This window comes from Leptodactylus fuscus, chromosome 3, assembly GCF_031893055.1.
Source record: "Leptodactylus fuscus isolate aLepFus1 chromosome 3, aLepFus1.hap2, whole genome shotgun sequence".
Lineage (NCBI taxonomy): Eukaryota > Metazoa > Chordata > Amphibia > Anura > Leptodactylidae > Leptodactylus > Leptodactylus fuscus.
Window position 1 is genome coordinate 54226415 of NC_134267.1, and position 72089 is coordinate 54298503.

General features: G+C 39.2%; 1 protein-coding gene across 1 annotated transcript; it reads right to left on the minus strand.

Moving 5' to 3' along the window:
- Positions 1-1702: 1702 nt before the first annotated feature.
- PAX1 (paired box 1) lies at positions 1703-41630 on the minus strand. Its single transcript, XM_075269512.1, has 6 exons — positions 41324-41630; positions 40879-40917; positions 13272-13904; positions 11168-11310; positions 10509-10728; positions 1703-1794 (listed from the first exon to the last, which is right to left on the minus strand). Exons 1-6 carry the CDS (start codon positions 41628-41630, stop codon positions 1703-1705), a joined length of 1434 nt encoding a protein of 477 aa, XP_075125613.1.
- Positions 41631-72089: the final 30459 nt, after the last annotated feature.

A 72089-nucleotide genomic window follows, 5' to 3' on the forward strand; every position in this document is an offset into this window, starting at 1 on the left:
AATAAGTTCTGCATTGAATAAAAAGCTCTAATAAAAGTAATAAGTTGACTTCGTGTTATTGCAAACCATAGTATAAGCACATTGGGGAATGTTTAATAACACTGTATTAAATCTAAACAGCTTAGAATGAGGCTAACTAACTTCTGTCAAACTTTTACACCACCTTTTGGCTTATTTTTGAAGTTTTTATGCTTCATACAAAAATATAAGCCATAAACTAATTCGTTTTATGCCTAACACATTATTCCTTTTACCTCAATTTTTTGCATATTTTAAGAAGAACAATTAGTGCATAAAAATCACATAAATCTGATAATAAAACAAACTATGTTTAGTATAGTATATAGTCTTTTGAATTCATTTACATATTTTGCAAACGTAGTTGTTATTTATTTAGGTATGTATATTAAGATAGATAGATAGATAGATAGATAGATAGATAGATAGATAGATAGATAGGTACACAGATAGATAGATGATAGATAGATAGATAGATAGATAGATAGATAGATAGATAGATAGATATGTCACTTCACCATTTATTTATTGTAATGATGTTTTTATATATTTTTTTAAAGCAAGTTTACATTATTAAACTAAAAAATATGATTGTAAGGGAAATAAAATGTACCGGTGGGAAAATGATATGTTTAATTATTAATTATTTTTGAATTTTTTTACTTAATAAAACCAAAAAATGTTGAAAATGATATGATAATGTTCTTCTATTAACAACGTTATTGTGAATGTGAGTACAGAATGAGTTGCTAAAGGAATTAAACTGATTTTAAGCATTTTTTTTTTCACATAAGCTATGCCGATCTTACTTTGGCCCTCACCATGTGTGATTTTTTTTCGCTATTACCTTTCTTTTTTTTTTCACAGGCACCTGACAATCTGTTTTCTAAAGCATTTATACTGAATATTTATCAGTCACTAATCCATTCACAGTATGAACAGTATTGTGTGTGTTTTTTTATTTTTCTTAACCCAAAGATTCATTTTGACCTATAGGGTATATTAAATGTATTAGAATATCACCAACACTGTATTAAATATGAAATAAATAAATTGACACTTTCTGAACCAAACATCATCAATTATACAGAAATTCTTGACTTAGTCCATTTATTTCTGATAATTAGAGTTATAAAAATATAAAATAAAATGCTGTTATTTAATTTGTACATTTACAATCTAGGATATACAATACACTCACAAAGATTGTTTCACATCATACAATTCATTCCAACAATTTGGAAAAATTTAAAATATCCCCCTAAATTGAATTAAATATCAGTGTCTACAACCAGCCAAAAAAAAAAAAAAAAACATCCTGTTGCCAATTGAGATTGTAAACTCTAGTAGGCATTAAATGGTGTTAACAAGAGGGGAATACAATGGGCCTTAAAGAGAAAGAGAGTGGACAGCAAATAATAGGGAGAAGGAAAGAGCTTTCAGCGATTGCCTCATTTTTCCAAAGTAAACAGCTCATCCAATGTCCAAATCGATCCTCACCTTGTCTTGCTTTTGTTAGTTCTCTCGGAAAAAGTTTTATTCAGTGACTGTGTGGCCATGTCCCATAGTCAACCATCGTGCCACCTTAGGAACCAAGTTTAGCTTCAGGCCGAGGGAATGTAACTAAATCAAAGTCTTTATGGGCAAGATAAAGTCAAACAACATCTTCCATGTCCAAAGTTTGTTAAGTTGAGGAAGCAGGTATAGAAATTCCATGTACACTGCTCAAGGCGTCCTGGTGTTTAATAATGGGACTGCTTGGCTTCCTATTCATAACTGAAAAGACAAGGAGAGGATTTGATTAATTCAATTTAATGCATTGAAAAATCACAACAGAGGCTAATAGCGAAAATGTCATACATACAAAAGTGTTTGGATAACTTATATAATTTTCTGGGGTTTTTTTTAGAATTTGCAATTGTTCATTTATGACAAAAAATTAAATAAATGAAATTATATTCAGTATACATATAACTGGCATCTGAAGTTTTCAAAATTGTAAGATCATAATCTCTTACAATAAAACCTAAAATAATTGATTTTACATTTCATTTAAAAAAAAAAATGTATTTTGTATTCATAGGAGCGGAAAAAAAACTTTCCATAAAATGGGCCTAGAACATTTTTGAGAGGAAAATGGAGATTACAAAGTTTTTAGACTTAAAGTTTAAAAAATGGATCAGTCTATATATTAATATTGATATTAATTTTTTTTTTTTCATCGGTTGCATATGATTTTGGTTTTTTGGGGTTTTTTTTTTTTGGGGGGGGGGCCAAAATGTAGTATACATTTTTTTTAATCAGGTAAAGAATAGATATTGACTAAAATCAAGCCAATGCTAACCCATCAAAATTAAAGGGATGTAGTATAGTGAAGCACAGACTATGCCCACCTTCACACAGCAATATGTAGGTCAATATTTTGCATCAATGTTTATAAAGTAAAACCACAAATGGTACAAAAAAAAAAAATGAACATGTGCAAATCTTTCCATTTCAGATTTTCCAATAATGGTGAATCCCCCAATAGGTGTTACACCCCAGAAATACATAATAGTGGGTAGAAAAAAAGAGAAAATGATAATATGAAAGAAAAAACTAAGGGCCGAACCCTCATGGAGCGGTTTTTATGTTCTTGGTAACAAATGTATGAAAATGTCTCTGGTTCATACATTTGTCACAACTCTTTAGGGGGGAGGGCGTCACAGCTCAATAAGGATTTTTGGTGCATTTTTAAAGCCAAAATAGAAATGGCATGCCCTAGAGCAAACATTTTGTGACTTTTTATAAAGTTGCAAATAATGAATTGAGCTTAAACCTATGCGCTTGCCCACATTGGAAGTGGAATAGACACAAAGCACTACAAAAATGGTGCACGGCCATAATAAATTTGGCACAATATGTGAAAAGGTGTAAAAATACATCCCCTATTTTTGGGGGGCAAGTGATCATATTTTTTACATTTTCTACAGCAGACATGGCAACCGGTTTTGTAGACTGATTTTTATGTCGCAGATATTATATTTTTTTCTGCATATGAAACGCTTTATGTATTGTTTTAGCCCAGTACTGCACCACATTGTCCATTGCCAAGCAGATGACAGTGATATATAATGTAATACACATTTAATATTAACGGTATTATTAATAATCCCAATAAATACATGAAATGCATTAGACTGCTATTACAGATACTTGCTTTTACCTGCGGTAACATACGTGTTTTTTTTAAACCATACAGCTGTGTAGCATTTTAGATCAGTGTTAGTCATTTTCATTGGTGTAAAAAAAAAACGCACCACAGGTGTTAACGTGTGTGAATACAGCACATGTAATAGTACTCTTAAATCCATGGCTCACCAATAGTTTTAGGACCAATGAACTGAGCAATGCATGAGATCTAGATACACTGATAGTATTCAAATATCCATAATGCTTTATGGCAACATATCAACATGGAACATTCCAGAGTATTAGGCCACGTTACATCACATGCATACTCTATAGGAAAATTAATGATTCTGCAAGGCAGTGAAAACACAAAAGTTTGCAAAGTATTCCAGCACAAACATGGAGGAGAAGAATGATTAGACTTTATTGCTGAATTCCCAGTTGTCCCCAGTAGTTCATGCCACTGGGGAGTTTTGGATGTAAATTTGTCACAAAACGTTCTAGCGTGTAAAAATATGAGATCCTTAGCAGGAAGTGAGTAGAAGTTTTAAACTTCCAGTGACAAAACAAGTTGAACAGGTCTTCTATTAAAATAAATGAGGGTGCAACTGTCATGAGACCACCTGCAACTTTGGTGAACATGAATGATGTGGCATTGTTACCCTTCTATCACACAACAGTAGCAGTAGTAGCTGTGCAAGCCTAGCCTAAATGGAAGGATGTTCAGTAAAAAAAACCCTGATGTCCAGGAGTGCATGTGTCTTCAGTAGAGAAAGTGGACTAATCAGCTGCTAGACGGCAATGACAGCAGCTATGAGGGTTCCTATGAGAGCAAAAGAATCAAGCATAGAAATCCCACCAATCAAAGAATATCTGCCAGTAGTAAGGCCTTATTCACATGACCATGCTGGTTTAACAGATCCAACAGCCCTGAGACACAGACATGTACAGTCCTATGAAAAAGTTTGGGCACCCCTATTAATCTTAATCATTTTTTGTTCTAAATATTTTGGTGTTTGCAGCAGCCATTTCAGTTTGATATATCTAATAACTGATGGACACAGTAATATTTCAGGATTGAAATGAGGTTTATTGTACTAACAGAAAATGTGCAATATGCATTAAACCAAAATTTGACCGGTGCAAAAGTATGGGCACCCTTATCATTTTATTGATTTGAATTCCCCTAACTACTTTTTACTGACTTACTGAAGCACAAAATTGGTTTTGTAACCTCAGTGAGCTTTGAACTTCATAGCCAGATCTATCCAATCATAAGAAAAGGTATTTAAGGTGGCCAATTGCAAGTTGATCTCCTATTTGAATCTCCTCTGAAGAGTGGCATCATGGGCTACTCAAAACAACTCTCAAATGATCTGAAAACAAAGATTGTTCAACATAGTTGTTCAGGGGAAGGATACAAAAAGTTGTCTCAGAGATTTAACCTGTCAGTTTCCACTGTGAGGAACATAGTAAGGAAATGGAAGACCACAGGGACAGTTCTTGTTAAGCCCAGAAGTGGCAGGCCAAGAAAAATATCAGAAAGGCAGAGAAGAAGAATGGTGAGAACAGTCAAGGACAATCCACAGACCACCTCCAAAGAGCTGCAGCATCATCTTGCTGCAGATGGTGTCACTGTGCATCGGTCAACTATACAGCGCACTTTGCACAAGGAGAAGCTGTATGGGAGAGTGATGAGAAAGAAGCCGTTTCTGCACGTACGCCACAAATAGAGTTGCCTGAGGTATGAAAAAGCACATTTGGACAAGGCAGCTTAATTTTGGAAACAAAAATTGAGTTGTTTGGTTATATAAAAAGGCGTTATGCATGGCGTCCAAAAAGAAACAGCATTCCAAGAAAAACACATGCTACCCACTGTAAAATTTGGTGGAGGTTCCATCATGCTTTGGGGCTGTGTGGCCAATGCCGGCATCGGGAATCTTGTTAAAGTTGAGGGTCGCATGGATTCCACTCAGTATCAGCAGATTCTTGAGAATAATGTTCAAGAATCAGTGACGAAGTTGAAGTTACGCCGGGGATGGATATTTCAGCAAGACAATGATCCAAAACACCGCTCCAAATCCTCAGGCATTCATGCAGAGGAACAATTACAATGTTCTGGAATGGCCATCCCAGTCCCCAGACCTGAATATCATTGAACATCTGTGGGATGATTTGAAGCGGGCTGTCCATGCTCGGCGACCATCTAACTTAACTGAACTTGAATTGTTTGTCCAAAATACCTTTATCCAGGAGCCAGGAACTGATTAAAAGCTACAGGAAGCGACTAGAGGCTGTTATCTTTGCAAAAGGAGGATCTACTAAATATTAATGTCACTTTTCTGTTGAGGTGCCCATACTTTTGCACCGGTCAAATTTTGGTTTAATGCATATTGCACATTTTCTGTTAGTACAATAAACCTCATTTCAATCCTGAAATATTACTGTGTCCATCAGTTATTAGATATATCAAACTGAAATGGCTGTTATAAACACCAAAATATTTAGAACTAAAAATGATTAAGATTAATAGGGGTGCCCAAACTTTTTCATAGGACTGTATGTTCATTTTTTTTTATGTAGATTGCAAGTCCTATATAGGGCTCATAATCTACATTTTCCCTATCAGTATGTCCTTGGCATACGGGAGAAAATACACACAAAGCACAGGGAGAACATACAAATACATTGCAGATGAAGTCCTTGGCAGGATTCGAACCCAGGACTCTACTGCTGCAAGGATACAGTGCTAACCACTGAGCCACCGTGTTCCCCATGTGTGTCATTTTTGACAGCTGTTTTGCATCCATTTTGTAGCCATTCCATTCAGTTTTTGCATTTTTGATGGCCATCAAAAAGTGTGTGTGTGTCATCTGTTTGGCATGCTTTTTTCATTGGTCTGTCTTTTTTTACTCGACCCATCAACCCATTTTTATAGGGTGTAAAATGTCCATCAGTCTATTTTACATCTGTTAAAAATGGATCCATTGATTTCTATTGGGTCTCTTTGGCCATCAAGCCAGCATCTCAGTTTTTTGTGACTATGATAAATGTAAAAAAAAACCAGACATGTGAATAGACACATTGAAATAAATGTGTTCTCAAAACAGTCAAGTCATATGACTCAAATCCGGCCTTAGTCAGCAGATTCATTATCTAACTAAGGGACCATTGGAAAATAAAAATCAATAATATTTTTGTGGTTATTGTATCAATTTTAGAAGTCCAACAAAACAACTCAGGTTGATTTATCAAAATAAAGAGGAAAACTGTTTTTGTGGTTCATAGTAACCAATAATAGTCCTATTTGTAGCCCATAGTAACCAATAATGGTCAGATTTGTGGACTATAGTAACCAATACTAGCAAGATTTGTGGTCCATAGTAACTAATAATAGTCAGATAGATTTTATTTTTTCCTGAGCAAGGTAAACAATGTAAGATGCCCTCTGATTGGTTGCTATGGATAACAATGCTAATTTACCTCTTAGGATAGCTTTACATGGAGAATAGTGTAGCAGGACCCGCAAAATCTTTAATGGAAATCTTCCTGCCAGGAATAAAGATTTCCTGCTCCCATTCACTTTAATGGAAGATTCTGGCAGAACCCACTTGAAGATCATACACGGCGCTTATTCTCTCCACTAGATATTAGAGTCCCATGAAAATGATTATGAGGCTTCCTCAGATCTGGGTATGCATTGTGAAATCATGTCATGATAATGGATTTCTACCTATAGTCTTCAAAAAAACTATTTTAGGCCGGGGCCCCCCTTTGCATAAAAGTGACAATATGGCATGGCAAAAAACGCAGCGTTTTACAGTACCTGCAAGGTTAATGGTATTCTGGCTAATCTCATTCACACGTGGCAGAAAAATATCTGCATATCCATTGCATTTTTGTAAATCGCAGCATGTCAATTATACCTATGGAAACGCTGGCGGCTTCCCTATAGATATCATATAAACAGAAAGTCTACCGAGGACAACGCTGCAGACTGTCTGTTAAAATTGCTGCGGAAGAAAAATGCAATGTGCTTCCGCTCTTCTTTTCTGCAGCATTTTTCTGGCTCGCTGCATGGGGCCTTAGATAGATATATATATATATATATATATATATATATATATATATATATATATATATATATATATATTACTCACTAACAATTACCAGCTGGAATCCTAGAGAACTGGACTTATTATTCTATTATAGTAAGTATAGCACATACACTCAGCACAATGTACTCACACATATACAGTGACAAATTGCTAATGCTGGCTCTATACATCATTTGCTTGATTATTGTTTGATTATCAATCCATATATATATATATATATATATATATATATATATATCATCAATTACTACATTAAGCATGCTAGCCACTGATTCTTCCTTTTTGAACAGGTATATGAAATTCAGCAAATTTATTGATTTGTCTATAAGACAATTAGTTATAACTAAACAATCCATGCAATATCATATTGTTTAAATACTACATTACATTATAATATATATATTACAAACTAGCTGTAGCTTATAATGTTCATAATAATAATAATAATAATGTTTTTAGACTATAGTTTTATGTGTGAAGTACTGTGGATTATGTTGGCACTATATAAATAAAATGTATCATTATTATTATTATTACTATTATTGTTATTATTATTATTAATGAGTTTCACCACTGAATTTTTTGTTTATATTTTAACTTTTGTTGTCCAGTCCATTCTCTATTGATATCAATGTGGAAACAAGCCTATTAAATATTACAGTTCTCCAAATATTTTACATCTCCTTATGATTTTATTTTAACACTTAGAGAGACCAAAAAACAATAGATTTTACAAGTGATGCAAAAATATATAATTTGTGCTATACCCATGTAAAAATAGTCCTAAAAAATATTGTGCCTGCCACTCTTCCAATGAGGAGCTGCTACGCTATACTTATGTTCATCACAAACACACAATTCAGTACATTACATAAGGAATACTAGTATATTTGACATATCAAACATTGTTACAACTATTAGTATTAATATTATATCTATGACAAGTGAACATCTTTTTACTCGTGACAAGACTTCTGCCTATATTACTGCATACCATATGCTATACAACCAGTTATTACTATATATCCACAGCACATAGAGTAGCAAAATCTATCACGTTGCCCCCCATGGGAACTATCCTAGATCTGCAAACTCCATGCCATACCCATACACCTGTTGCTGGGAACCTGCACTGCTCCCCTCTATTACATTACAGTAATGTATATTACCCTCTCACTATTAGGATACCTTCTACTATAGTTTGATATTTGCAGGCCTTGCTAGTTAATAGGAGATTTCCATTTGTTCCAGAAATGATAGCAGTGCCCAAACCCAAGACCTTCTGGCTTCCATCACAGCATCTGATTCTTATAAAGTGTCTCCAAGTCGTAAAGGCATCTCACAAACTGTAAGACAATCGGCTCTTTTACTGCAGTTTTATAGAGCAGATTGTTTACTATGGAAGCCCCTTGTAAATTAGCAGAATCGTCTAGAAAAAGTCTCTAATGAGCAGAAGAAAAGTCATCATGAAAGGAGAGGCTGACAAATATAGAGAGGACAATCGTACATAGATAGATAGATAGATAGATAGATAGATAGATAGATAGATAGATAGATAGATAGATAGATAGATAGATAGATATGTAAGACATGCATTGGCAGAAAGATGAATAGTTGGGACATGGATAGTTAGAAAGATAAATAGATAGCTAAATAGCTAAATAGCTAAATAGATAGCTAGCACATATATTCATTTCAAATGAATTATATCCCAGACTATAGGTAGTCATGCTGTTTGTCACTTCTGTAAATAACTATATATATATATATATATATATATATATATATATATATATATATATATATATATAGGCATTTACCATGGCCAGTTAAAGTGCCTTGGACTACAAGCACCAGCGCACAACAATCCTTATGTACTAGGTGGTATGCTCGGGTATATATGTTATATTGTGTGGATAAATGTATTTAATTGTATGGGAAACTATGTGAGTAATCGCTGAGGATTATATAAAGTTATATGTGATTTCTTTCGTTTGCGGAATGTATTATTTGTATGAGCACGAGGAGAATTATAATGGTGAAATATCTGGAGAAGGGAAAAGATTTCGTTTCGCTAATGTTGGGCACAATGACAAACATCAGCAGGGACGATCAGTAACATATTCATGTGTGTACGTGGATGTATTTGTGATAACACACACTCAAAACAAAAAAAACTTATAGATATTACATATCTATCTATCTATCTATCTATCTATCTATCTATCATCTGCATTTATCTGCACTCCTATGGCCGTGTCCCTGCGCTATATGCTGGCGTCCATAGTCACCTCCCTATAATATATCCATCTAATATTCTGTTACTACAAATAGACGATACACGAAGAAAAAGAAGAAAATATCACACAGCGATGTGTGAGCAGATCTTTTATACCAAATAGATAGATCGATTCTTCAATTCCTTCCTTCCTCTGCTTTATTTCTTTATTTCTTTCAGTCTCTCTCTTTTTCTCTCCTCTCTCTTTCTTTCACTGTTTCTTTTTTTCTCTCTCCTTTCTTTTTCTTTCTTTCTTTCTTTCTTTCTTTCTTTCTTTCTTTCTTTCTTTCTTTCTCTCTTTCTTTCTTTCTTTCTTTCTTCCTCTCTTTCTCTCTCTCTCTCTCTCTTTCTTCCTTCCCCTCTCTTTCTCTTTCTTTCTTTCTTTCTTTCTTTCCTTCTTCCCCTTTCTTTCTTTCTTTCTTTCTTTCCTTCTTTCTTTCTCTATTTCTTTCCTTCTTCCCCTTTCTTTCTTTCTTTCTTTCTTTCTCTATTTCTTTCCTTCTTCCCCTTTCTTTCTTTCTTTCTTTCTTTCTTTCTCTATTTCTTTCCTTCTTCCTCTTTCTTTCTTTCTTTCTTTTTCTTTCTTTCTTTCTCTCTTTCTTTCCTTCTTCCCCCTTCTTTCTTTCTTTCTTTTTTCTCCCCCTTCCCCTTTCTCTCCCTCTCTCTTCTTCTCTCCCACTCCTCTCCTTCCATGTCTCCTAGCAGGTGATGTCCGGGTTCCTGCAGCTCAGAGGACTATTCGCCATTACTGGAGATGATTTCTCTTGTCCTATAAATCTTGCCGGATGACCCGCAGGTAACAGCCATAATAACTCCATAGAGCACCCCCTGCAGTCAGGAGATCCATCCATCATCCATAGCCCCCCAGTGCCCTCAGTGTGTACAGTGCAGCATCTTACATACATACATATATACATACATACCTTCTCTGACCGGGTGCTTGAATGTCATAGGGGCTGAGATGTCTCCTCCATGCACAGTCACGCCTGGGCCATGATGGCTTAGTGGGCTTCCCTGTGCTTGCCAGTGGTGTCCTGGGGTAACATATCCGGCTCCTGGGCCTCCATACACCCCATACTGGTTGGTGGAGGGGTAGGTGCAGGCTTGGACAAAGCCACCCACAGTGGAGAGACTAGAGGCAGCCTGGACAGAGGAAAGAACAGAAACATGGCAAAATAATCCATTACATCTATACATCTTACTGAAATTCTCATCTGTCCACTGGGAATAATATAACTGACAGGAAGATGAACAGGAGGATCTATAAGGTATGAATGGGCTTTACTGTAGGGGCATCACATGTAGTCTAGAAAATTATAATGCAAATGGATATATAGTAAGCCAACCAAACTATATACTAAAACTAACAAAAATATATTTACATAGGTACATATATAATACACTATAATATATATCTATGTTTTATTGCAGTTACTTGTGGGTATATGATTCTACAGCAGATTTCCCAGTTTCATCGATATTCTGAGTAGCAAGGAAACATATCAAATATATATATATATATATATATATATATATATATATATATATATATATATTAGAGCAATTGAACTATTCCAGTTACCTGAGGGTATTTGATGTCAGATTCTACAGCAGATTTCTCTATTCCATTGATATTCTGGGTTACAGGAAAACCTGTCCTGTTCACACTTGTCCACTCCTCCATTTTTGGGGAATACACAGCACCGTCTGGACCAGCAATAGCTCCTACACCAACACATACATAGCTATATGAGGCTAGAAAGTCATAGAATATAGAAATATAATACTAGATTTGGAGAGCAACTTATATTGCGAGATTTGGTCCCCATATTTATTGATAACATCCAAACGATATATATATATATATATATATATATATATATATATATATATATATATATATACTCTAAAGATTATTCTATCTTTATTATATCTATTAACCACAAACAAAAAAAATCTTCTAAAGATTATTAATCTATAAAGCACAAATACCTAGACTCATAACTCATAAAAATGGCAAAATCTAATAAGTAACTTCGATCCTTTTAACTATTAAAGTCGCATTTTTCTATTTGTTTGTCTGCCCCGACCTGCACTGAAGGAATAAAATCTATAATTGTACGATTTGTGTGAATGGAAATAATTTATTCATTGGCAAAATATTGAGAAATATTGCATTAGTTTTAACACTATGTAGTAATAATAATAGCAGGAACAATTTCGTTAGGTTCTGCATCAGGTTCTAGAACTCCAGGATATTGTTTCTACACATAATCACTTGCACTTATAGATAAAACATTATAGTATTTGCTCTTAGCTGGGGCAAAAACAACTACATGTCACAGTGGCGAGATGCTGGCATCTTGTCTTTCACCAAGGGGTAAATATTTGAAAAGGAAATTGTATAGTTGTATCTATCCCATAATAACTAGATTAGGACGTAAACCATTGCTATGAGCTATTAGAGCTATAGTAACCTAAAAACCCAGCACCTACGTAGATCGATTGATATGAGATAGATCGATAAATAGAGGTAGGCAGAGACATCAATATGTAACTAACTACATGCCATAGCTCTATACAGTAGGGAGCGATATACTGGCCATGCAAAATAGTCATTTACAGACAAGAGTACTATAGAGAGAAATAAAGATAGATAGATAGATAGATAGATAGATAGATAGATAGATAGATAGATAGGCTATAAAACTGCACATATACAAACATAGATAAATAGATATTAAATCAATAAATAGACGATAGATATATAAAGCTACACCGAAAAATATTAAATAATAGAAGACGGATAAACAGCTAAAGATAGATAGATAGATAGATAGATAGATAGATAGATAGATAGATGATAGATAGATAGATAGATAGATATGAGATAAGAAATAAAATATAGATATGCAACTGACTACATGTAATAGCGGTATATAGATGATAGCTACATAGTAATTTATAGATAAAAGTGCTACAGACAGATATATATAAAATATTTTTTAAAATGTAAAAAGCTAGACAAGTACATATTAAATAATTCAATAAAGGATAATTAATTAGATAGACAGATAGATAGATAGATAGATAGATAGATAGATAGACAGACAGACAGACAGACAGACAGACAGATAGATAGATAGATAGATAGATAGATAGATAGATAGATAGATAGATAGATAGGAGGTCGGCAGAGAAATATGAATATGTAACTTACTACATGTGATATCTATTTTAGAAAGTAACTGCTTAAATCCAAAATAGCAACTTATAAACAAGATATATATATATATATATATATATATATATATATATATATATATATACAGTATGTCTACTTGTAAAATATATATCTCACATATATACCTCGCATATTTAACTCATATATATACCTCACATAGATAGCTCACATATTCACCTCACATATTTACCTGATATATATATTTCACATATATACCTCACATATATATCTCACATATTTACCTCACATATATACCTCATATATATACCTAACATATATAGCTCACATATATACCTCACATATATACCTCACATATATACCTCACATATTTACCTCACATATTTACCTCACACATATATACATCACATATTTCTGTGTATTCATGACCCCCAGGGCAGCTTATTATTATCCACATCTGTTCCAGCACTTTCCACCATCTTACCTGTCTGCTCCATGAAGGTGCGGATCCCTAAAATGTTGTTGACTGAGTGAGCTGAGGGCCAGGAGCGGGCAATGCTGACATGTCCGGGGGGCATGTGTACTCCAGGATGATGGCTGCCCACCTTAGTAGAGCCAGGAGATATTGGGTTTGGATATGGATATTGGTAGATATGATTATACGGTAATGTTGGTTGTGAACTTGGCTGCTTCGTGTTCTCATATTGACTTGGTTGAGACAGGTTTCCGATTTTATTCCTTAAAATCCTGCTAATAGAGCTGACAGAAGGCACATTGTACTTGTCACAGACATTGTCAGCCAGAAGACGGTCCCTGATCTCCCAAGCAAAGATGCCGGGGTCTCCTTGTTTGTACTCCCTGATGTGCTTCACCACATTTGGGGTGGTGACTCGGGGTTTGCTCCCTCCAATTGCCCCCGGTAGGATCGATCCTGTTTCGTTGTATCTGGCCAGAATTTTACTGACACATCCATGAGATACTCGTAGCTGTCTGCTGATATCACAAGGCCTGATCCCTAGCTGGGCCAACTCCACTATCCTCAGCCTGATGGCATTGGGCAGGGGTCTTCCATTGACAAACACACCCCCCAGCTGGTTAACTTCTCCATAAGCTTGTTCTGCATAATAAACAAATACAAATTAATATATAAATCTGACATCTGCAATAGTATACATGTACTGCAACCCAGATAATAATAGGCAAAGATTCCAGACACAAAGATTATTCTAAAAGTTACTAGAAACATAGATGCAATATAAATACACAATAGTGACATCTACACTGTAACATTAATACACAATAGTATAGTGTAGCATTAATACACATTAGTATAGTGTTGCATTAATACACAGTAGTATAGTGTTGCATTAATACACAGTAGTATAGTGTTGTATTAATACACAATAGTATAATGTAGCATTAATACACAATTGTATAGTGTTGCATTAACACACAGTAGTATAGTGTTGCATTAATACACAACAGTATAGTGTAGCATTAATATACAATAGTATAGTGTTGCATTAATACACAGCAGTATAGTGTTGCATTAATACACAACAGTATAGTGTAGCATTAATGCACAACAGTATAGTGTTGCATTAATGCACAGTAGTATAGTGTTGCATTAATACACAGCAGTATAGCGTTGTATTAATACACAGCAGTATAGTGTGGCATTAATACCCAGCAGTATAGTGTAGCATTAATACACAATAGTATAGTGTTGCATTAATATACAGTAGTATAGTGTTGCATTAATACACAGCAGTATAGCGTTGTATTAATACACAGCAGTATAGTGTGGCATTAATACCCAGAAGTATAATGTAGCATTAATACACAGTAGTATAATGTAGCATTAATACACAATAGTCACATACATCGTATCGTATGTATATGTTGCATTTGCAGAAAATCTTCACAAACGCTTACGACATTTCACTAAGGATGATCTATGCAGAATGAATGCAATGACTGCAGAAATAAAACGCAGCTTACCCATCCCGCTAGAACAGAATGAGAGGAACTTCTTCTAGACGGAAAATCAGGAAAGTCAAACAGATGTAACCCAGAGATACATGGAGGGAGAGAGCTGAGGCTTCTCCAATGAGCTGGCCGAGGAGGAGTCTTCTCTCTCAGCCACTTCCTCCCTGACTGTGCTCTCTGCTGTTTGCACAGAAACTTCTCTCAGACAGAAGAACAAAAGCTCAAGGTGATCTCCATCCCACCAGGAGAAGACCTGCAGCTATTATCTACAAGTGGACTTGCTTCACATCTCACTTTTGACGTGTCCTCCACGTCAGTCTTGGTGGTCAGACAGCAGGAGCTACAGAGGACATCTCATTGGTTCCCGTCATTCCGTCATAGACAGAGATTTTTCCTCCTAGTCCTTCTAGTCTAGTGTAACCCTAGCCCTGTCTTCTGATGGAATGTCTCAATCTACTCATCCTAAAACAACATTAGCTGCCATCTTTAAAGGCTTTCAGCCCTATCCATCATGTCTTCTGTTCTTCAAGCCCATTTTCTACTAAATGCCCAGACTTGAGGTTTTTTCTTTCTAGAACATTATAGTAACTGATCTTTTCTTTCTTTTTTTTTTTTCCCTTTCCTGACCTTCATCTTAAACATTAACATTTTCTATTCACACAGTTTACAAAGTACATTTTTGTTGCCTTCAATCTTGTTGTATCATCTGGAAATCATTACATTGTATATGTTCTTTGAATTGCAAATGAAGACTTGCAGAAGTAAAAAGAGTCTTCTCGAGAAAAGGATTGCATGCACTAAACAATTCAGCTGGATGGCACCTGTTAAAATACAGAAACATGAGTTACATTGGCACATGGTGGTTTTATGGTGGTCAGGCGAGGTTATTGGTGTCAGTACATATGTAGGATATGGGGATATGTTTTGATCTGAGTAGTAGATAGTCCGTGTTCCCACGTATTCAGCTAGGGGCTTCTCATGATCAGATAGCAAACACTACTACCCATAGGAGGATGTTTACACAGATCAGGTGGCGATGCGTTATCTCCTATTGTAAATATAAAAATATAGCTCCACTTCCCAAATGTGTTTACCAATTAACAAAGACTGATCTATCCCTTTAAGTAGCTTTATCCCTTTTATTAAGAGCAATAACTCTCAGTTTATGCAGAGACAATCAATAGTTAATAAAAGATCAAGTCTAATAATATAATGTGTATAGAAGAATACTTTACACCTGTATTTTCGGACGTATCACAGGTGCAGACGCGTATAATACGGAGCAAATCTCAAGTGTCCCGTTTATTTTATAATGTTTCCAGAGATGGAATAGTCACTGAATTCACTGATTTTAATTGATAACATATTGGAAATTAATTGTAGCAGGTTATCAATCGTTAAGTGTCATTATAACACACACAGATACGCACACACATATACACGCATACACATACATACATAGACACACAGACATATATACATATACGTACACAAACATACACATATGCATATATTACCATTATATAATACAAAATGTTGCTTTTGTTGGTTGTTTTTGTTCTTGTTTAGCGAAAGATAACATTAGATTGTAGCAGACGAAATGCAGATAATGCTTAGTCCTCTGTGCACACTGTACTTGTTTTACCATGTGTTGTCATATATAGGAAATGTTTTGTGCAATTCATTATTTAACACTGTAAACGACGGATTTACTGCTCTTATGTATTCCGTGGACGAAATGTCGCATTGGTTGGATGAATGGATAGAAAGATGTCAGCACATACAAAATAAATGAGATGATAGATAGATAGATAGATAGATAGATAGATAGATAGATAGATAGATAGGAGATAGATAAGATAGGTAGATAGATAGATAGATAGATAGATAGATAGATAGATAGATAGATAGATAGATAGATAGGCTAGAAAAATAGATAAATAACTAAATATTAGCTGTAAAAGACATATGAATAGATATATGTTATTAATCTATTTTTCCTGTGCACCTTGCTCATCTTTACATGATTGTAGATATTAGTTATAATAAAATAGATTAGTAATAATAAATGTTGGTGACTGGTCACCAAATATCAAAAAAAGTCATAGTAGAAGCAGCTCTAGTGACCCAAAAGTGCCTGCTAAAAGATCTAGATAGATAGATAGATAGATAGATAGATAGATAGATAGATAGATAGATAGATAGATAGATAGATAGATATTAGCAACCTAACTAGGTGGACATATAATTAAATATAGGTAAAGAGCAGCCGAAGAGTGCCTACTGGACGATCTAGACAGATAGATAGATAGATAGATAGATAGATAGATAGATAGATAGATAGATAGATAGATAATAAGCTATCATAATAGGTAGATAGATAATTAGAGATTAGATAAAGTATTTTAAATGAGAAATATAGACAGAAAGTTAAGTAGATATATAGAAATATAGATATATGATAGACAAATAGAGATAGATAATGCAGCAAATGAACAGCACTCCGAAAATAAATCATAAAAAGGTGAGGATTTGTTCCATAGCAACAGTCAGATAAATAGATGTTATTGGCTTGCTTATTTTGTGTACAATGCTCATCCATATAGATAGATAGATAGATAGATAGATAGATAGATAGATAGATAGATAGATATGTAGATGGAGACCTTTACAAACCCTTTACTGGAAATCTCCTTTCTAGTTTCCTCCCATAGGTGAGCAGATATATATGCCGACATACACATATACTTTTAGCACATACACATTATATACAGGTGTATATAATAAACATAAATAGCAGAGCATTGCAGGGATAATGTAATATTTTTTTCTTAATAAGGAATCTTTTTCTGTATAGTTTCCTGGTAATGATCTTTCTGTAGTTTTTAGTTTTTATTTCTTGATGTCATATTCAGTTCAGACCAGTGAGATTGAGGTGCAATGTAAATGAATAGAACGGCGCCCTCTATCGGTGTCTGTATGCCAAGGCATGTTTAAAGAAAGTAGACTCTCGTGTTCAAGTAATGTAGAAGGAGGCAGAGGAAGGATAAAGCACAGAGGTAAGAACACTGAAGACACTGCAAGGAAAACTGACAATACAACAGGCTCAGGAGTCAGGATTTATCATTCACATGAACAGTCACAGGGAATAGATAGATAGATAGATAGATAGATAGATAGATAGATAGATAGATCTCTCTGTACAGGAATAACCTCAGCACATACAGCTATACATTGCTAAATACATCTACTAATTGTCATATTAATGGATTGCTTTAAGAGATACAGGAATAGACAATAAAGGGGTTAAAACTGCACTCCATACACACACACACACACACACACACACACACACACACACACACACACACACACACACACACACACACACACACACACACACACACACACACACACACATATATATATATATATATAATTTGTATTACACCGACCGTGTTCTAGGATTATTATTCTATATAACCAGCAGATTATATAGCGATTATATAATGTGTAGTAGAGGAGATTATAGAAGATGATAATACTTATCGTACCAGAGTGTGTCTTAGTATACAAAATGTTATGGGTATTTATGTAATGTATTGTATGTTGTGAATTATAGACTGTGTTGCTGATGTGTATAACTGTATTTCTCCATATATTTGCTTCATAGAAAAATCTGTATGTTTATGATTTAGAAATATCTTTCTATCTATCTAGTGCAATCCAAGGTGCCTTCATCGTTCTTACTTTGTAATTACATTTCTACAATCATATATATATATATATATATATATATATATATATATATATATATATATATATATATATATATATATATCTGAATATATTATATGTGTATACATATATATATATATATTTATAAAACTATAATATATATATACATATATATATATATATATATATATATATATATATATATATATATTCATTGCAAAAATACACAGACACAAATGTACATTTTGTAGATAAATTCAAAGACTTGTGTCGCATACACGCATATAGTATACTTTCATGTCACACTCACATATACTGTATGCACGATCATGTCATACCTACATACTGTACAAACACACTCATACAGTTGTATACACACATACGTATATAGTATACACTCAAGTCTGATGCACGCACACACACACACACACACACACATATATATATACTGTCGGTACACTCATGTCACACACACTTACAATCAGATATAAACACACATATATACTTATATCTGATACACATATATTTAATGTCTGTACGTTCATGTCACACACACATACAGTCAGATATAAACACACTTATACAGTATACACTCATGTCTGATGCACACATATAGTATATATACACACTCACACAATGAGATATAAGTACACACAGCCTTAGCCACATTGAGTATGTTGTTTTGTATCTATATCCAGGCCATTGCTCTGTGTGATAGTGAGCTCAGGCCAGAGCTGTTCCACAATGTGACTCATTAACACTGAGTAAATACTAATTGTTGTGTACCTGATAGACTGGAGGTGAGACAGCACAGATCTCAGAGCCATCCACACACTGTCCATAGGGCTGCGGGGTCTCCAGCTCCCATTACCATCCACCTCATCCAGACATAGCTGCGCCTTATTATCCCCAATAACTGGCAATCTGAGCTGTATTCATGGCCACTTATTAAAGCCATAAATCAGAGCCCCAGCCCTGTATGTTCTCTATTATAGTCAGGAGCTGCCTGCACCGCCAAGACTAATACAGAGAAGGTGCAGATATGGCGCATACAGAGGCTGATCGGATGTACAGCTCTGTACACTGATAATTATATTTCTGCAGGAGAACTACAGGTCACAGAAAACTCTCTAGCTCATAGCATGCTGCATTTCCTTGATAGGGATTACCTACATATGATATATAGGAAACCCATTAAAATGAAGGCTATACACATAGCAGCTTCACATTCCATCACCTGTAATGGGAAACAAGTAATCAGATAATAACCTGGACTGTATGCATAGGGGGAAGGAGCAGGCTACACACCATGATCCCCACTGCAAATATACAGTATCTGCTCAGCAAAATAAACCCTATATCCTTTACTGAAGAGCTCTGGTAAATGCACAGGAGTCTTATAATCACTTATACATCATCAGCAGCACTGACGTCACCTCACCGCTGACGTCATCGGTTCTCAAATTTATGTTGCACTATGTGGTGGCATTATCAGGACTATCAAGAAAACACTATCAGTCAGCAGAGCTGTCAGTCAGCGCTAACACCCAAACCTGTCAGGATTATCAGTATTGTCACATCTTCTGATAACCATTATCACAAGTGTCAGGACTATCTGCACTATTATCACTGGTAACACTAGAAACACTCTATCTATCTATCTATCTATCTATCTATCTATCTATCTATCTATCTATATCAGAATAACCAAAAACAAATCTTCAAGGGCATATCCAGTTATCTATATATTGTCTATATACTTGTCTATCTCTATCTATCTATCTATCTATCTATCTATCTATCTATCTATCTATCTATCTATCTATTTATCTATCTATCTATCTAACTAACTATATTATCTGTCTTTCTTTTTCCACATATTATTCATCTTTCAATATATGCAGTATTTATCTACTATCGATTAATACATTAGGTATTTATTTATCTGTACATTATCTATTTACTTATCTTTTTATCTATCCATCTGGTATCTACCTATTATTGATCAATTAATCAACATATTAAGTTATCTATTAACCATATACTTATCTATCTATTTATCAATTGATGTATTGATTCTAGTTTCTAACTATTATCTATCTATAAGATATTGGATACATTAGTTACAGTATATGCTACAAGTTGACCTTGTATCTCTTGAGAAAAGTAGTGTGGACAATATGCCAAAGGGCACAAGTGAAGCATTTTTCTCCTCATCTGCTACCTACCTTTCCATCTATTCTGTAAGTCTATCTATCTCCTATCTATCTATCTATCTATCTATCTATCTATCTATCTATCTCCTATCTACCTATCTATCTATCTATCTATCTATCTATCTATCTATCTATCTCCTATCTATCTATCTATCTATCTATCTATCTATCTCCTATCTATCTATCTATCTATCTATCTATCTATCTATCTATCTATAGAAAGCTCTTAGGAGCACTGCATAATCATGTGTGGGTACTAGGTCACAGATCTCTGACCACAAATATCCACTAAGGACAAAAAAAAAAGGCAGCACTCCAAAAGAACCCTAATATAAATATATATATATATATATATATATATATATATATATATACAGTATGTGTGTGTGTGTGCTCCTTATTTTTGATTATCTATCCTATCTAATCTATCTATCTATCTATCTATCTATCTATCTATCTATCTATCCATCCATCCATCCATCCATCCATCCATCCATCCATCCATCCATCCATCCATCCATCTATCTATCTATCTATCTATCTATCTATCTATCTATCTATCTATCTATCTATCTATCGTCCTTTCTACATTTAGTATTTGTTATTAATATTACATAGAGATATGCCGCATAGTTTATGGTATGTGGATGTGGTCAGCAGAGTCTCTCTTATGAAATTACATAGGCCTGATTATCAGAAAATCGTTTTCATTTGCTGGATAGACAGGCCGTCAATCATTTCATTATCGGCCATATTATTCATTACCACAAGCCATCCAAATTAATTACAACTTGAGGTTAGTTACAGTTGAACCAAATTATTTGGCATTATACTTTCTCCATCGTCCAAATGTCTAGAGTGAATTGACCTCCAGAGATGGTTTTAATTTTCTTGTGTAGGGCCTTTTGGTTCTATTGTAGATCTATGGTACTCAGGTTTTGATTTAGTGTTTGCGAGTTTGTGATCTCATAGACCAGTATGGAAAAAATTAGACAAGGTTAAGACATTAGGAGATGTAGAGTGCACCAGTTTACTAAAAGGGAAATATTACTTTTAACCACATGTCATATCTCACCACGCTACACATAATGGTTTGATATTGCCAGAGAAAATTCACATATCTGTACCAAAACTTTACATAAGCAGAACTGTTCTTACTTAAATGTCATGTCTGTATAATTATCCTTTGTAATAACAATAATATATATATATATATATATATATATATATATATATATATACAGTCCTATGAAAAAGTTTGGGCACCCCTATTAATCTTAATCATTTTTTGTTCTAAATATATTGGTGTTTGCAACAGCCATTTCAGTTTGATATATCTAATAACTGATGGACACAGTAATATTTCAGGATTGAAATGAGGTTTATTGTACTAACAGAAAATGTGCAATATGCATTAAACCAAAATTTGACTGGTGCAAAAGTATGGGCACCCTTATCATTTTATTGATTTGAATTCCCCTAACTACTTTTTACTGACTTACTGAAGCACAAAATTGGTTTTGTAACCTCAGTGAGCTTTGAACTTCATAGCCAGATGTATCCAATCATAAGAAAAGGTATTTAAGGTGGCCAATTGCAAGTTTATCTCCTATTTGAATCTCCTCTGAAGAGTGGCATCATGGGCTACTCAAAACAACTCTCAAATGATCTGAAAACAAAGATTGTTCAACATAGTTGTTCAGGGGAAGGATACAAAAAGTTGTCTCAGAGATTTAACCTGTCAGTTTCCACTGTGAGGAACATAGTAAGGAAATGGAAGACCACAGGGACAGTTCTTGTTAAGCCCAGAAGTGGCAGGCTAAGAAAAATATCAGAAAGGCAGAGAAGAAGAATGGTTAGAACAGTCAAGGACAATCCACAGACCACCTCCAAAGAGCTGCAGCATCATCTTGCTGCAGATGGTGTCACTGTGCATCGGTCAACTATACAGCGCACTTTGCACAAATAGAAGCTGTATGGGAGAGTGATGAGAAAGAAGCCGTTTCTGCACGTACGCCACAAATAGAGTTGCCTGAGGTATGAAAAAGCACATTTGGACAAGGCAGCTTCATTTTGGAAACAAAGATTGAGTTGTTTGGTTATAAAAAAAAAGGCGTTATGCATGGCGTCCAAAAAGAAACAGCATTCCAAGAAAAACACTTGCTACCCACTGTAAAATTTGGTGGAGGTTCCATCATGCTTTGGGGCTGTGTGGCCAATGCCGGCATCGGGAATCTTGTTAAAGTTGAGAGTCGCATGGATTCCACTCAGTATCAGCAGATTCTTGAGAATAATGTTCAAGAATCAGTGACGAAGTTGAAGTTACGCCGGGGATGGATATTTCAGCAAGACAATGATCCAAAACACCGCTCCAAATCCTCAGGCATTCATGCAGAGGAACAATTACAATGTTCTGGAATGGCCATCCCAGTCCCCAGACCTGAATATCATTGAACATCTGTGGGATGATTTGAAGCGGGCTGTCCATGCTCGGCGACCATCTAACTTAACTGAACTTGAATTGTTTGTCCAAAATACCTTTATCCAGGAGCCAGGAACTGATTAAAAGCTACAGGAAGCGACTAGAGGCTGTTATCTTTGCAAAAGGAGGATCTACTAAATATTAATGTCACTTTTCTGTTGAGGTGCCCATATTTTTGCACCGGTCAAATTTTGGTTTAATGCATATTGCGCATTTTCTGTTAGTACAATAAAACTCATTTCAATCCTGAAATATTACTGTGTCCATCAGTTATTAGATATATCAAACTGAAATGGCTGTTGCAAACACCAAAATATTTAGAACTAAAAATGATTAAGATTAATAGGGGTGCCCAAACTTTTTCATAGGACTGTATATATATATATTTCAAGTTATAGTTATATAATGTAATTTCAGCTTTCATTTGAGTGTATCCACATTAAAACTGGATGAAGAGTTTGGGAGTTTCAGCTCCTTATCATGTGTCACCCTGTTTTTAAAGGGACCAAAAGTAATTGGACAATTGACTCTTGGGCTGTTTCATGGGCCGGTTTGGGCAATCCCTTCCTTATGTCATTCTCTATAAGGCCTGGAGTTGATCTGAGGTGTGGTGCTTTCATTTGGAAGATTTTGCTGTGATGAAAACATGCAGTCAAAGGAGCTCTCCATGCAGGTGCAACAAGCCATCCATAAGCTGTGAAAACAGAAAGAAACCCATCTGAGAAAATTGCTACAATATTAGGAGAGGCAAAATCTACAGTTTGGTACATCCTGATAAAGAAAGAAAGCTCTGGTGAACTCATCAATGCAAAAAGACCTGGACGCCCATGGAAAACAACAATGGTGGATGATGGTAGAATAATTTACATGGTGAAGAGAAACCCCTTCATAACAGCTATCCAAGTGAACAACACTCTCCAAGGCAGCAATAAGGAATTCTGTGAGAAAAGCGCACATATCACAGAAAATGAAACATATGATGCAATACAAATGTACAAGCAAATTAAAAGGGTTTTCCAGGGAGTCTTTTTTGTCTTATTTCCTCCATATTGTACCTAAAAACTCCAGGCTAGTCATGTGATCAGAGGTCGCTGTGCCTCTTCCTTCTTCACCTCTTTTTGCAAGTAGTTACGGGAGTAGAGATGGAGCAACCGAGGGGACCAGGTTCTGGTTTTGGTCTGGTTCTGATGCTAGTCACATAATGTGGTAACCCAAAAGCCTGTAACCTATCGGTACAACATGTAAAAACAACCAGAAGAAAGACCTAAAAAGATTCTCTGGAACCAAGCTGGTGAGCAAAACACTTTGATCATTTTGCCAACACCAGCTTCTGCAGAAATATTCAAGGAGATATCATTTTAACCCTTAAGTACTATTATGGTGTTATGGTGATATGTGAATGATAATGGTGTATGATAGACACTATGATAGTACTTAAGGGTTAATATATGCGCATGTTCAGAGTAAGGGTAAATTCACACAATTTTTTGGTCAGGATTTTGACGCCATATCCACCTCAAAATCCTGACCAAAAAGATGGCTCCCATTGAAATCAATAGTCAGTTCTTTTTTCTGGGAGCCAGTTTGTTCTGGCTCCCGGAAAAAGAAGCGAGATGCTCATTCTTGCAGGCGGATTCACTTTGCGACACATGCCTGAAGACACACCCTCCTGACTAGGCCCGCTCATTTAGGCCTAATCCGGAGTGTAATGCGCGACTGGATGTCGGTGCACTGCACTGGCATCCAGTCGCAGCGACCCGTATTTTGGTCCGGAACCTGAGGGGGCCAAAAAACGCCGTGTGAACTTACCCTTCGAAAAACTCTATGTAGTATTACCTAATAATTATGGCTAAGGCCCCACATAGCAGAAATACAGCAGAAAAAAAATGCTGCATATTACAGTACCAGCAAAGTGAATAAGATTCTGTCTAATCCCATCCACACATTGCAGAAAAAAAACAAAGAAAAAAACGCTGTGGAATAGCTGCTTTTTCAATGTCAATTTTACCTGCAGAAATGCTTGCTGTTCTCCTATAGATTTATTGAGTGAAATAAAACCACTGAGAATAAAGAAACAAAACATAATGAAGAAAACAATGTTGAAAAAATGCAATGTGTTTTTGCTGTGTTTTTCAGCTGTGTTCCACCACGTGGGACCTTAACCTACTTGAGATGTTATGGTGCCAACTCTGAAACTGAATATGTATTAGGCTGTAAAATAATATGTTTCACCGGTTTAAGAAGTAAAGGATGCTAGTGTTGTAACCTGTAAGTTATTAGAAACCCCTTGTACTAATATATGTAACTAGTGTTATCAACGTTTATGTAGCATTAGCATAAATACTATGTATTAAAGGGGTTGGCTAAGAACTTTTTTATGACATGTTCTGTCACTCCCACACTGAGCCACTGAGCAGTTAGTAGAATAATTCCTGGCCAACCATATTATTATGTATTTGTTCACACTCCATTATATATATATATATAGTATATTTTGTACATTTCAAGAGAAATGCATATGCAAAACACAATTTTAGGTCAGGGCCCCACGGGACATAAATGCCGCGATTTGCCCACAGCAGAAGGGCCCCAGGAAAAATTGCAGTGTTTTACAGTAAGGGCAAAGTGGAAAGGATTCTAGAGAATCCCATGCCCACTTTGCGGTAAAAACTGTTGTGTGGACACGCCATGATTTCCAAAACTGGCACGTTTTTGGAAATCGCAGCATGTCAATTATATCTCCAGAATCGCCAGTGGTTTTCCCATAGGTATAATTGTAACAGAAAGTCCGCAGAGTAAAACTTTTTGTCTAAAGCACTGCAGGAAGAACTGCAATGTGTTGCCACCGCGGTTTTTCCCACAGCGCTTTTTTGCTGTGGAACGTCCCGCGTGGCCTTAGCCTAAGAAAAGCTGTTTTTTTGTTGCAGATTTTGTTGCGTTTTTGAGCCAAAGCCAAGTATGGCTACAAAAGGATTTGGATATATAGAGGAAGCGCTAATACTTCTACCTTCTGCTCTGGCTTTGGCTTAAAAAACTGCAGCAAAATCTGCAATAACCTCCCCCCCCCCAGCTTTCCTGCAATGTGGGCCTTAACGTATAATGTACAATTCAGTTTAGTTCACATAGATTAGATTTCATCCACCTGTCTAAAGACTCCAATTCATTACCAAGAACAAGCTGTTACTGAGATTGTGCAGAATGAGCCCTTATTTTGTTTGCGGTAGTAAATATGCCGGCTGGAAATAAATTGTTTGTGTCCTGTCCCTGTAACAGGTTATCAGCGCTCACTTAAGTGCAACCAGCTGTAGTGAAGAAGATGCCTTGTTAGATAAAGGACAGTGGGGAAGGCCCATTCACACACAAGTGGATGAAAGTCGCATTTCACTAACACCTTAGTTATAGGACAAAAAAAAGGAAAAATGTCAAAAAAACCCTTTCCTTTAGATTCTTCAAAACTCCTTCAAATCCCTGGACTGGGCTTGGCTTTAATTGAATGCAAAGGCTTGAGCTTTCTTTCATTGCCCTGTATATTTCTGCACCTGGGGTCACAAGGTGACACATGATGGATGTTTTATTTCATAGTTTGTTCCAGTTCAATAGGGGTAGATAATAAATCTAGTTCTCAACACATATAGCACCTCTCACGGAGTATGGCCTCTTCTGTATGAAAGAATGTGATCATATCTGGAGGGGAATATGACTAGGATTTTTTAATATTATAGTTATATGTTACATTTTGCAATGTATAGAAATACAATGTCAGAATCACTGTTCAATTTATTTAGTTTTTTGATGTTTTTTTTTGGCTGGTTATTTATATCCTAAGAAAGTCTATTTATTATTCATCAATTATTACATTTTATTACAGCTATAAAAGTAGGTGGTGAATAAGATATATTTATTCATAAGATAATATATATATATATATTAGATACTGTATTATATATAGATCAATCCATTTCTGAAAGCATTCTAAGGGTCTATTCCATTCTGAGGGTCCATTTTGACACACCAAAAAACTCTGTGTGAATGGACCCTAAGGGAGCCTTCACACGGCGTTTACGCTCGCTCATTCTGAACGTAAAGCTCATTCAGAGTGAGCGGTGTAAAAAGCAGATCCCATTGACTTGAATGGGTGCCGGCATACACGCACTCCCCATTGAAATCAATGGGAGGCTTTTTTTACCTATTGCTTTCAATGTGATACGCGCATATCTTGCGTACTTTGCAGCATTTTTGTCTAAAACATTTGCACACTAGTGTAGGTCACTCTAGCAATGAACTTGTTGGAAATGTTTTATTCTTTTCCATGGACACCGATAGAGATAGCCATTTCTAAACTTTAGCAAAGTAGATTAGTTTAACCCTTTAAGGTCGCACAGTAGTTTCTACATTAAAAATTTTTCCTTCCCCGACCTTCTAAAATTCCTAACTTTTTTATTTTTCTGTGGAAATAGATATGTGAGGGCTTATTCTTTTGCATGACAAGTTGTTCTTTAATTTTTCATCTTTTTGGGGTGCACGTATTGTTTTGATTAACTTTTATTAACTTTTGGGGGTCCTTGTAAAAAAAAAAATAAAATTCTGTCATTAGTTTTTGCATTTTGTTTTTTCCTTCTTTCACGCTGCGTTGCACAACGGTTCACAACTTTGCACAACGGTTTATTACCATTATGGCAATAGCATATATCTATTGTTTTTATTATTTTTTACTGCTTTTAAAAATTTGAACAATTTTCCTGGGGGGTCATCGTATTCTGTCACCTAGAACTTTTTTACGGCTTTGTTGATAGAGTCAGAAAATACTCTGGTGGCTAGTCTTAGGCCTCGGTTATATAGTTGAATGCTGGAAATAATATTGTAGGCACAGCTCCTCTTTCTACTGCATTACAGCGCTGTACTATTAAAACACAGAGCGGGAAGGGGTTAAAAAAACGCTATTTCATTGGGTGGAATTTTACAGTGAACAGTCAGATTCTTGTAAAGGTTTATTTTTTGCAGGACAAAATGTACTTCATAATGGAACCATTTAATAAATTGTACAATTTCATTTTATTCACATTTTTATCCCCACATGCATTGTCAGTACTGTCAGTAAGAGTCAGTAGAATCAAGCCAATACCAAACTTATATGGTGTTTGCATGTTTGTGTTTATTCATGTTGCACTGTTTGGAAAAACCATCTACCTACTTCTATGGGTCTGTGTGTAGGCCATTGTAGACTCAGACAGCGCACAGACATAAAATATGTTAGAAAATATAACTATAACTACTTCCTATAACCATAACTAATACGTCCTCATGGCATCATTGGCCCCAAATAATCACATCACACCACAACCGTATACTTGACCATATAGCTGATTGTGAAATAGATCCAAACTGTACCGCCATGTGTATCCAATTTTATATAGAGGCTCAGGAGACCCCCTCCCTTTCCCTAAAACCATTGTTAGGCTAAGGCCCCACGGGCCGTAATCGCAGTGCTAAAGCTCTGCGGAAAGAACGGCTGCGTGAACGCATTGCAGTTCTTTCCGCAGCGCTTTGAAGAGAAAGTTCACAGACTTTTCCTCTGCGGACTTCTCTTAACATTATATCTACGGGAAAGCCACCGGCGTTTTCGTAGATATAATTGACATGCTGCGATTTGCAAAGCCGCAACGGCTTTGCAAATTGCAGCGTGCCCGCACTGCGTATTTTTCCGCAAAGTGGGCATGGGATTCTCATGAATCCCATCCCCTTTGCTTGCACTGTGAAACACCGCGATTTTTCCCACAGCATCAAAACAATACATGTACCCCTTAGGCCGGTGCCCCACGGACAGGAAACGCCACAATTTGCCCGCAGCAGAGACGCTGCGGGAAAAATTGCGGCGTTTTACAGTGCAAGCAAAGGGTATGGGATTCATGCAAATCCCATGCCCACTTTGCGAAAGAATTTGCCGCGCGGACACACTGCAATTTGCAAAGCCGTTGCGGCTTTGCAAATCGCAGCATGTCAATTATATTTATGGAAATGCTGGCGGCTTTCCCGTAGATATAATGTTAAGAGATAGTCCGTAGAGGAAAACTCTGTGAACCTTCTCTTAAAAGCGCTGCGGAAAGAACTGCAGTGCATTCATGCCGCGGTTCTTTCCGCAGCTCTTTAGCACTGCGATTACAGCCCGTGGGGCCTTAGCCTCAGACAAAAATATAACCCTTCAGTACTATCAGTTTCCTCCGCAACTCTGAAACTCCTCATGTGATTAACTGTTTGTTGTTGGTCTGTTCTATACATAGTGCTATGTCATATAGGGAGCTCCAACACATCTACAATATCCTCACAAAGACGTATTGGGTGAGGAGTTTCCTGTCTATTGAGCAGAGAGTGCAAACAACCTGCCTAAGTGTCCGTGACAGGTAACTCTCTGACACTAATTTATTTGCAGGCAACCAAGCGGTTGTATATCCTGCAGTGTACAAAGATTATATATGACAAGGTAAGACAGGCATAAAATATCAACTACTGTCAGTCTATATATATATATATATATATATATATATATATATATATATATATTCATACATTATTTATTGCAATATATATATATATATATATATATATATATATATATATATATATATGTGTGTGTGTGTGTGTAATGAGTAATGTTTTTATTGCTCATTGTTGTGTCTAGTAATCTTTTTTTTTCTCTATAGATTTCAGGGCTGCTACACCCTTAATTCCCAATTAGAAGAACAGAGTCTATTTTATTTTTCCAGGAACAGCGCCACTGTAGTATTGCCACTTGGATAAGTGTGGTACCAATTCTGGGTAAAAAAAAAAAAAAAAAAGTAGTACCTTTTTAGAATGTCGAACACTTCTTTTGACTAAGGGCTCATATTACAGAAACACAGCATTTTTGGCTGCTCTGGAAATGCAGGGGAAAAAATCATTGTGCTGTTTGTGCAAAATGGAAGAGAGATTTAATTTCATAGCAACTATAGATTGTGGGAAAAAAGAGTTGTGGAGAAGTGGTATTGCCAAAAACACCTGCATTTTTTCCCATCATGTTAATTTTAGCTGTGGAATTCCTATAGATGTAACAGGGGAAGAAGAAACCCAGTGGAAAATAAAGCAAAGACAAAGTGTTTTGTGTTGCATTTTTTTATTGCATCTATTTATGAATGTGGAGTCTTAGCCTTTATGAGAGACAGGAGTATGGAATAACCAAAAATGTGCCTGTGTCCTAAAGGTGCCCACACACTTTCAGCAGCCATGCTTTCCACCCTCACATACGTTAGAAGGGCCAGCTCTGTCCTCGGGAGCCCCCTGGACCAAGTACAGGTGGTGAACTCCATGCTGGAGAACAACTCCCATCCCATGTATGAGACCGTGACAGTACTGTCAGTGACCGACTGCATCACCCCAAGTGTGAGAAGGAGCGCTATCAGAAGTCTTTCCTCCCAACCACGATCAGGCTGTATAATCAACATCAGGCTAAGCAGAGATCACTCCATACAGAGAACTATGTAAATGATCCAGAGTCTTTCTTTTCTTCTTAGTTGCTATGACTCCTAGTATCTTCTCTATCTGATATTCTGAGCTTGTATATGTTCTTTCTTGTAATATATTACTGTATTATCCATGCTGCTGTATCTCACTGAATTTCCCCATGGTGGGACTATTAAAGGATTATCTTATTTTATATGCAGACTCAGTTTAACCAAGTATATATGTGTTCTGAATGAGGAGAGAGCAGACACCAATGATAATCACTTATTTCCTCTGGGAACAAAAGGATTGGGTGCTGAAACTGAAGTAGACTTACACACATAAAATAGTTGTCCTGTCTAACCAAAATCACCAGGTTTGGCAGATGTTGCTCTGTAGTGCTTGTTCTCAGAGGGGTATTCCCATGACTATAAACATGGTTACATTTGTAGACAATTAAAAGAGCAACATTTGTGTAAATATAAATAATTCTAATTCTAATAATAATACTTTTGCAGAGTTTTAAAGATTTTTTCTAAATATTTTAGCGATTACAGTCTTTCGTCTTGATAGGTTGGCAACAGATATTACCAGAAACCCAGCCATGATGTCCTTATCGTGGGCAGGTCAATTTTCTCATACATGTAGTGTCCCTGCCTGATAACCTGTCTACAATAAGCAAATCATGGCTGGGTTTCTGCCTAAGTCCCAGACCATTTATGCAACAAACGGTCAAGACAAAAGACTACCACTAAAGCTGGTTGCAGACAACCGTGTGCAACTGACCTGCCGTGAATTAAAAGCATGGGGACTTGTGGATGTCCCCCCTGTGCCGCCCGTGGACAGACCATGCTTCCGCGGCTTCTTTCATTAAATGAATAGGAGCCACGGAATCAAGGGACACTAAATAGGACAGGAATAAGACCTATTCTATAGTTTGCGTCCTGGACTGTCAGCCGACTCATGGGACCGTAAAATTCATGGTCCTGTGTACAGGGCCCATAGAAAAGAATGTATCAGTGTGCTATCCGTGAAGTACACATATATCACACTGACCCAGACCACAGTCGTCTGCAACCGGCCTAAGGCTGGGATCACTTCAGCGCTTGAATTCCATTCGGGGTTTCCGTCCCTAAACCCGCTTAAAAAATGCAGAAAGAAAAGCGCATTTTTTGCCCTTTTTGGGTCCATTTACACGGAGGAAGTTGGTACTGATTCTGGCACGGAATCAGCACTGAAAAAAAAGCCTCCCATTGACTTCAATGGGTTCCGTTTTCTGCGCAGAACCCATTGAAATCAATGGAAGGCTTTCTTTTCAACGCTGATTCTGATGCGGATTCCACGCCAGAATCAGTGCCAACTTCCTCCGTGTGAATGGACCCTTTGGGTGGAAACCTGGTGGTCTCCATTATAGTCTACGGGGTCCACAGATTGCTATGAGTAACCGCTCCGCTTTTTTAAGCGGATTAGGTTTCCATTGGAGGGTGAACCTAGCATAAGATGTTTAGGGAAAATTTTTAAAACTCTGCAAAATGTTTAATTACCTTTATTTGTAAAAACATTACATTTTTAATTGTTTCTTTTATACTCATACAAATACTCCTTTTAGTCCGCTTAGTAGACAGATGTATAACTTAATGAGCAAGAAATGGAAAAAATGCAAAGAAATAATTGAAAATAAAGATCTCCCACTTTACCTTTCCGCAGCCTTCAAAGACACAGATTCCGTCTCAGTATCAGCACTATTTTTCATAATGAGTCACCCCACATTACTAATGAGATACCACCAGCAACCAGTAGACAGACATGTCTGAAAGCAGCTTTAAACTATCACATTTCTACCTGTCTGTTAATGTCCTATCCTAAGCACTTCAGAAGGATAGTGTTTCAGGAAAAATCTTCTGCATTGAATTTTCTTCAAGACATAGAAAACTCAAGTGATAACAGTTCAGAGAACAGGGTGGGGATTACGAAACCGGCATATTTTAGAACACTTGGCACTTGTTATTTTCTTTCCAAATCCAATCTATCAATACACCTTGCACAATTGATGTACTCAGGGATTAGACTGTTGTGTTTACTTTGCATAAGAATAAATCATTGGCATTTCTAAGATCCCTTTAAGAGAAACAAAACATCTTACAACAATAAACAGAAAAGGAAATAAAATCATTTCACAACACCTCTTTGGTATCATAGAAGCAGCAATTTTATGTTGCCTTTCAGCTGCTGCTTATGATATTGTATTAAAATAATTCCGAGAAAATTTTTTAAAGGGTTTGTCCAGTGGATAATTTTTTTTACAGGATATAAAAGGTAATACCACACTGATTTCCCCACCAGTCCTATTCCAATGCTTTTTGGGCTCTTGCTGGTCTCATGGTCCCTCTCTACATGCAGGGTATGCGTGCACAGCCAATTACCTCAATGGTGACCAGCCATAGTCAATGGGCATTTCCACTGAAACCAGCAGGGACCTGCAAAAGCATCAAAATTAGACTAATGGGGAATTGTTTCACCCTGAACTTTATAGGATTCTATCATTAGAATCCGGTTTTAAGCTAAACCCATGTTGGAATAGCCTTATGAAAGGCTATTCTTTCCCTAACTTTAGATGTCTTCTCCATGCCGCCATTCCTTAGATATCCCGGTTTTTCTCCATATGCTAATTAGTTTTCTCACAGCACTATGGGCATCTCCTATGCTGCGAGAAATCTATCCAGCAAGAAGATGTAACGGGACAAGGAAGAAGAGGAGGAAGAGACAAACAAGAAGAAGGTGGTGCTGGATAGTTTTCTCGCAGTACAGGGGAAGCCCCTAGTGCTGTTTGAGCGCTGGGGTGCGTCCCCTTAACCATTTAAGGATGAGGCCACACGTTGCAGAAACGCAGTTTTTTTTGTTGCAGATTTTGTTGCATTTTTTGGGGGGGGGCCAAAGCCAGGAATGTATCGAACAGAAGGTAGAAGTATAAAAACTTCCTATGTATTCCCCATTGCTTTTGTAGCCATTCTTGGTTTTGGCTCAAAAACTCAACAAAATTTGCATTAAAACATGAAAACAAATGTATCATTGTGATCTTACCCACCCACAGAATAAAGCTAGCATCTCATTTTTAGTGCATGATGAATAAAACCTGAAAAAAATTGCCACAATTGTGTTTCTTTTTTCCAATTCCACCCCATTCTGATTTTTCTCCAGCGTCCTTGCATGTTGCACAGAATATTAAATGCCAACAAATTTTTCAGTCAAAAAGGTAACCCCTCATATGTTATTCTAAAAATAAAAAAGCTATGATACTGCATACTGTTTAAAGGGGTATTCCCATGATGCTTGTTCACTAACCTGCAGGCTGTTGTGCTCTCTTCACTTCCTGCTTTTCTCGGCACATAGGTGGGCGGGGTTTCACTTGCACGGGATTGGTTGTAAATGCATTACCACAGTGTGAAGCTGATGTAGCAGAGCTGGATTTGAGTCAGCTTGCATTACATACAGAGGTAACGGATTCCCTATCTCAGCCCTTATTAGCCAAATTCAATTAAACCGACTGATAAGAGCTCAGAAATCCCGGAGCTCTCACCTCCTCTATCTGTGTCATTTAAGTAGCGGAGCTTCTCAAACAGTACAGAGCTGCTCCCAGCCCCTCCCTCCCCCCTGAGAGCAGGCAGCTACATCACTTGACAAATGAGCAGATAATCCCAAGCACCATAGAAATGGAGTGTAAACAATGGAGTGAATAAATTAAGATAGCGGCCAAACAAAGCAGTTTTGATAAAGCAATGCATTTAGGAAAAGTCTTAAAACCACATAAACTAGCAGTATAGATAGGATCCTTGTGATGGGACAACCCCTTTAAGCACCAGTAAAGAGGCTGATATACTATGTGGGAGTTAGTAAAGGAAATCATAGGGATGAAATGCTACACTATTTTGTCCAGATTTTTGGACCTGTAAATAGGAGGTAGTTCCTATAAAGAGGGTACACAGACTAAATGTGTTGATTAATCTGACAGAGAATCCTAATGAGAAATGTGTCATTATATGCTTACCAGTTAATCAATGGGTTGATCACCTAATGCTCAGACATGTGAGAAATACTTCTTGTACCTTCTGTCCAGTTCAGGTTAGGGTCTTGATTTAAGATTCTCTTTTATTTATACAGAATTCCCCAAAGCTGGTCAAAAATTAAGTTCTAGGTTTAAGAGCTATTGTGGTGAACGCTCCATATTCTATACAATAGTTATTAATAGACAGAAAAGAAGTGACATTAGTTGATGTTTCTCGAAAGAAGGTTATGGATCATGTCAGGCTTTAAGAAACTAGACAACTACTGGCCAGATACTGAGCCGTGTCCAAGCTTAGAAATATAAATGGAAATATATTGGTAATATTTGTAGATGTGTTGTACAATGTGATGACGTCTATGGATCTCTGGATGTACAATAACAGCTGTGCAGATCTCTTCAATGCATTTGACTATAAACATGCATAGCTATATACCATTATATGTACATATTAAAGACACAAATGGTGGCAGCAAGATCATCCGAATTGTAGTCTATCAAAAGGACACAACTTTTAAAAAGAGACTTTTTCCCACCATTTCCATCCCAAAGCTTGCTTATACACTAAATACTATAAAACTATTTTCTGCCGTCAAACATCTCAGATCTTAGAGTTTCCTTCCAATGTCTACAGGACACGTTTTTCACACTGCATCGGTTTCTGTTTTAAATTACTCCCCCCTTTGATACAGTAACCCTTTCAGCACCAACAAGCAAGCCAGCTTATGTTTTATTTGATGGAAATGAGCTGGCAGACGTTACTATTGAACTTATCGTGCTGAGATGAGATGGCAAATCTCGGTCTGAGGTTGTGCAATCATTCCCAGTTTAGAGAAAATATAATATATGTTTATCTATATATCATAGACAGATATACAATTACTATTAGTGTACGTAATAATTTTATATTGTGGCTGTGTGTATGTTGTATCTTACCAAAGGAAATTATCATGAATACAAATGACTATAACAATAGATACAATAGAGTATAATAATGAATAAACTGCAGAGGCTTCCATACCAGTGCTGAGCTTTGTATAATGTATTTTATTCTATCACAAACTGTATTACGCATATAAAATCTTAGCAGATTTTAGTATGATATTTATAGAGGACTTTTCACCAGGTCCGTTTTAACACATTAGTGGGCCCCATTCAAAGGTTTCATAAGAGGGTTCCCCCCCCCACATTATTTAATGTGCTGTGAAGTGGGCCACACATTACAGTGCCCCTCAAGTAGCTCCCACATAGTGATCCCTCGGAGACCATTTAATTCGTGCTAAAAAAAAATTAAATAAAAAAAACCCAAAATACAAAAAGCTTATCCTCACCTAACCCGTTCACATGGAGTTGCCTGCAGGTTCCGGCTGTTGTGGGGTCTGTAGCTCAAACAGTGGCATAACTACTGTGGTAGCAGTGTTCGTGGCTGTCACAGTGCCTGGGACTTTAGGGGGCCTGGTAGGCCTCTGATTTTTATTTTTTATTTTTTTTTTTTTATTTTAATATGCCATTAACTGCTGGAGTAACCCCAGCAGGTAACGGGCCCGATTTACTTATCGATCCCCACTCCTGCTTATGGCTGTCTGCACTTCACCTTCTGCAGCTTCTGCAGTAGGAGCGGGGATTGGTAAGTGAGGCCACAGGCTCGCAAACCCCACAAACACTGCTATCATTATCCTCTGGGGTCTTTTCAGACCCCCGAGTATAATGATCAAAGGCCCAGGGGAGGTGAGGTAACATAAAAAACACTGTTACTTACTTCTCCTATACTCTGGCAGGCTTTGGGCCTATTTGGTGACATCCCGTCTTGTCCAATAGGCCAAGCCTGCGTCATTATGTGTTATGACACAGGCCCGCTCAAGTGACATCTGTTCCAACATTGAAGATGGCCGAAATCAGCGGGGAGTGTCCCTGAGTCAGTGATAGGTAAGTAACATTGTTTTTTTTTATGTTTGTATTCTCCCCTGGGTCTCTGATCATTATACTCTGGTGTCTGAACCCCCCCCCCCCCCCAGAGTATAATAATTGTTCATGGGTGGTCCACTAGGGGGCATAATAGTGTGTGCAGGGGCCACTATGGAGCATAATAGTGTGTGCAGGTCTGCGGTTTGTGTGGGAGGGAGGCATGTGAAATGTTTGCCTTAAGGCCCAGCCATTCATAGTTATACCACTGGGCTCAACACTCATCACACCTTCTTGCCATACAAATAATCTGCCAAGGCCTCAATGGTTTCGCACCAAGCTGGTAGCATCATGATTGTATTCAAGCTTATCTGAATCCTACAACTACTATTCAGTCACAGAACACTATAATAGACAATAATATTAGTCATTTTTATGTAGCTACAACATATTTTGTAGCTCTTTACAACAACTTTTTTTGGGATAGTAACAAAAAAGTAAGATAAAAATAAATTAAAAATGTACAAATAAAGAGATAAAAAGAGTGAGGGCCCCACATTGATTCTACAAACTTTAAAGTCTTTTGACTTAAAGTCTAAATATTCAAGTGGGTTGTCCAGGATTTGGATAATCCCATGGGGCAACTGGGGCAGGGTAGAAGAAAAAAAGCATACTCACTTGTTCTCCGCACTCAGTTATCCACCACCAGTCCAAAATAAGAGAATATTATGTACAAACAGCAGGATTTGATCAATAGGATATATCTTGTTCACACCTTACAATATTGCAACTTTTTTTGTTAGAATCCTGTGAATGGTGCTTCGGGGGAACCTCAGGAACCAAAATGCAGAGATCATGCAGAGTGATCCGCTGATCTTCATACATGGTTTGCTAAACCTTTGCGACTGTCTTGTTGAAAATTGATGGTCTCCCGCTCCTTTGTTCATCGTGAATTTCCGTGTGACCGGCTGTAAACTCTCTACACCACTTGCGAACCTTTCATGCACGACTCTCCATACACTTCCATAAATTGGCAATGAATTTCAATCCATTCAGTGCCTTTTGCCTTCATAAATTGAATAACTGCGCAAATTTCGCACTTGGTGGTAGCATCCAATGGGAACTCCATTCTCAACGGCTGCCAATCCAAGACTGAGCATCTCAGCGAGGCGCGCATGCTTGTTTGGGAGTTGGGGAAGTACCAATCACAACAGCCACGCAAACTGTTTCTCTGCGTCCCCAAAGCTTTGTAGGCCTTACTTTTGGGACTGCCCTCGTACACATCTTTCATTTTATGAAACATATGAAACGATGTATAAAACAATTACTATGTCTCTACTTTCTTATCTAGTAAATAGTCTGACTATTGCACACTTGAACGTAGATTTCATTTAGCTGAATTCTGAGAGTTATTGATTTTGCCAGTTCTTGCTTGCTTGGCTCTCTTGTTCAGCATGTGGCTATAATTATTAGGATTTGATATGGAGCCAGTTAATTTTGATTCAGTCCCACAAGGCATCACTGAAGTGGTAAAAGTAAAACAAGATAAGAAGCCTCTTAACCCTGGAAAGAGGGCCTCACTGAAAATAGCTCTGTAATTGAGTAACGACTAGAGATACCTCAAATGGAGCACAAAACAATTCAAGGAAAAAACTGACAGTACAAAATTTTACATGACTGTTTTGACTATTCTTACTAGTACGGGTATGTTCACACTACTTTCCATTGTCTGTTACTCTGATCCATCAGGATCACATTGGACATTAATGTTTGACTGATTGAGAGATATAAACCTAAGGCCCGGTTCACATCTGTGTTCGCTATTCCATTTGGGGACTCTGCTTAGGGACTCCCAAACGGAATACTGAACGCATTAAAAAGTGGTGAGCAATGAAACCACATGGACCCCATAGATTATAATGGGGTCCGTGTGCTTTTCATGCGGTGTCCCCGCGAGTCAAGTGCTGCTTTGATTCCTTAAGTTTGGTTATTGTTTATATGAGGCGAGACAAGTATGGAAATACTTCATTTAGTTCATTGTTCATATGAAAAATTACCTGAAGGTCAGCAGATGAACTACAGAGCTACAAAAATTCAAGGAACAGTCTCTTAGCGTACAAACAGAAGGAAGATATCAGCAGGATACTATTAGTGGTTACATATGATCCTCAAATGAGCATGTTGAGAAAACCTGCTGCTGAACTTCAACTAATAATTCACAGGGACAATAAACTAAATTAAGTATTCCCAGATTTTGATGATACATTGTCATCAAGCATGGTCCAGATAGCAAATACACAGCAGGACAATTGGAACATTTTGTGCATCCTCCAGTGTGGTGAACACGATACTATATGCAAGGTGTCCCATTGATGGAATTTACAATGAAATAGTAATCCATAGTAAAAATCGAAGTATTAGCTGCACATAGCGTAAACCCCTTCGCAAATTGGGGGATAGGAAAGTCACACAAAAGGTGAGAGAAAGCAGTTACAACCAACCAAAATAGCAACCAGACCGATTGGGGTCTCAGAGATAGACAGTGGGGTGGCTGAAACAAAAGAATCATAAGCCAGTGAAGATGAACTCTCACCTGATTCGGTTGTGTGGGGTCACAACCAAAGAGAGCATGTGTTAGCGGGCTAGGCCATATCTGTCCGGTACCAGGGTTTAGACAAGTAATTTCAGTTAAATTTCCAGATGTATTCCCAGGTTATGGAAAAAAAAATTGACCAGCGCTTCACCAAAGATGTCTAGAGGGATGTTCTTTATTAGATGCGTTTTGGGAACAAAGCCCCTTTTTCAAGTGCAAGACATCAAGTAACTTGTCTTGACATGGAGTACTTCATATCTTACACTTGAAGAAGGTGTTTTCTGTTCCCGAAATGCATTGTACTTATGGCATCTAATAAAAAAAAATCACTCTGGACATCTCTGGTGAAGTGCTGGTCAATTTTTCTTTCCTACCCTGGGGGATACATCTGGGAATTTGCATTGGAGAAACAAAACAAAAACTGCAGACCTGGATGACTATACACAGGCGCACAATATAGTTTCAGCTGGATACCCCATGTGGGAAAAAACTTCTCTGGGCCAGACCAGTTTGTCAGACTTAAAAGTCCTGATCCTAAAAGAAATGAGAAAAAAACAACAACGCCGAGCGGCACATAGTGTAAAACTGTTGGAGTAAATAAAATGGTGCTCCAAGAGATAATAGTGTGGTGGAAGGAGTTCACTAGCGCCAGTGTAATTCCATGGTCTAGGTGTAGTCTCGCCTCTTTGACTAGAAGGTGGTCACTAATATGATAGAAGTGTCCAAAGGCTGAAGTGTATGCATAAATGTTAGTGGTATACCTTCACCTTGTAGAGTTGTGAGAATCTTTGCAGGCAACAAGGAACCCCTTTTTCAAGTGTACATGGGACATAAAGCAATGTGTTTTGAGATATTAAATAAAAGACTCTTTTTTTGTTTGGAGTTTACACTCCGTATTTTCAACCAACTGATCTTAAAAGGGAATTCAGGCTGATGATAAAATTAAGATCATTGAAAAAATTAATCAATCTAACACCTGGATTTTTGTGCCCTTACATGGACACAATTCATAACCACCATTAGAGTAACTCCAGATGACCCCAATTCTTGGACAAGCCCTTTAAGGTGAGAACTGATGCTGGGTCTATGTCCCCCAGCTTCTTTCTATCTTTTCAATCACTGAGCATACACTGGCAACTCAGTGACGTATCTCATTCAGGAGACCTCAGTGCTGAGTGGTGCATATGTGCAGTGGTAGTCAAGCCTTGACCGGGATATCCCTACGTCCCTCAGGACACCAGGATGTTACCCCTGCCCACCCCCCCTCCAAACCCCACCCCCCCCTCCCCAGATTGAATACCCTGACACTTAACCTAAAATAACTCAGGCGGACACCAAAATTAGAACGGCCACAACAGCCAATTTATTAATAATTAGTATAACAAATTAAAGTAAACAACTTATTAAATGGAAGATCTGGCAGGGCCCACCAAAAGGACAGCAGTAAATAACTCCCAGCCGCAACACGCCGACTCGAGAGCAGACAATAGTCCAGAATACTGCTTGTGCAAAACAACTCATTAATAATTATTTAACGTACTTTCTCCCATAGTGCATCACTGAACAGTGGGGGGGTACCCTACACCTTGGGCCCCCAATATTCTCCCCAAAATGACCTCAAAGCGTGCCCTGACAGACCTTCCAACCGCCGGCTGTCGTGACAGAGAGGACGGTAACCTGAAAAACAAAAGAGAAAAAACAAAAAGACACAACCAAATATCAAGACAATAAAAATTAGGGCGGGAGGGAGGGAAAGATCTTGCTTCAGGGCAGGCACAGGGAAGATAGGGAGAGAGAGGGGATATATATATATCCCCAGGGGGGTCATGGCCCGGTCACCACCTGGAGACCAGGCCATGAACTGTAAACAACTAATCAGGAGTTAACCCCTAACATGCTGCAGAGAAGGCTCATGCACGACTCAGGAATCCCAGTCATGACGGCCTGCGCTTATTTCATTCAGCTACGGTCCTCCCTTGACCGGGATATCCCTACGTCCCTCAGGACACCGGATCAACCTTACTGCGCCGCAACTGGCAGACCACCAAAGTCTCACAAAACTGCACATGCTGCAGCCACAAACCGTCATGAGCCAGGCCAGAAGAACTAACCAACTCCCCCACCCGGAAAGCCCCATAAAAGGCCAACGAAAAAGCCACCAAGAACAACCTAGTCTCATATGAGCTCCAGCAAACGGACCGCAGCCGGCAACAAATGGATTCTAGCATAGCAAAAGTTACAGGTCGCCTCCCGTCAGGGGGAGGGGCAGAACGACTAAACCCCCGAAGAGACTGGCGAACCAAAAAATGCTTAGTAAGATCAGTGAGATTGAACAACTTAAACCAAAAGGATAAAGCGGCTAAGCTCCGTCCAGCTCCGGACTTAGACATACCAGCAGAAAAACAACCCCCCAGCCATGACAGTAGCATAGACACAGAGGCACCTGTATAAGCATCCTGACCATGCTGGTGACAGAACATGGACCATTCTCGCCAAGACCGGATATACGCCTTCCACGTGGAGTCACACAACGATCTTCCTAATAACATCAAGGCCGTCTGGACGCCAGATTCCAAAGGTGCACAGGACAGGGGGTTCCATGGACTTCCGCCTCTGGAGCCAAGGCCCGAAATTGATCCCACTGAAAGCGAGAGAGGGCGTCAGCAATAGAATTGAGAACCCCAGGGACATGGCGCGCAGAGAGCCACACATTCCAAGACAAACAGGAAAGAACTAAATGTCGGACCAGACGCACAACAGGAGGAGAAGAGGCAGACAAGCTGGTAAGGACATCCACCACAGACAAATTATCACACAAAAAACGGACTCTCTTATTGGCCAACAAAGGACCCCAAACCTCCACAGCTGCAACAATCGGAAACAACTCTAGTAAAGTCAGATTGCGTGTCCAACCTAAATCTCGCCATTCAGGCGGCCACTCACCAACCATCCACCTTCCCTGAAAATAGGCACCAAAACCGCAACTACCAGACGCATCTGTGGACAAAGAGAGATCTGAGCTGTCCATCCAAGCATCTTGCCAAACAGACTTGCCACTATACTGGGAAAGAAAGGAGGACCAAACCTGCAGATCCGCTCTATGCTCTGCCGTAAGCCGAATAAAGTGAGCAGGGTTAATAACCCCCGCAGTGGCCTGAGCTAGACGGCGGCAAAAAATTCTCCCCATAAGGATGACTCTGCAGGCAAAATTCAATTCGCCCAACACAGACTGCAGTTGGCGCAACCTAACTTTCCGGTAAAGGAGCAAATGACCTATTTCTTTCTCCAAATCCCGCACCTTGTCAATGGGCAAACGGCATTCCATAGTCACGGAATCAATTTCGATTCCCAAAAACTTCAGAGTCGTGGTCGGGCCCTCCGTCTTATCCGCAGCAAGGGGGATACCAAAGCGCTGTGCCACCTGCTGCAAAGTGGACAAAAGGACCGAACAGACCCGTGAACCTGCTGGACCAATACATAAAAAATCGTCTAGATAGTGCAAAATAGTCCTCAATCCAGACTCCTCTCTGACAACCCACTCAACAAAAGTAGCAAAACACTCAAAGAACGCACAAGAAATAGCACAACCCATAGGGAGACACCGATCTACGTAATAAGCACCCTCCCAACGAAAACCCAGGAGATACAAACTACTCGGATGGATAGGGAGCAAGTGAAAGGCCGCCTCCACGTCCGCTTTAGCCATAAGGGCTCCAGGACCGCAGAGGCGAACCATGTCCACAGCTCGATCAAAGGACACATAGGACACCGAACATAAATCAACATCAATGCCGTCATTAACAGACAGCCCCCTTGGGAACGAGAGGTGGTGGATAAGACGAAATTTATTAGGCTCCTTTTTGGGCACAACCCCCAAGGGAGACACGTGCAGATTGGGCAACGGGGGAGTAGAAAAAGGACCAGCAATACTCGTTTGACAACTTATCGGACACCACCTCAGGCCGCAAGCGGGCTGACTTCAAATTCTGGTGACAGGAAGGAGACACTGGAATAACAGAAGGAATCACAAAACCATCCCTGAAACCATTCAACAAAAACTGAGCAGCACGCTGATCTGTATACCTATTTAGGTACGGCAGCATCGGATCTAACAGAACTGGGGTCCTCCCTTTTTGCAGCGGACTCAGCCTGCTTAGCTCGCTGCTTCTTAAAGCAGTGAGAGGCTGCATGAGTGCCCCCACAGTGGGAGCACTCATGCTTGAAGCGACAGGTGCCGGCAAACCGGCACTGTCCCTCATTGTACTGCCAGCAACAACCGGGACGGACCACAGAGGAGGATGCTTGTCCCGAAGAGGCAACCCCAGCACTGGCACGAAAAGGCTGAGGAGGCAGACGAGCTGCCACCATAAGGCGCATCCACAAACTGATGTCCTTATGATCCCACCGGATCGATGGCCGGACTGCCCTCCTCTGGCGAAACTGTTCGTCATAACGAAGCCAGGCAGTCCCTCCATAAACCCTATAGGCCTCACTGATAGAATCAAGATAACAAAACAAACCTGTGGAATGCTGGGGCGCTCTTTCACAAATAGTACATGCCAAAATGTTAAAGGCCTGAAGCCAATTCGCAAAAGTGCGAGGTATCAGGCGATACCTGCGCCTTTCTTCCTCCTCTTTTTTAGACTCAGTGAGTTTAACCCTATCCAAATTAAACTTTTCTAAAGGCAACAATGCAAAAATTTCAACATATTCATCCTTCCAAATTTTCTCACGGACTTCCTGCTTGAGATGAACCCCTAACGGGCCATCAAAACAGACATAAACCTCACCCCGCGCTGCATCATCCAGGCGAACCGGATCAACAGGTGCCTCAGCCAGCGGCGACACACCAGACCCATCCCCAGTAACTGGCAAAGAAGGCAGGGTTGAGAGTGGCGCCGCAGGCGGAGGAACCGTCCCAGGGTCAACCCACGCAGCGGCAGGTGAAGGGGAAACAACCCTAGGAGGAAAACGATCTAGCAATTCCTGTACACTGGAAACCAGAGTAGCTATAGGATCAGGGGGATGGGGGATATTAGCTGCATGGCCTGAAGGGTTCAGGGATGGGAGGGTCCCTAACCGCACAGATGAACTAACAGAAGGAAGGGAAAGAGTTAACTCACCAGGCTGGCTCCGGCAAAGCACCGGGGCAGCCGCCGTGGCAGGTCCCTCCGTGACGACTTCATCATCCCCGGAGCTGAAGGCCTCACCGGCTGATGACATAGCCGGGGCCGTAGCAGGATCAGCAGCAGACAGAGTGGCGACGTCCCGGTCCCTGACCCTGCCACGACAAGCAGGGCGGCCGCAGCGGATAGGTCCTGGAGAAGATCCTGGAGCTTCTTCCTGAAGCAAGGCCGGCTGGAGGGAGGCAGGGGCAGATCTCTTGGAACGCCGTGTCCTGGATACACCCTGGAGACTGGAAGCCTTGGAGGTCGCCATCAGGGGAGGAGCAACACTGCAGGAGGGATGGGGGGCAAGAACAGGCCCCCTAACACTGGAAACAGGGCTCCGGGCGCTGGCAGATGGTTGGGGCCTGGATCTCCGGTGGCGGCGGCCATCTTGGACACCAGATGATGACGTCAGAGATGACACGCCAGAAGTGGGCGGAGCCGGGCCGGAAGTGGGCGGAGCCGAGTCGGAAGGCCTGTTCCCAGGCTGTTCAGCAGAGCGTCCAGCAGATGGAGTGTGCGAGCTCTGCACACCATGCAAGGACAGGGGCACCGCAGCAGAGGTGGATGCAGTACCTGGAGGGTCCCGAGGAGGGCTCCGGCGGCGTCGTCGCTTGGGAGAAGCTGAAGGGCTTAAGCGCTGTGGAGGCCGGGAAGGCCGGGCCCTAACCCTGGGCGCAGCAGGCACAACTCCGGCATCAGAAGGAGCTGCAGGGGACGGAGGAGGCTGCTGAACATCTTGGGGATCTTCATCCAGAGAGGAAAGAGCTGCTAGAAAATTGTCCCGGAGCCATGCAGCACCGTGAATGGAGGCAAGCCGCCGGATAGAGTCCTGAAGAACCGCATCATCAGAGGAGCTGGCCATTTTCAGGTAAGGCAGACAGAGTTTTGTGTGAATGATCTTGCTTCAGGGCAGGCACAGGGAAGATAGGGAGAGAGAGGGGATATATATATATCCCCAGGGGGGTCATGGCCCGGTCACCACCTGGAGACCAGGCCATGAACTGTAAACAACTAATCAGGAGTTAACCCCTAACATGCTGCAGAGAAGGCTCATGCACGACTCAGGAATCCCAGTCATGACGGCCTGCGCTTATTTCATTCAGCTACGGCCCTCCCTCACTTTCTAATTTTGGTGGGGTAAGGGGGTGGGTCTTGCATTATTTCAAGTGGGATATTGCCACTGTTGGCGTCCATAAATCCATACCATTTTCCTACTAGCATTACTATTTACACCCCTGTGTTCTAACAAAGTTAGGGAGTGGCCAAACGTGTTAAGGGTCAACAGTGGGTGTAGCTCAGTTACACAGTTTCACTATGTCTAAAGGTACTTATTGGTCAATGTATGATTTTGAAAATAGACATATGTATTTGATCATTAATTCTATTATGGGGTATATTTGAGTAAAGGCACATTATAAATGGTGATATGTTATAGCGGCATCAGTCATATTTATTATTCGCATGCAGTGTACGTTGTATTATTATTTTTTGCATATTTCTGTATTTACAGATTTTCTGATACTCTGATATTACAGATTATTGTAACAATAGAGGCCTATAACATAATATTCACAGAATAAGTCATCAGTATGTAATCGGTCGGGATCCAACACCTGAACCACCCTACACAGATCAGCAGCCTCCATGTGTCAGAAGCTGCTAGTGGGTAGTCAGCACATGTAGCACTGCTGCTTTCCAGTAATAGAAGCAGAATAGCAGCTCATCCACTATGTAGAATTGGTTCTGGTAAACTACAGAGCCGTTTCTATTACTTGAATAGGAGCGGCATTGCACTTGCTGTCCATCCAATAGCATCGTTTGGCACTTGGAGGCTGCTAGAAACGATGATCTGTGGTGGTTCAGGTGTCGGCCCCCAGCAGATCACATACTGATGAACTAACCTATGGATTGGTCATCTGTTTAAAATTCAATTTGGGGGCAGATAAGAGAGAACTGCTTTTTCAGTGAAGTATAGATTAACGTACAAAAAACAACTGCTGCCTTCCTGTTCATTGCTTTCATTGCTGCCTTCTTTTCAGTAATGAAATGGAGTGAGGGAACATACAGGGGTTCTGAACAAATTCTCTTACAACAGTTGTCATCTTACAATGCTATTTAATTTTTATCCTGAAAACTAAGTGATGTAATAAATCTAACTTTCAAGTAGGTGCCGCATATCATTTTACAATGGTATTTCATTACACCTTTCTCAAAATTACTAAACTAGCCAGGAGTATGCACTAGTGGTGGGCTACAGGAGCAAATGGATTAATGGCAACAGCTTTGGTGGTATAGGGTTAGTGTAAGGGTTTCACTTTAATGTCAATTGGATTCTAAGGTAGTTACAGTGAGCCTGCTGACAAAAAATTTGACATCAAAATAGCCGCAGTGCATTGTATGGGACATTATGCTAAGTACCATTATACCTTTAGATGCCGTTTACCTGACGAAAAAAAAATACAAATATTCAAGTGAGGGTCAGGTGCAATGGGGTGCGCCATTTCCTACTAGGGCTCAGTTTTCAGGACCTTGGACAGAATAGAAGCTAAAAACATGAAAAACAAACAAAGAACTTTTTGAAAAAATTTAAAAATTTTCTCTCACTTTACCCTAGACAAAATGAGAATCCTGATGGTCCCTTTTAGATATTGCAGCTGGTATCTCATGGAGCATCTTTGGAGCAATCTTTAACAAAAAGAGGTCAGAAATCAGGCATGATAGCTTTAATAACAACAAGTCAAAAATTCAGTGGACTACATGTTGTCCTTGGACAACATGAAAATGTGAAAAATGGACATCTAACCTTTGGCTCACATCTGCATTTGGTAATCTGTTCGGGAAGTCTGCATGGGGACCCCCCAAATGGACTACCGAATGCATTTGCAAGTGGTGTGCCGTGAAAGCACACGGACCCCATAGACTATAATGAGATCTTTACACGAGTCATGCGGAGAGGAAAGTAGATTGTGAACTACTTTTCTGTCCGCATGTTCCCTGCGGAGATCTCGTGGCAAGCACACAAACCCCATTATAGTCTATGGGGATTCGTGTGCTTTCACTGCACACTGCTTGCAAATGCGTTCGGTAGTCCATTCGGGGGGTTCCCCATGCAGACTCCCCCAAATGGATTACCAACGCAGATGTGAACGAGGACTAAGCAAGACTCATACTATTTATCTTTCAGCTAGAACACATAGTACCACAATAATAAGGTTTAGCCATGTTCTCTTATCATCATCTCTCATAATCTCTTATCATGTTAGTAGAAATACATGTTGACAGAAGACCCAAAGGATCTCTATTGGATGTACCTTGCAATTTATATAATTATTTCTATGACAATTTGGTGTGCATTCTGTTAGGAAGGAAACGCTAGGCCCACTTTTCAAAGTGTGACAGACTTGTACATGACTTGTTCTTCTACATGAGGAGTTCCCTTTTAGGAATTATAATGAACAGTGAGTTTTGGCTGCCAACATATCACATTCAGTTTGACTTTGGGGCACTGATTGGTAGAGGCTGAGGTCAGGGCAGGTGGAGTTTGTTCAGAGTTTCTAGTCAGGCAGATTGGGCAGCACAAGTCCATAGGTAAGAAGATGGCCAAGATCAAACACAGGTCATCAGCAGGAACAGAGAATGGGGCAGGATATATATATATATATACAGTTAGGGCCAGAAATATTTGGACAGTGACACAATTTTCGCGAGTTGGGCTCTGCATGCCACCACATTGGTTTTGAAATGAAACCTCTACAACAGAATTCAAGTGCAGATTGTAACGTTTAATTTGAAGGGTTGAACAAAAATATCTGATAGAAAATGTAGGAATTGTACACATTTCTTTACAAACACTCCACATTTTAGGAGCTCAAAAGTAATTGGACAAATAAACATAACCCAAACAAAATATTTTTATTTTCAATATTTTGTTGCGAATCCTTTGGAGGCAATCACTGCCTTAAGTCTGGAACCCATGGACATCACCAAACGCTGGGTTTCCTCCTTCTTAATGCTTCTTAATGGTCTTGCTTGTTTGTGGGTCTTTCCGCCTTAAGTCTGGATTTGAGCAAGTGAAATGCATGCTCAATTGGGTTAAGATCTGGTGATTGACTTGGCCATTGCAGAATGTTCCACTTTTTTGCACTCATGAACTCCTGGGTAGCTTTGGCTGTATGTTTGGGGTCATTGTCCATCTGTACTATGAAGCGCCGTCCGATCAACTTGGCAGCATTTGGCTGAAAGTATATCCCGGTACACTTCAGAATTCATCCGGCTACTCTTGTCTGCTGTTATGTCATCAATAAACACAAGTGACCCAGTGCCATTGAAAGCCATGCATGCCCATGCCATCACGTTGCCTCCACCATGTTTTACAGAGGATGTGGTGTGCCTTGGATCATGTGCCGTTCCCTTTCTTCTCCAAACTTTTTTCTTCCCATCATTCTGGTACAGGTTGATCTTTGTCTCATCTGTCCATAGAATACTTTTCCAGAACTGAGCTGGCTTCTTGAGGTGTTTTTCAGCAAATTTAACTCTGGCCTGTCTATTTTTGGAATTGATGAATGGTTTGCATCTAGATGTGAACCCTTTGTATTTACTTTCATGGAGTCTTCTCTTTACTGTTGACTTAGAGACAGATACACCTACTTCACTGAGAGTGTTCTGGACTTCAGTTGATGTTGTGAACGGGTTCTTCTTGACCAAAGAAAGTATGCGGCGATCATCCACCACTGTTGTCATCCGTGGACGCCCAGGCCTTTTTGAGTTCCCAAGCTCACCAGTCAATTCCTTTTTTCTTAAAATGTACCTGACTGTTGATTTTGCTACTCCAAGCATGTCTGCTATCTCTCTGATGGATTTTTTCTTTTTTTTCAGCCTCAGGATGTTCTGCTTCACCTCAATTGAGAGTTCCTTTGACCGCATGTTGTCTGGTCACAGCAACAGCTTCCAAATGCAAAACCACACACCTGGAATCAACCCCAGACCTTTTAACTACTTCATTGATTACAGGTTTACGAGGGAGACACCTTCAGAGTTAATTGCAGCCCTTAGAGTCCATTGTCCAATTACTTTTGGACCCTTGAAAAAGAGGAGGCTATGCATTACAGAGCTATGATTCCTAAACCCTTTCTCCGATTTGGATGTGGAAACTCTCATATTGCAGCTGGGAGTGTGCACTTTCAGCCCATATTATATATATAATTGTATTTCTGAACATGTTTTAGTAAACAGCTAAAATAACAAAACTTGTGTCACTGTCCAAATATTTCTGGCCCTAACTGTATATATATATATATATATATATATATATATATATATATATATATATATGTGCAGAGGAAGGTGCCTTGAGATTGTCTAGGGGCACATCTGCTTGTGCATACATTAGCCATTTATGAGGGAATGCAGAGTCTATGGGAACCACCTACAGAGAAGGAGGAGGTGAAGGGTGGAGAACATGACAATGGGAAGGCCCAACTGGTGACTGGGGTGGAGTATGGCAACTAGTGTTACCTTAGTTTTTGGATCACTTTATATACTTAAAAACTTCCTAACTCCTTTCAACAATTCCTCCGTTTTGTATAAACCCATCTTTTAATATAATAAATAGTTTCAAACTGGGAAATAGAGATAAAGATTCTGAAGCTCAACATTTCCATATATAGAAAACCTGGAAAACCATCAGCTCACCATCAGAGCTACGCCGCGAACTGCAGTTACCACTGCATTTGTTATTTTGTCTCTAACTGATTTCTGCCACTTTCAATACTATTTAGGAATATAGGATAGGCAGTGCATAGCTCCTGATGAACCTGCCAACTCAGGGAAAACGCGTTGAGCGCATTTAATCAGCTAGTTACATCACTGTATGAGTTCAGAAACTTGTCATATAGAAAAGAAGCTGGGGCTAATATATCGGCCCGCATGCCCTACACCGAGTGTAATGACAAATGGTCTGAACCTGTTGCTGATTTTGTTATTTGGCACTGACCCGGCCATGGGGAGATTATTTATTTATATACCATAGTGGCATTGGGACGTTAGTTACTTAACTACTCATCGTATCGATAGATTATACCGCCATTGCTAAGAAGGGGACATCTAGTATATGGTGGTGTCTAACTAGTATACTATTTCTACAGTCCAATATCGGGGTATGCCAATTTGCCCCAGATGGACTTTGATGAGTAGTTAGTAGAGATGAGCGAACAGTGTTCTATCGAACACATGTTCGATCAGATATCAGGGTGTTCGCCATGTTCGAATCGAATCGAACACCGCGTGGTAAAGTGCGCCAAAATTCGATTCCCCTCCCACCTTCCCTGGTGCCTTTTTTGCACCAATAACAGCGCAGGGGAGGTGGGACAGGAACTACGACACCGGGGGCATTGAAAAAAATTGGAAAAAGTCATTGGCTGCCGAAATCAGGTGACCTCCATTTTAGACGAATAGTGGATTTCAAATCCGGGTCATATGAGAATGTGAACTTTGTGACTATGAGACAGGGATAGCTGTACAGGCAGGGATAGCTAGGGATAACCTTTATTTAGGGGGGAATGTTATTAAAAATAACTTTTTGGGGCTCTATCGGGGGTGTAATTGTGATTTTTGTGAGATAAACTTTTTCCCATAGGGGTGCATTGGCCAGTGCTGATTGGCCGAATTCCATACTTTGGCCAATCAGTGCTGGCTCTGCTGGAGGAGGCGGAGTCTAAGATCGCTCCACACCAGTCTCCATTCTGGTCCGACCTTAGACTCTGCCTCCTCCAGCAGAGCCAGCGCTGATTGGCCGAATTCCGTACTCTGGCCAATCAGTGCTGGCCAATGCATTCTATTGGCGTGATGAAGCAGTGCTGAATGTGTGTGTTTAGCTCAACTACACCGGTGGAGTAGTTGAGCTAAGCACACAGATTCAGCTCTGCTTCAATCAGCGCTGGCCAATGCATTCTATTAGCTTGATGAAGCAGAGTGTGCACAAGGGTTCAAGCGCACCCTCGGCTCTGATGTAGCAGAGCCGAGGCTGCACAAGGGTTCAAGCGCACCCTCGGCTCTGATGTAGCTAGGGTACGGAATTCGTCCAATCAGCGCTGGCTTTGCTGGAGGAGGCGGAGTCTAAGGTCGGACCAGAATGGAGACTGGTGTGGAGCGATCTTAGACTCCGCCTCCTCCAGCAGAGCCAGCGCTGATTGGTCGAGTTCCGTACTCTGTCCAATCAGCGCTGGCTAATGCATTCTATTAGCCCGATGAAGTAGAGCTGAATGTGTGTGCTTAGCACACACATTCAGCTCTACTTCATCGGGCTAATAGAATGCATTGGCCAATCAGCGCTGGCCAATGCATTCTATTAGCGTGAACTGAGTTTGCACAGGGGTTCTAGTGCACCCTCGGCTCTGCTACATCAGATTGCTACATCTGATGTAGCAGTGCCGAGTGTGCATCAGATGTGTAGTTGAGCAGAACTGGCTCAGCACTGCTAAGTCTCTGCATTCGCATAGGAATGCATTGGCCAGCCTTCGGCCAATCAGCGCTGGCTCTGCCGGAGGAGGCGGAGTCTAACCATGGAACCAATAGTGCTATATAAATAAACAACAACAATAATAATAATAATAATAATAATAATAATAATAATAATAATAATAATATACCTAGAGGAGAGGCTGTCATCTTTCTACTCTCTCTGGGAGATATCGCTGCAGATACTTACGGCATTCATTTTTTCTTGTATATGTTTGGACGTCTAAACACTATTACTCCCAATGTGGAGGTTTTTTAACAAGTACAATTAAACGTTATGTTTAATACACACAATTTTATTTTGACTGGAAGAATACCGAGTTCTATTGGATATTTGCTTTTATCACGGTTGCAGAAGCCTTAAAACCATATGGCCACTATTGAGTCCTGGTGTTAGGGGATCGAACCCTGTTTTTTCCCATTATCTTTTTTAATGGATGGCATTGGTATATCCATTAGCAAATTATCTAACACATGCTGTATCAAAATTTTATATAGCTTGTATATAAGCATAGCTATAACATTCTAATAGTGTAAATGGTTACATTCCTAGTCCTGACTTTTCCTATATACAGAATCAGTTTGATGGAATATCAGCTGGTAACTGCAAAGAAAAAAGTGAACCACATCTAAGTAGAAAAGATCAAAACATCATGGTTTCTACTGCTATTATAACACAAGATTATCTCGCTGACACTAAATCTTTCAGAACCCGAGCAGCAGTAGGCATTCTTGTGATAGGATTATAGATGTATCATCTAAAATAACTCCCCATAATGAATAAATGCCCCATTGCTATCATAAACACACACTGTAAGACTTTCAAAGTGTCAAATAATTTATGTGCTATGCTCTACTACATCTCCATAGAGCGGTCTGTTTCTGTTTAATTCCGGGATACCTAATTGCAGTGGAACACTTTAACACCGTTAAATTAAAACAAGCTCGGCTACTAGCTTGTTCTTGCCCAGGACCTGGCACGACTTCAAAAAAGTCAAAATCCCAAAGCAATCTCAGATGTTAAATTCCTACCAAATATTCAATGTAACAAAGGCCATGCAAAATATCATTATCAGACTGAACTAATGCGCAGAGGGGGAGACACGTGAAATGAGATATTTTATCTGCAAAGTGCTCTAATAGCTCGATCAGTGTCTATTTGGAATACTTGTAGCCACATGAAAGCTTCGGAGTTCAGAGCCCAGCAAGGAAGTGTTTAAGTGAACGGAGAAATCAGCGGAATTTGATGTTTGTGTATTATTTTACGCTACAGCGTTTACATTCTCATCACGTGTCCTTAAAAATGACTTCCAATGATCTCATTTCTTTCCAGCTCCGAAAATGAACTTCCCAAATCAGAGAAGGTAAAACTTGGACTCGGCACAAACTACAGAGACAACTGATAAAATGAAGCAACTCCAGTGTCTTCGCTTCATTCACAGACATATTTTGTTTAGCTGACAGTTTTTCTTTCAAGATTAATGTGCTTATGAAAACCGTGTGCGTTACTCCATGAGGCAAGCTTGAAATCCATCAACATTACCATCATAATGACACAATGCTGGGAGAGCAAACGAAATGACAAACAGAATCTAGTTTTCACAGAGACCAATGTGTGTTAAGGGAAATGGTCTGTAGCAGATCCTGGCCCCCATCCAAAAACTATTCCAGCTTGGTTTTTAACACTCAAGTTAAAAAAAAAAAAAAGACATTTAAGGGATGTAGACTTATAGGAAGAAACCTCCTCTCCGGTAACATTAATCTTCATGTGCTATGCTAGTGGTAATTTGCCTAATCTGTCATATCAGTGGTGTAATAATGCCTAGTAATATTATAGATATGAAATACAACACATTCCACCTGCACCTCTCCAACGCTGATCCCAAAGCTTGACATTGACTCTTAAGGGAGAGGGTAAATTATTTTTATTACAGGCATTGAACATGTCATTGTGTTAACATGTATTACCAAGAACTGGGCTATTAGGTTGCTGACACATATGGTTATTTAGGAACATGTTTTTTAAGATCACCTTATATGCTGAAAATAGAAAAATCCATGCAAAGGTTATAAAATTATAAATATGTGTTTTTATAATTCCATAAACTGTTCTTTCATAAGATGGACTTTAGCAGTTTAATCAAAATGACAAAAATATAAAAGAATAATAATAGAATAGAATTTATTGGGTGTTTTTAGCTGTGTGTTTTGGGTCATTATTCTGTTGCAAGACCCATGACCTGTGACTGAAACCAAGCATTCTGACACTGGGCAGCACATTTCTCTCTAGAATCCCTTGATAGTCTTGAGATTTCATTGTACCCTGCACAGATTCAAGACACCCTGTGCCAGATGCAGCAAAGCAGCCCCACAAACTAACAAAGCCTCCTTCATGTTTCACAGTAGGGACAGTGTCCTTTTCAAGATATACTTCATTTTTCCCTCTGTGAACATAGAGCTGATGTGCCTTGCCAAAAAGTTTGATTTTTGTCTCATCTGTCCATAGGACATTCTCCCTGAAGATTTGCGATTTGTCAGCATGCAGTTTGGTTATTTTTGCTTTTGTCAGATTCAAGTTGATTCTGTGACCATTGTGGATTTTTCTTTCATTAAATGAGGGGTACCAACAATTTTGTCCACGTGTGTGTGTATATATATATATATATATATATATATATATATATATATATATGTATAGAGAGATAGAGATAGAGAGGAAAGACTATGTACATATTCACAACCATTTTTATAGCTATATTGTATCTAAAATTAAAGGGGTATTCCTATGATGCTTGTTCACTAACCTGCAGGCTGTTATGCTCTCTTCACTTCCTGCTTTTCTCGGTACATAGGTGGGCGGGGTTTCACTTGCACGGGATTGGTTGTAAATGAATTACCACAGTGTGAAGCTGATGTAGCAGAGCTGGATTTGAGTCAGTTTGCATTACATACAGAGGTAACGGACTCCCTATCTCAGCCCTTATCAGCCAAATTCCATTAAACCAACTGATAATAGCTCAGAAATCCCAGAGCTCTCTGAGAAGCTCCACTACTTAAAAGACACAAACAGCTCAGAGCTGCTCCCAGCCCCTCCCTCCCCCCTGACAGCAGGCAGCTACATCACTTGACAAATGAGCAGATAATCCCAAGGGCCATAGAAACGGAGTGTAAACAATGAAGTGAATAAATTAAGGTAGTGGTTTTGATAAAGCAATGCAAAAGTCTTAAATCCACATAAACTAGCAGTATACATAGGATCCTTGTGATGGGACAACCCCTTTAAGCATCTTTGCAAATAGTCTTTGCTAGAAATATTGTATAGTTTTCTGTGTACAGCTCCTTCACAGTCTAATATGTCTCCAAGGTAACAGAAAATAAACAAATCCTATCCAGAGAGTTTCTGCAGTCATATGGTCATCTATTTATCCCCTATGTTTTTGCATTACTACAAAATCTCTGTTTATAAGAATTAGGTTACTCATGGAAAGCAATATGACTACAGAATCAGACTACTTAAAGTACATGTGCGCTTGTGTGACCAAAGCGCCATTCACTTCTATGGTTTTGTGGGAATTTTGCATAGGGTAAAAGTGTATGTAATGGCACAATTCTTTTTCACTTTAAATAAACTGAAACAATAAAACAGATTGTTTCCAAAGTGGACATACTTCATAGCCATCAGACCAGACAGGAGCAATGTGAACTACTTGATGAATGGAGTCTTAAACACAATGACGTACCGTGATGGGGCCTAGGGACTCTTGCATATTGCTTTGGTCCATCAAGAGCCCTCTGTCTGGTACAAAATGTTTCTGGTTTTACCTTCAGGTATATACTTGTATATGAAAAGATTTTGGGGGTTACCCACTCTAGAGCAAGCAACCTACAACTGTCCATGTGAGAAACACGGGCTCTCCAAATTAATGCAGCTACTTTAAGTGATTGACCTTGTGCTTTGTTTATAGTCATAGCAAATGCGAGTTGGATTGGGAAGGGCATGTCGCTTGGTAGCAAAGGAATACGCGGAATGAAAACATTTGCTCCCTAGGGCTGGGGGCCCATGGACCGGAAAAAACGTAATTTTTCCCCCGCAGGAAAAATCACAGCGTTTTACAGTACTTTCAAAGTGGATGGGATTCATGCGAATCTCGTGCCCACCTTGCAGAAAAAAATCGCAGCGTGGACATGCTGCGATTTCCAAAACCGTCGCAGTTTTGAAAATCGCAACATGTCATTTATATCTACAGAAACGCAGGTGGCTTTACCGTAGATATAATTGTAAACAGAAAGTCCGCGGAGGAAAACTTCATGAACTTTCTGTTTAAAGCTCTGCAGGAAGAACCGTGATGCGTTCACGCCCGTTGGGTCTTAGCCTAAGGGTGCATTCACATGGAGAAAAATGGAACCCATTGAAGTCAATGGGAGGCTTTTTTTTCAGTGCTGAATCTGACGCGGATTCCACACCCAATTCAGTGCCATTTTCCTGTGTCTAAATGTACCCTTAGGGTGCATTCACACTGAGTAAACGCTAGCTTATTTTGTAGAGTAAAATTACACTTGTAAATTTTGCTATCCCATTGACTTCAATGACATTTTACAGGCGTATTTTTACAGGCGTATTTTTACAAGCGTATTTTTACAGGCGTATTTTTACAGGCGTAAAAAAATATCATTGAAGTCAATGGGATAGCAAAATTTACAAGTGTAATTTTACTCTACAAAATAAGCTAGCGTTTACTCAGTGTGAATGCACCCTTAGGGTGCATTCACACGGAGTAAAATGGAGTGTAATTTGGAGCGTTTACGGAGCGTATACGGAGTGTATACGCTCCGTAAACGCTCCATTTTACTCCGTGTGAATGCACCCTTAGAGTTTCCCATAGGAATAGTGGCATCAATAACATTGGGCATGAAGACTCTTAATGCACAATTTTGTGCCGTTACACTTTTTTTTTTTTTTTTTTTTTTTTTTAATGCAGATTGTGAGCCACATATAGGGATCACAAAGTAATTTTTTTTTCTATCAGTATGTCTTTGTAGAATGGAAGGAAATACACACAAAGACGGGGAGGACATACAAACTCCTTGCAGATGTTGTTCCTGGCGGGGGATTCGAACCCAGGACTCCAGCGCTGCAAGGCTAATCACTGAGCCACAGTGTTGCCCCTTCTGTTACCTATTTTTGGTTGGTCAAGAATCCGAAGCAAAATTATTGTGGCTCCTATTTATAAAGTGAGTGTATGCGGTGGCATTCTACTAGGCTCCAAAGAATTCAGGAACTGCAATGGATATATTATGGCTTGTTCACTCTCCATGAGTGAATCGATGGACATGTGGTTGCTAGACCAGGCAGCCCCATTGCATATGTCGTATATGGTCATTTTCAGAACGCTCATCCTTTTGTTCAGATGTTTCCATATTCCTTTGCTTCAGCCTGCCTTATCCAGTTCTTATGAAGACAACATTCCCGTTGCTCTGATGTCTCAGCTGCCTTAGGGCCTGTTCACATGGCGTAAACGCGCATTTATTTTGGCAAAATACATGTGTAAAAATAAGACTCCCATTGACTTCAATGAAATTTTCTTACACGTGTAAAAAATACATGTCAAAATACACATCAAAATACTCGTCAAAATACACGTGTAAAATGTCATTAAAGTCAATGGGAGTCTTATTTTTACATGTGTATTTTTTACACGTGTATTTTGCCAAAATTTTGTGCTCTTAGCTTTTGGATAAACTTACCCAATAGATGGTCATTTTTTGGGCGGCATTTTAAAAAACAGTCCTTAGTATTATGAGCCTTTAGTATTCACCTGACACTGATAAGAGATGTAATAGGATGAATAGTGATACAAAGCAGCCCTCACAGTATTACTATGTCCTGACACTGATAAGAGATGTAATAGGATGAATAGTAATACAGAGCGGCCCTCACAGTATTACTATGTCCTGACACTGATAAGAGATGTAATAGGATGAATAGTAATACAGAGCGGCCCTCACAGTATTACTATGTCCTGACACTGATAAGAGATGTAATAGGATGAATAGTAATACAGAGCGGCCATCACAGTATTACTAGGACCTGACCCTGATAAGAGATGTAATAGGATGAATAGTAATACAGAGCGGCCATCACAGTATTACTAGGACCTGACACTGATAAGAGATGTAATAGGATGAATAGTAATACAGAGCGGCCATCACAGTATTACTAGGACCTGACACTGATAAGAGATGTAATAGGATGGATAGTAATACAGAGCGGCCATCACAGTATTAGGGTGCATTCACACTGAGTAAACGCTAGCTTATTCTGAACGTAAAACACGTTCAGAATAAGCGGCGTCTAAAGCAGCTCCATTCATTTCTATGGGAGCGGGGATATGAGCGCTCCCCATAGAAATGAATGGGCTGCTTCTTTCACTCCGTGCAGTCCCATTGAAGTGAATGGGGAGTGCCGGCGTATACGGCAAGCTCTGCTCATGCCGGAGCGTACACGCCGGCACTCCCCATTCACTTCAATGGGACTGCACGGAGTGAAAGAAGCAGCCCATTCATTTCTATGGGGAGCGCTCGTATCCCCGCTCCCATAGAAATGAATGGAGCTGCTTTAGACGCCGCTTATTCTGAACGTGTTTTACGTTCAGAATAAGCTAGCGTTTACTCAGTGTGAATTCACCCTTACTATGTCCTGACACTGATAAGAGATGTAATAGGATGAATAGTAATCCAGAGCGGCCCTCACAGTATTACTATGTCCTGACACTGATAAGAGATGTAATAGGATGAATAGTGATACAAAGCAGCCCTCACAGTATTACTATGACCTGACACTGATAAGAGATGTAATAGGATGAATAGTAACACAGAGCCGCCCTCACAGTATTACTATGACCTGACACTGATAAGAGATGTAATAGGATGAATAGTGATACAGAGCGGCCATCACAGTATTACTATGTCCTGACACTGATAAGAGATGTAATAGGATGAATAGTGATACAGAGCGGCCATCACAGTATTACTAGGACCTGAAGGAGCCGCCTCACAGGCAGACTTGTGGAGTTGCTCATAGCAACCAATCAGAGCTCACCTTTCACTTTACCTCAGCAGCTTCAGTGATGAAAGCTCATGTATAGTACAGATTTCCCATTTCCCCATTATATGTATAGGGCCTAACTTCGGGGGCCCAAATTTCATGATGGGGGGACGCTAGAAAGATGTAATGTGCGCAGTATTCTGCTCCTGTGCGTGGAGAGGGGGCGTGCCAAATTTCACCCATATCGGGTGAGAACTGTGGATTTGTATAGAGCAGACTACTACAGAATTTGAGTTTTATATATATAGATTAAAAAGTTGTCATACTAATACATTGATAAAATTATGACTATGGGCTATTAAAGTGTGTTTGGTGATTTTATAATGGATGGCAATTGTATGGTTCAACCTTTCACTAACCACATGGACAGAACTTCCATTGCAAGTCAAAAAGAAAAACAAATAACCTTGTTGACATATACACGAGTAATATAGATAGATAGATAGATAGATAGATAGATAGATAGATAGATATGATAGATAGATGATAGATAATAGATAGATAGATATGATAGATAGATAGATAGATAGATGATAGATAGATGATAGATATGATAGATAGATGATAGATAGATAGATAGATAGATAGATAGATAGATAGATAGATATGATAGATAGATAGATAGATAGATAGATAGATAGATGATAGATAGATAGATATGATAGATAGATAGATAGATAGATAGATAGATAGATGATAGATAGATGATAGATATGATAGATAGATGATAGATAGATAGATAGATAGATAGATAGATAGATAGATATGATAGATAGATAGATAGATAGATAGATAGATGATAGATAGATAGATAGATAGATAGATAGATAGATAGATGATAGATAGATGATAGATATGATAGATAGATGATAGATAGATAGATAGATATGATAGATAGATAGATAGATAGATAGATGATAGATAGATAGATGATAGATAGATAGATATGATAGATAGATAGATATGATAGATGATAGATAGATAGATAGATAGATAGATAGATAGATAGATAGATGATAGATAGATAGATATTTTGAAAACTAGAGATTTTAGAAAAGATAGAGAATTTGAAAACTGTAATACTCTTTCTATCTGGCCCAGGACACTGTTCTTGATACAAATTGACCCCTAGAGGCTGCCGTATTACACTTTGAGGAATTGTCCTATACTTCCACTTTTCACTACTGAAGGAGCTAGTTTGTATTTGTCCCTAAACAAGATGACAAGTGTGTGTTATGGAAGCCGACTTGCTTCCAGTTTGAGCCTCCATAGACACACAGTTAATCCCAATATAGAGAGAGCATTTTGACTTGTTCTATTTTCCAGCTCCTGATAACCTTCTTATTGTGTGCTCCATTGTGCCTCCTCCTTGTTTGTTTAGCTCTACACTGATTCATCTCTTCATACTATGCTTCTGGGGAAGTGTTCCACAGTTTTCACCATGCTATGTTCTTTAGACCATTGAATTCCAACAATGCTTACCAGAATTGTAACAGTTAGACTCTGTTCACGCTGTCGTCAGAGACTTTGATTGAGGCTCAACTGTTGATAGTCTAGGCAGATTTGACAGTAAGAATAACATAAACTTCCTTAAATATGGCCCTAGTATGGCCCCATCTGTATGAGGTCTTACCTTGTGTAAATGTTAAAGTCAAAATAAGAACCCCAAAATGGTGCCATTGGAAAATATAACTTATCCTGCAAAAAAAGGCCTCATACAGTTACTTCAACTGTTATGGCTTTCTATATCTGAAACAAAAAAAAAAATCATGAAGAATTTAATGTGAAAAAATATTTAGATCATAAGGGGATAAGGAACCATCATGCCTGCACTGTACAGAAAATGAAGAAAACGGTTCTTTAATGTAAAGGACTGTTTTCTAACGTTTGTTTGTTTGTTTGCATTTGAGGCACTAGATGTTGCTTCAAACTATTAAAGGAGAAGTCAGGTTTTTTTTAATTTCTTATGTTGTCTGAAAGACCATCCTCTTAATAGTAATAGTTGTCTACTCACAGTACCTAGCCTTTTCCTGCATGCATTTTCTTCAATAAGTCATATGATTGCAGTGTGATCTCTTTTTTCTAGCATGGGTTATTGTATAAACAGGAGTTCTCTCCTTCCTGCTTGTAGATACTACTATGTTCAAGAATCAGTCACGAAGTTGAAGTTACGCCAGGGATGGATATTTCAGCAAGACAATGATCCAAAACACTGCTCCAAATCGACTCGGGCATTCATGCAGAGGAACAATTACAATGTTCTGGAATGGCCATCCCAGTCCCCAGACCTGAATATCATTGAACATCTGTGGGATGATTTGAAGCGGGCTGTCCATGCTCGGCGACCATCAAACTTGACTGAACTTGAATTGTTTTGTAGAGAGGAATGATCCAAAATACCTTCATCCAGGATCCAGGAACTGATTAAAAGCTACAGGAAGCGACTAGAGGCAAAAGGAGGATCTACTAAATATTAATGTCACTTTTCTATTGAGGTGCCCATACTTTTGCACCGGTCAAATTTTGGTTTAATGCATATTGCACATTTTCTGTTAGTACAATAAACCTCATTTCAATCCTGAAATATTACTGTGTCCATCAGTTATTAGATATATCAAACTGAAATGGCTGCTGCAAACACCAAAATATTTAGAACTAAAAATGATTAAGATTAGTAGGGGTGCCCAAACTTTTTCATAGGACTGTAAGCATGCAGGCCATGTGATATCAGGGACGTCTCACAAGTAGGCCTGAAGCTTTCCTGGAGCCAGGAGAGGTAAGTAACATTGTTTTTTATGTTCCCTCACCTCTCCTGGGCCTCCGATCATTATCTTCTCAGACCCCCGAATATAATAATAGTGTTTGTGGGTCCTGCGGCGTCACTTACTGATCTCCAGCTCCTACTCACAGCCACCTCCGCAGAAGGAGGAGTGCTGGCGGCTGCAGACAGGAGAAAGATTCGGTAAGTAAATAGGGCCCATTACCGGCTGGAGTATATGGTAATGGCCTATTTTTAAAAAAACGCAGCAGTAGTGGCTGCCGCTACCCCGTTAGTTGTGCCCCTGCCCATACAAAGAGCAGCTGTTTTATTTCTACAAAATGTCACACAAACATTATCTCCTTAGCGCTCTGACGTGACTACCACAACTTCACGCCAGCATTTTTATAAGCTGCAGTGATATTGTGGCAAAACAATCCTGTACAATAAGGATAAAAGTTTTAGTTTTCTGGATAAACCTGATTTTTCAGTGAAGATTGACTTTATTTCATTAAAAGAATGTCTTCCCACAAAAGGAAAAAAATAGAAAATCAGCCTTTGAAAAGCAAAGCAAAGATTGACAAACAGTTGACTACCACAGGTTGCAATGGGTCAAGTCAGCAACAAAGCACAACAAGGTGTGTAATACAGTGTTCAAACACTCACACCCTCCAGGTATACTGGCTATCTCAACTGACAAGGGTGTTTGCGAATACAGCAAAATGCAAAAACCATGAAGAGTTTTATTTATTGGGTCTCATTACATTTCCATGCATGATATTGAGCAAATAAAGTCAGGACAGAGAATAAAGAGACCTGCTTGGATCCTTCCACAAGCTGAGTTTACAAATATGTTGATACATGTATGTTTTTGTGATAGCATAAGTCAAACAGACAAGACATGAAGACAGATGTCTTAGACTTCTCATTATATGTCATGTGAGCACATTGTACTAGCCTTATGTTTATTCTATGACATGCTCAAGATTTTGGCCTTAAAACAGGCCCAAAGCCAAGGAAGTATACAGTGACTGAATCATTAGATTCACTTGACAGATAAAGTCTTAGGCATTAGATGCCATGATTCTTCAGTAGGAAGTCAATATATGGTACATTCATAAAGCAGGTGTAACATCTCTGCCTGTTTGGGCCTCTGCACCATCCCCCGGTCGAACACTTCGACACAGGAGACGTGTACAGTTGTGAGCCTTTTCACTTGTTGTTGCAGCACATCTGAGGATTTGTTGCTGTGGGTGAATTCAGCCAGTGTTTTACTTCCTTTGGTTACTATGGAGTTAACTTAACAGCTTTTGATCGTCATTCCTCCTGGCCAATCAAGTGTTGGACAGATGCCTTTATATATTTTTCCAGCCTGCTCTCTTATTCTTGCTATTGCCTGGTGCATGCTGGCTGTATACTGTTGCTATCTATATTCATATTTCTGATTTTGGCTTTGTACGGCTCTGTACGTTGTTGCTTGACTGATTCTGACCCCTTGGCTACCTGACCACCAATTGTCTGTGTTCTGTGTCATCACTTGCATCATAGGAAGGGACTGTCACACAGTTGTTCTTTACCGCTTAGGGTGGTTGAGGCAAACAGGCAGGAACAGGGGGCAGTTTCAGCCTTAGGACTCACTTTCTTGTCGTTCCCGTCATCCCAGGTTTCACCAACAGCTACTGGGGTATTGCTCATCTAGTAATTCACTTACAGCAGGAGGGGTTTTTTTTCTCACTATTTTACAATATTTCAATGTTCTTTATCCAATGCAGTTTTCATCTTTTTTACAGTTTACTTGTGACTGGCCAATTGTTGCTATCTATATTATTATGTGGTATTGGATTATGATACAATACAATTTCATGTGATAGCAGAAGATGATGTATATTGTTGTTACCAGTAGCTGCAAGGAGGACATTTCTCTCCACCGATTTTAAGTAGAGTCTGTATCCTACGGAAACTCTAATGCTGTTGTGAATCCAGTTTTACTGAGCCACAGGATGGACAGGATATACTGATATTGAGCGAGTAAGAAATTAGCACTTAGAGAGGGAGTGAATTCCACAAGTTCTCCCCATTCTAACAGTGGATCTATTATATAAGAAGTGTAGCTGCTTTATCTAGAGACTGTTCTTTGCCTTACTGTATTGTTTATCCACAGTTATGTGTGAACTCTTTTCCTGTGTCTCCTGAGTCTCATTTTCTGCAACAATATCATGTGCACTCTAACCCCATCTTGTTCAGGAGGGGTGAAGACTGTTAGGACATGCCTTGGGGGAGACCACCTCTACCACCAGGTACACTGTAGACCCCCTTCACTCTGCACCAGCCCAGAAGCAGAGCTGGAGAAATGCTGTTATTTTCTACTACTACCATTCCTAGCCTCTGTGTTTCTTCCAACAGGTTGCTGCACTATCACAAAGGCTGATGATAGATATATACCATCCATTTGTTTTCATGGAAATACCACAATTTGTGGTAAAATCATGTGATTATCCTAAAAAGCCCTACCCTTTGTCAGATAAGTTAAAAAGTGTCTAAGGCTGAGGTTGCACATTGTTGCTGATTTTGAGGTCTTTTTTAGAGTCAAAGTCAAGAGTGGCTTGAAAAGGGATGGAAAATATAAAGCAAGCTTTTCTGTTTAATCCACTCCTGACTTTGGTTCAAAAAACCGCAGCAAAATCTGCAACAAAAAAAACACTGCATTTCCACAATGTGGGGCCTCAGCCTTGAACACATAATAAATGGGAAAACACCATGTAGGGCAGTTTTTTTGGTGCACAGTAAGCCAGAATTCTCCATTTTACGCAATATATCAGTTTCCATAAGTAAACATTGAGATGGTGATAATTCAGCAATTTAACTACGACTTGCAGGTGGAGCGCTGGACCCCTAATAGTAACAATAATAATGATACATTTTTATTTGTGCATTTTCTGCAGCGGTTTAGGTATCTTAAAGGGGTCCTATCATTAGAATCCCCTTTTTTCTAACTAACATATAGGAATAGCCTTAAGAAAGGCTATTCTTCTCCTACCTTTAGATGTCTTCTCCGCGCCACCGTTCGGTAGATATTCCGTTTTCCTTCTTTATGCAAATGAGTTCTCTTGCAGCGCTGGCTTATGGCCACAAAAAAATGGCTGCGCACAGGTGCAGTCAGCTCTGCACGCTGGCAAAGCTGATTGTGCATGCGTAGAAGATTGAAAGCCAGGCCGGAAGACGACGCATAGAGGCCGGTTCCTGAAGAAGATGGAAGCGGCGCTGGAGAGTTCTCTCGCAGCACTGGGGAGCTCAGCACAGTACACTGGCCAATCAACGCTGGTCAATGCATTCCTATGGGAAAAAGTCAGCTCTGGCATATCGCAAGCTGACAGGGGATCCTGACATAATAAAGGTACTTGATGCCCCCAGGCATGCTTCCCCTGCTGTTCCAGTTGCATTCCAGGGTGTTGGCATAATTTCCTGGGGTGTGATAGTGGACTTGGTGACTCTCCTGAGTCGAATGGTGGGATCCCCTGTAGCGAAGCATTTTCTCCCATAGACTATAATGGGGGTTCGATAATTCAATAGTCGAATATTGAGCGGCTATTCGAAACGAATATCGAATATTGAACATTTTACTGTTTGCTCATCTCTAATTAGTCAACTCAATGGGTAAATTAACTTAAATCTGGTTTCTGGCAAAAAATGTGTGATTAAAACTTCCAAACTTTATTAGAAAAATTTAAAAAGACACAGACATATAGTGATGAAATAGTGGTCCACTATTCACCCTATTAATTTTTTGCCCCTATCTTCGTATATATATATAGAGAGAGAGACCTATGGGTAAATACGCCTTAACATGTCCTCCAGCGCAATGCATGCGATGAAGAGACTAATAGAAGACGCTTCAGTTAAATTTCCAAAAGGCCCAGTTCACAAACAGTACAATCATGTAATCTCTATCTAATCTCATCTCTAATTAGGACTTATTTTAGGTACAGGACCAAGAATCAATACAGAAAAGGCAACATGTTTGATCAGCGCAGGTACGCACATGTTCAATGTTGCTGTTTCTTGAGGCAGCCCCATAGCTCATAACCACCATACTGATGAATACTAATCAAAATAATAATCATCATCATCATAATCAAGGGTGGAGCAATGTTATTGGTAAATATTCCTCAATATACTACCATATTGTGGGTTATTGTAATGATTATTACTGTCATTTTTTGCCATCAGCAGAGCAAGCTTTATTGTTTTTCAAAATTTTGGTGGTTTCATGGTTTCATGTACCCCACCACATGTAATACATGAAGATTAGTATGATCTTGGATTGATAATCATTCATTTATTTCCTGTAAGAACTTTTTCATACAATCCCTAGCATTCCTATTTATGTGAGAAACACTGTTTATTTAGAAAAAAAGGGGGAAAAATGCACCCCTCTATTGGTAACATGGGTGACCACCTACTCAACCCACACAGTGTCCTATGGAGGTCTCTTGTAGGACCAAATGGCATGTTGATCATCTGCTACAACCACGAAGGGCAGGGACAGGGGATAAGTGAGCAATTGCTAGGGGTCCGAGTGTTGGGTCCCCCAGTGATCAGGAGGACAGGGGACCGAAAGTCTCCCTAAGGCCCCCTTGTGAATGAAGATCCAGATCGATTGTGTGACCGATACTCCATTCATTTCTATGGGGCTGTGGGCACATTACAGCATCCCTATAAAAGTGAATGCAATGTCGGTTAAGAAAATACACTGATGCTAAATTTGTAAGGGGGCTTTAGGGGGACTATTGGTCCCCCGTTCTCCTGATGACTGGGGGGGCTTTAGAATGGAAATCTACAACAGTTCCTATCTAGATACACAGATTTCCATTCTGGCGCAGGGACATCCGACAGAATTATGAAAAGGTCGTAGTCTCTCCCATTCCCTGCACCATTCCAGACTGGCGTACAATACACTGATGTTAACAAAATTGCCCCAGTATTTCCAATTTATCGTGGTCCATCCAGTGCATGTATTTAGTGTCTGGTATCCATGTAAATAGAATATAATACTGGTATTGGCAACCAATTTATATTTTCTGCCTGCAAGTTGCACGCGACGTTCTAAATAGAGAGCAGTCTCCTGGACGCTACTGTCATCAACTATCAATTTGGCTTAGTTGTCCTTCTATTAGACATACAGAGACTAGCAGACATTCTTTGTTCGCATGATTTATTTCTTTACGACAACAATCTATATCCTATTTTCAAAGCATTTTGAGCTCTGAATGGGAAACACTATTTTAGCAACAAGACAGAGATGTTATTTTCTGTGTTTTGTTAAATATACCAGAGAGACAAAATACTCCGCTATGCTAAATCTTAAAACAACAGGTAGAACAACAAAAGATTGATGAATACAACAAGATCACATTGACTCAGGAGCATACTGGTACTGTATATGAATGTGCATTGTGGGTGTGAAACATTATGACAAGTGAATGACTTTCACAAATGGTTGTGATGACAGATATCTTCACCTACAATGTATAAAATGTAGCAATTGCTCCTTTGAGAGACACATTAATTGTATTTCTGCTCGTGACATTGCTCTTCACTGTCTGGATCTCCATAGGCAGGGCCGGCGTCAGCACACGACATAGTCGGTCAAGTGCAGGGGCCCACAGAGCCTCTGGGGGCCCCCCGGCACTTGCCCGCCCCAGCACTTGCCTGTCCCGATTTCAGCTCATCGGCGTCATAGGCAATTAAAGCAGGAGCTGTCACAGCTCAGCTCCTGCTTTAACGCTGCAGTCTGGCTTCTGCATTTGTAAGCACGATGTGATGACGTCACATCGGGCCTACAACTATGTGAGTGGAGTGAGAGCGGAGAGAGCGGCGGGGGAGCGTTGGAAGGTGAGTGTAAGTGTTTCTTTTGTGTTAAACATTAAGGTGGAACATAATGAAGGGGGCCCATGAAACTGGGGGCAAATGAACGGGGGGGGGGGAGAACGGCATGACATTGGGGAAGATGAAGGGGTGGGAGAACGGCATGACACTGGGGCAGATGAAGAGGGGGAGAACGGCATGGCATGGCACTGGGGCTGATGAAGGGGGGAGAACAGCATGGCATGGAACTGGGGCAGATGAAGGGGGGGGAATGGCATGACACTGGGGAAGATGAAGGGGGGACCGACATGACACTGGGGCAGATGAAGGGGGGAACGGCATGACACTGGGGCAGATGAAGGGGGGAGAACGGCATGAAACTGGGGACAGAGATGGAGGGGGGCACATGAAACTGGGGGCAGAGGAAGGGTGTATATGAAACTGGGTGCGAGATGGGAATTCCAAGGGAATTCCTTCCTTAGCCATTCTTTGGCTCAAAAAACTGCAGCCAAATCTGCAACTACAAAAAAAAAGCTACGTTTCTGCAACAAGGGAGCTCAGCCTAAACTAGTACTCGGACCCATTTCACAATACAACATTTGTAGAAAAAAAGGAAGCAAACATTGAAAAATTGGTTTCCTAGCACAAAAGTTGGGATACATACTGTACATTTAAACTGTGTAAATATCTATACATCTCACAGTGTATGGATATAGCACTGCTACCTAGTCTTAGGTCAAGACTACATTTTTACAAGAATACATTGCAAAATTGCAATTGACAGAACTTTCAGGGTCCTATGTGTCGGCCTCACTGTCCTAGACATGACACCTAAATATAGGCCTGATTTACTCTGGCCAATAACTGAATAACATTGCTATTAGAGATGAGCAAACACTAAAATGTCCGAGGTTCGAAATCCGATTCGAACAGCCGCACACTGTTCGACTGTTCGAACGGATTTCGAACCCCATTATAGTCTATGGGGGGAAATGCTTGTTTCAGGGGTACGCAAAATTCGATAAAATTATACTTAGCAAGTCCACGAGTGACGGTCGGGCTGGATTCTCCTTGAAGTCTTCTCCCGGTGCAGCGTCTCCGCGTCTTCTTCGGGCTGGAATTCACGGTCATGCGCAGACCTGCGCAGTCGGCTCTGCCCGGCCCGACGCCTGAGCAGAGCCAACTGGATGCAGATCTGAGTTGAAATCGTGACATACCTCCCTCCAACCGGGACCGCGGGACACGTCACCGGAATCGTGAATGTCCCGCGGAAATCGGGACGGTTGGTAGGTATGCTATGTACCATCATAATGTAACTGAATAATATCACTATATACCATCATACTGTAACTGAATAAGATCACTATATACCATCATACTGTAACTGAATAAGATCACTATATACCATCATACTGTAACTGAATAATATCACTATATACCATCATACTGTAACTGAATAAGATCACTATATACCATCATACTGTAACTGAATAACATCACTATATACCATCATACTGTAACTGAATAAGATCACTATATACCATCATATTGTAACTGAATACCATCGCTATATACCATCATACTGTAACTGAATAACATCACTATATACCATCATACTGTAACTGGATAACATCACTATATACCATCATACTGTAACTGGATAACATTACTACCGTATATACCATCATATTGTAACTGAATAATATCACTATATACCATCATACTTTAACTGAATAACATCGCTATATACCATCATACTGTAACTGAATAACATCACTATATACCATCATACTGTAACTGAATAACATCGCTATATACCATAATACTGTAACTGAATAACATCGCTATATACCATCATACTGTAACTGAATAACATCGCTATATACCATCATACTGTAACTGGATAACATCACTATATACCATTATATTGTAACTGAATAATATCACTATATACCATCATACTGTAACTGAATAACATCGCTATATACCATCATACTGTAACTGGATAACATCACTATATACCATTATATTGTAACTGAATAATATCACTATATACCATCATACTGTAACGGAATAACATCACTATATACCATCATACTGTAACTGGATAACATCACTATATACCATTATATTGTAACTGAATAATATCACTATATACCATCATACTGTAACTGAATAACTTCGCTATATACCATCATACTGTAACTGAATAACTTCGCTATATACCATCATACTGTAACTGGATAACATCACTATATACCATTATATTGTAACTGAATAATATCACTATATACCATCATACTGTAACTGAATAACATCGCTATATACCATCATACTGTAACTGAATAACATCACTATATACCATCATACTGTAACTAAATAACATCACTATATACCATCATACTGTAACTGAATAATATCACTATATACCATCATACTGTAACTGGATAACATCGCTATATACCATCATACTGTAACTGAATAACATCACTATATACCATCATACTGTAACTAAATAACATCACTATATACCATCATACTGTAACTGAATAATATCACTATATACCATCATACTGTAACTGGATAACATCGCTATATACCATCATACTGTAAAAGGATAACATCACTATATACCATCATAATGTAACTGAATAACATTGCTATATACCATCATACTGTAACTGGATAACATCGCTATATACCATCATACTGTAACTGAATAACATTACTATATACCATCATACTGTAACTGAATAAGATCCCTATATACCATCATACTTTAACTGAATGACATCACTATATACCATCATACTGTAACTGAATAACTTCGCTATATACCATCATACTGTAACTGAATAACATCACTATATACCATCATACTGTAACTGAATAACATCGCTATATACCATCATACTGTAACTGAATAACATCATTATATACCATCATACTGTAACGGAATAACATCACTATATACCATCATACTGTAACTAAATAACATCACTATATACCATCATACTGTAACTGAATAATATCACTATATACCATCATACTGTAACTGGATAACATCACTATATACCATCATACTGTAACTGGATAACATCGCTATATACCATCATACTGTAACTGAATAACATTGCTATATACCATCATACTGTAATAGAATAATACCACTATATACCATCATACTGTAACTGAATAAGATCCCTATATACCATCATACTTTAACTGAATAACATCACTATATACCATCATACTGTAACTGAATAACTTCGCTATATACCATCATACTGTAACTGAATAACATCACTATATACCATCATACTGTAACTGGATAACATCACTATATACCATCATACTGTAACTGAATAAGATCACTATATACCATCATACTTTAACTGAATAGCATCACTATATACCATCATACTGTAACTGAATAAGATCCCTATATACCATCATACTTTAACTGAATAGCATCACTATATACCAGTGATGGCGAACCTTTTAGAGATCGAGTGCCCAAACTGCAACCCAAAACCCACAAAATTTTTGCGGAGTGCCAACACGACAATATAGACTTAATACTATGCGGATCCACAATTGAGGACAGTTACTGACCAAAAATTACAGTCATGTGGGGCTTTACAGAGCTTTCAATAATACAAACAACGTTGTACTGAAATGTAAAGGTCTCGGCATTTGGTACTTTGAACAATTAATTTTCACTATTTACATCGCACAGGATCTGTTTTATAGTTACCGTGTAATATTCTTACATCCTGTACTAATATCACGTCTGCTATAAAACAGATACTGTGTGATATAAATAGTGAGGGGACCCCAGACAGTATTATATGCTCTGCAGTGGGCCCACCACACAATATTATATTCTCCACAGTACCACAGTAGCCCCCCAGTGTTATATGCTCCGCAGTAGGTGTCCCCCCCCCCCCCACAGGATTATATGCTCCACAGTGGCATCCACACACAGTATTGTGTGCTTATAAATAGCCCCCCCCCCAGTATTATATGCTCTTTAGTACACCCCCCAGTATTATAAGCCACCCCAGTATTATAAGCCCCCCCAGTATTATACACTCCCCCCAGTATTATAAGCCCCCTCAGTATTATACACTCCCCCCAGTATTATACACTCCTCCCAGTATTATACACCCCACCCAGTATTATAAGCCCCCCCAGTGTTATACACTCCCCCCAGTATTATAAGCCCCCTCAGTATTATACACTCCCCCCAGTATTATACACTCCCCCCAGTATTATACACCCCACCCAGTATTATAAGCCCCCCCAGTATTATACACTCCCCCCAGTATCATACACCCCACCAAGTATTATAAGCGCTCCCCCCAACATCATATACACAGTGAGCCACTCTCATACTCACCCCTGAAGAGCCGCCGGCATCCACCTTCTTGTC

What these genes read in the sequence shown, in the direction of transcription:
- PAX1 (XM_075269512.1), bottom strand. Translation starts at nt 41,630, where the DNA reads ATGTCTAAGTCCGGAGCTGGACGGAGCTTAGCCGCTTTATCCTTTTGG. An exon ending in CGACAGCCGGCGGTTGGAAG is followed by an intron (nt 13,905 to 40,878) that starts GTCTGTCAGGGC and finishes TTTATTATGCAG; the next exon opens with AACAAGCTTATGGAGAAGTT. An exon ending in CTGACATCAAATACCCTCAG is followed by an intron (nt 10,729 to 11,167) that starts GTAACTGGAATA and finishes TCCTCTGTCCAG; the next exon opens with GCTGCCTCTAGTCTCTCCAC.